This window comes from Pelophylax lessonae (genome assembly GCF_965119305.1).
Source record: "Pelophylax lessonae genome assembly, chromosome: 3".
NCBI lineage: Eukaryota > Metazoa > Chordata > Amphibia > Anura > Ranidae > Pelophylax > Pelophylax lessonae.
Genome location: NC_138770.1, coordinates 293,625,492 through 293,697,580, shown reverse-complemented (window position 1 = coordinate 293,697,580; position 72,089 = coordinate 293,625,492). Strand labels below are relative to the sequence as shown.

General features: G+C 41.5%; 3 protein-coding genes across 3 annotated transcripts in view; all 3 read left to right on the top strand.

The window, feature by feature from the left end:
• Positions 1-22,882: 22,882 nt before the first annotated feature.
• On the top strand, positions 22,883-65,485 carry LOC309550480 (MAM and LDL-receptor class A domain-containing protein 1-like; the record flags this gene model as incomplete). Its single annotated transcript, XM_082250850.1, has 15 exons — positions 22,883-22,974; positions 23,547-23,803; positions 23,926-24,010; positions 24,208-24,249; positions 53,423-53,548; positions 54,290-54,546; positions 54,663-54,747; positions 54,923-54,967; positions 56,421-56,531; positions 59,662-59,787; positions 60,531-60,787; positions 60,899-60,983; positions 61,159-61,203; positions 62,911-63,021; positions 65,466-65,485. Exons 1-15 carry the CDS (start codon positions 22,902-22,904, stop codon positions 65,483-65,485), a joined length of 1,725 nt encoding a protein of 574 aa, XP_082106976.1. The 5' UTR covers positions 22,883-22,901.
• A 275-nt stretch (positions 65,486-65,760) lies between these two features.
• Positions 65,761-70,655, top strand: LOC309550479 (MAM domain-containing protein 2-like; the record flags this gene model as incomplete). The annotated part of the gene is made up of 6 exons (XM_082250849.1): positions 65,761-65,833; positions 66,513-66,769; positions 66,881-66,965; positions 67,141-67,185; positions 68,291-68,401; positions 70,636-70,655. The coding sequence occupies 6 exons, from the start codon at positions 65,761-65,763 to the stop codon at positions 70,653-70,655; spliced, it is 591 nt and encodes a 196-aa protein (XP_082106975.1).
• An 847-nt stretch (positions 70,656-71,502) lies between these two features.
• LOC309550478 (MAM domain-containing protein 2-like) overlaps positions 71,503-72,089 on the top strand; it is a gene marked incomplete at its 3' end in the record, with an annotated part of 1,378 nt that continues 791 nt past the window's right edge. Inside the window, exon 1 of the mRNA XM_082250848.1 lies at positions 71,503-71,623. Coding sequence (XP_082106974.1) covers positions 71,551-71,623 — 73 coding nt within the window. The 5' untranslated portion in view covers positions 71,503-71,550. The remainder of the gene's footprint in view (positions 71,624-72,089) is intronic.

Here is a 72,089-nt window from a genome sequence, read left to right as displayed (position 1 = left end):
TCATTAAAATGAACCAGGCATGGATCCCACGGGACTTTTCCGTACCTTGTGCAGAATAGCAATGGATACCGACCTTACCCACCCATTGTTCCATTTTTGCTCTTTCTCACTCTTTTGGGGTGTACCCTCATTTAAAATTTGTGAAAAGAAGCAGTGTTGGCTACCTCGTCCTCCTCCTCAGGGCCAGATTAATGTAGGGGCTATTGGAGCTGCAGCTCCAGGCCCCTACCTTTTATATAGGCCCCGGGTTGGCCATATTCACTGTTACCGCTCTTCTGTCACTTGTAAACACAGAAGTCTGGCTTCTATGCTCGCTTCCCCAGGCAGCACCCTCAGAACCTCCCCACACAGCGTGAAGGCCGGACAAGGAGGGACAGTTGGCGATGCATGGATGTGTTTATGGGCTTCAGAGACAGCATCCCATGTTGAATTAGGCATGCATGGCTGCACCCTTCCTCCTCTGGGTGCATGGCAAGGCACGGCCCTAAGGCCCTTCAAAATCCTCAGCACCAAGCCCATGATGCTGTTAATCCGGCCCTGGTCCTCCTCCACCGCCGCTTCCACCTACACCGCCCATAGGTGTGCGCAGCCTATTGCATTAAGGTGTGCACCCCAAAGTTGAAATACACATGCATGTGTTTGCCAGCAGGGAGAGTAATGTATCGGGGCCATGTACCTGTAGGCAAGGAGAAATAGAGCAGAGCAGGTCCCAGGGAGATCTTTCCCATCTCCTCACTGGCAATGCTATGTGCCCTAGGTGATTAGGGTGTGCCCAGGCACACCCAGCACACCCTGTGCGCACGCCTATGTCACCGCCACATCCACCACCACCTCAACCTCCCTCCTACTCCATATGGGCCTCGTCCTTCAGAGATGAAGAAGAACATTGTTTTATTTTTCTGTTTTTTTTTGTTGTTTTAAGTTATTTCCCTATCCACATTTGTTTGCAGAGCACTTGCCATGCTCTTAATTACGTTTTGCTGCCATTTGCAGCACTCTAGCCCTTTCCTTTGGTGTTTTAGAGCCATTTTAGTGCCTTAAAGTTCGGGTCCCCATTGACTTCAATGGGGTTCGGTGTCCGGGAAAAGTTCGGTAAAAGTCCGGGACACGGACCCGGACTTTTTTTTAAAGTTCGGCCGAACCCGTCGAACACGGACATCTAGGTGTCCGCTCAACCCTATTGAATACCAGTGCAGACCCTTGGGGGATACCACTAGAGCCACCAGGGATGCCCATCCATGGCCACCAGGGATGCCCACCCATGCCACCAAGGATGCCAATCAGTGCTCAGGGAGTCTGTCAGTGCCCTCATCATCAGTGCTGCCCTTCATTGCCATCTATTAGTGCCACCCACCTGTGCCCATCATTGCCATCTATCAGTGCCACCTATCAGTGCCCATCAGTGTCGCCTATCAGTGCCCATCAGTGCCGCCTATCAGTGCCCATAAGTGCTGCCTATCAGCAGAGTTGTATAAAGTACTCGAAACCCATACTTGAGTAAAAGTACAAGTGCTCGATCAAAAAGTGACTTGAGTAGAAGTGGAGGTGCTCGATCAAAAAGTGACTTGAGTAGAAGTACTAAAATATTCAACATTTTTTGAACTTAAGTATTGCAAGTAGTTTTTTAAAAAATTTTGCTACTCAAGTACTGAAAGTAAAAGTACCAGTAGTTTTGAAAAAAGAATTGCTACTCAAGTACTGAAAGTAAAAGTACAAGTACTGTGTTATGTAGTTATTAAAGAAAGAAGTCAAAAGTTTGAAAATCATATTGTCTTTTATTATTTCAAATGCAGCTTTTATTTATACATACAGAAGCATTTATTTTTGTAAGCGCTGATAATACACATGTTTTGAACTTCATGAAACCTGCCATCTACTGTTCTGGCAGTGGTAATTGTTATAATTGTAACGAGTAACTATGCAGCACAAAAAAAAAATATCGGAGTAGAAGTATTGAAATCATTGAAAAAATGTAGTGAAGTAAAAGTGGAAGTAGGAGAAAAAAAATTCTACTCTAGGAAAGTACAGATACCGCCTTTCGGTACTTAAGTACAGTAGTGAAGTAGTTCTACTCAGTTACTATACTTCTCTGCCTATCAGTGCCCATCATTGCTGCCTATCAGTTCTCATCAGTGCCGCCTATCAGTGCCCATCAATGGTGCATATTAGTTCTACCTATCAGAGCCACATATCATTGCCCATCAGTGCTGCATATCAGTGCAGCCTATCAGTGCCCAACAGGGCTGCATATTAGTGTCTCATCATCAGTGACACCCCATCAGTTCCACCCCATTAGTGCCTCCTCATCAGTGGCTGCCAGTGCGACCTCTTCAGTGCTTGTCGGTGCAGAAAAAAACATACATATTTACAACATTTTATAATATAAACAAAAAACTTTTTTTTTCAAACTTTTCGGTCTTTATTCGTTTAGCAAAAAAAAAAAAAACCTTGCGGTGATCAAATACCACCAAAAGAAAACTCTATTTGTGGGGAAAAATGACATAAATTTGGTTTAGGTACAGTGTTGCATGACCGCGCAACTGACATTCAAAATGCAACAGCGCTAAAAACTGAAAAATGGCTTGGGCAGAAAGGGGGTGAAAATGCCCTGTATTGAAGTGGTTAAAAACCACTGGTTCTAGTTTTTTTTTCCAGCCAGAAAAGTCCCCTGCCAAAAAACACTGATAACAGCCCACTAAAACATTTCTAGTAGGATTGAGCGAACACGGACTGTATTATTCGTGTTCGTACCGAATAATTGGATTTTTTTTACCCGAACACGGACCCGAAAACTTTACTGTATATTCGGGTAAAAATCTGTGTTCGGTCATTTTATTTCCGGGTTTTGTATGCATTGGCGCGCTTTTCATGGCGGGCTTTCAACAGCCAATCAACAAGCGTTTAACTGGTGTGCCTTAAGCCATGCCTACAAATGTATTAGTAGCTGTGATTGGCCATCTGAAGCATGTGACCAAGTCTTTATAAGTTCGAGCCAGCGCCGCTGCGTCATCATGCTGTGTAGTTCAGGGACAGAGCACACATCATACGTGCTGGCTGCTGATTAGGGACAGACAGGTAAAAATCATTTGTGTCCGGATAGAATTGAGGGACAGGTCGGAGTGTGTTAGGCAGGGCGAGTTGTAGGGCATTTTAGGGCGAGGCTGCTGATTTTTAGGGTCAGTGTTCTACAATCGATTTTGCTGTGTGGGGGGGGGGGGGGTTTGCAGTGACCGATCTTATCAATCCTTTTAGGGAGAGGCTGGAGATAGGCAGGTGTCAGTGGTCCACATCGATTTTGCTGTGTGTCGGGTGCAGTGAACACAATCTTTTTTGCCCACTGAGGAGGAGGGAGAAAAGTCTTTTTCTATCAGTCACTGTGTGCAGCGTTTTTCCTTCAGTGCTGTGCTGTGCTGACTGTGATAATACACTGCTGTGTTCACATGTGCTATTATTGAGAGATTTCAAAAGTTATACACTTTTTTCTATTCCACTATTCAATATACACCCTTGGGTTAAAAAAATTAAATTGTGGCATAGTCTGTACTAATCTAGTTAAAAATTACAAACTTAAAAGGGGAATTTTTTTTTCCCTCCATAGCCTGCAGCAGAGTTGGTCCACATCGAATTTGCTGTGTGTGGGGTGCAGTGAAAACAATCTTTTTTGCCCACTGAGGAGGAGGGAGAAAAGTATTTTTCTATCAGTCACTGTGTGCAGCGTTTTTCCTTCAGTGCTGTGCTGTGCTGACTGTGATAATACACTGCTGTGTTCACATGTGCTATTCTTGAGAGATTTCAAAAGTTATACACTTTTTTTCTATTCCACTATTCAATATACACCCTTGGGTTAAAAAAATTAAATTGTGGCATAGTCTGTACTAATCTAGTTAAAAATTACAAACTTAAAAGGGGATTTTTTTTTTCCCTCCATAGCCTGCAGCAGAGCTGAATAATATAAGACACTGCTGTTCACATGTGCTATTGATAAATCACACCAATTTTATATCATATTTTCTATTCCGCTATTCAATAAAAACCTTTGGGTATAAACAATTAAATTGCGGGATAGTCTGTGTTGGTACGTGTGAGATACACCTTTCCAATTTTTGGGGTGCATCTCATACTTCTGAAGATTTGAGGGTGCTGCCTGTTCCGAACTCCTCCTACTCCTCATCCTGCCTTTGGGGGTACAAAAAATAGTAATTGGGGCCTAGTCTGGTTCTGTACGTGTGAGATACATACACTTTTTTTGATAATATTTTCTATTCCGCTATTCAATAAAAACCTTTGGGTATAAACAATTAAATTGCGGGATAGTCTGTGTTGGTACGTGTGAGATACACCTTTCCAATTTTTGGGGTGCATCTCATACTTCTGAGGATTTGAGGGTGCTGCCTGTTCCGAACTCCTCCTACTCCTCATCCTGCCTTTGGGGGTACAAAAAATAGTAATTGGGGCCTAGTCTGGTTCTGTACGTGTGAGATACATACACTTTTTTTGATAATATTTTCTATTCCGCTATTCAAAAAAAACCTTTGGGTATAAACAATTAAATTGCGGGATAGTCTGTGTTGGTACGTGTGAGATACACCTTTCCAATTTTTGGGGTGCATCTCATACTTCTGAGGATTTGAGGGTGCTGCCTGTTCCGAACTCCTCCTACTCCTCATCCTGCCTTTGGGGGTACAAAAAATAGTAATTGGGGCCTAGTCTGGTTCTGTACGTGTGAGATACATACACTTTTTTTGATAATATTTTCTATTCCGCTATTCAATAAAAACCTTTGGGTATAAACAATTAAATTGCGGGATAGTCTGTGTTGGTACGTGTGAGATACACCTTTCCAATTTTTGGGGTGCATCTCATACTTCTGAGGATTTGAGGGTGCTGCCTGTTCCGAACTCCTCCTACTCCTCATCCTGCCTTTGGGGGTACAAAAAATAGTAATTGGGGCCTAGTCTGGTTCTGTACGTGTGAGATACATACACTTTTTTTGATAATATTTTCTATTCCGCTATTCAATAAAAACCTTTGGGTATAAACAATTAAATTGCGGGATAGTCTGTGCTGGTACGTGTGAGATACACCTTTCCAATTTTTGGGGTGCATCTCATACTTCTGAAGATTTGAGGGTGCTGCCTGTTCCGAACTCCTCCTACTCCTCATCCTGCCTTTGGGGGTACCAAAAATAGTAATTGGGGCCTAGTCTGGTTCTGTACATGTGAGATACATACACTTTTTTTGATAATATTTTCTATTCCGCTATTCAATAAAAACCTTTGGGTATAAACAATTAAATTGCGGGATAGTCTGTGTTGGTACGTGTGAGATACACCTTTCCCATTTTTGGGGTGCATCTCATACTTCTGAAGATTTGAGGGTGCTGCCTGTTCCAAACTCCTCCTACTCCTCATCCTGCCTTTGGGGTACAAAAAATAGTAATTGGGGCCTAGTCTGGTTCTGTACGTGTGAGATACATACACTTTTTTTGATAATATTTTTTTTTTCCGCTATTCAATGAAAACCTTTGGGTATAAACAATTAAATTGCGGGATAGTCTGTGTTGGTACGTGTGAGATACACCTTTCCAATTTTTGGGGTGCATCTCATACTTCTGAGGATTTGAGGGTGCTGCCTGTTCCGAACTCCTCCTACTCCTCATCCTGCCTTTGGGGGTACAAAAAATAGTAATTGGGGCCTAGTCTGGTTCTGTACGTGTGAGATACATACACTTTTTTTGATAATATTTTCTATTCCGCTATTCAATAAAAACCTTTGGGTATAAACAATTAAATTGCGGGATAGTCTGTGTTGGTACGTGTGAGATACACCTTTCCTATTTTTGGGGTGCATCTCATACTTCTGAGGATTTGAGGGTGCTGCCTGTTCCGAACTCCTCCTACTCCTCATCCTGCCTTTGGGGGTACAAAAAATAGTAATTGGGGCCTAGTCTGGTTCTGTACGTGTGAGATACATACACTTTTTTTGATAATATTTTCTATTCCGCTATTCAATAAAAACCTTTGGGTATAAACAATTAAATTGCGGGATAGTCTGTGTTGGTACGTGTGAGATACACCTTTCCAATTTTTGGGGTGCATCTCATACTTCTGAGGATTTGAGGGTGCTGCCTGCTCCGAACTCCTCCTACTCCTCATCCTGCCTTTGGGGGTACAAAAAATAGTAATTGGGGCCTAGTCTGGTTCTGTACGTGTGAGATACATACACTTTTTTTGATAATATTTTCTATTCCGCTATTCAATAAAAACCTTTGGGTATAAACAATTAAATTGCGGGATAGTCTGTGTTGGTACGTGTGAGATACACCTTTCCAATTTTTGGGGTGCATCTCATACTTCTGAAGATTTGAGGGTGCTGCCTGTTCCGAACTCCTCCTACTCCTCATCCTGCCTTTGGGGGTACCAAAAATAGTAATTGGGGCCTAGTCTGGTTCTGTACATGTGAGATACATACACTTTTTTTGATAATATTTTCTATTCCGCTATTCAATAAAAACCTTTGGGTATAAACAATTAAATTGCGGGATAGTCTGTGTTGGTACGTGTGAGATACACCTTTCCAATTTTTGGGGTGCATCTCATACTTCTGAGGATTTGTGGGTGCTGCCTGTTCCGAACTCCTCCTACTCCTCATCCTGCCTTTGGGGGTACCAAAAATAGTAATTGGGGCCTAGTCTGGTTCTGTACATGTGAGATACATACACTTTTTTTGATAATATTTTTTTTCCGCTATTCTATAAAAACCTTTGGGTATAAACAATTAAATTGCGGGATAGTCTGTGTTGGTACGTGTGAGATACACCTTTCCCATTTTTGAGGTGCATCTCATACTTCTGAAGATTTGAGGGTGCTGCCTGTTCCAAACTCCTCCTACTCCTCATCCTGCCTTTGGGGTACAAAAAATAGTAATTGGGGCCTAGTCTGGTTCTGTACGTGTGAGATACATACACTTTTTTTGATAATATTTTTTTTTCCGCTATTCAATGAAAACCTTTGGGTATAAACAATTAAATTGCGGGATAGTCTGTGTTGGTACGTGTAAGATACACCTTTCCAATTTTTGTGTTGCATCTCATACTTCTGAAGATTTGAGGGTGCTGCCTGTTCCGAACTCCTCCTACTCCTCATCCTGCCTTTGGGGGTATAAAAAATAGTAATTGGGGCCTAGTCTGGTTCTGTACGTGTGAGATACATACACTTTTTTTGATAATATTTTCTATTCCGCTATTCAATAAAAACCTTTGGGTATAAACAATTAAATTGCGGGATAGTCTGTGTTGGTACGTGTGAGATACACCTTTCCAATTTTTGGGGTGCATCTCATACTTCTGAGGATTTGTGGGTGCTGCCTGTTCCGAACTCCTCCTACTCCTCATCCTGCCTTTGGGGGTACAAAAAATAGTAATTGGGGCCTAGTCTGGTTCTGTACGTGTGAGATACATACACTTTTTTTGATAATATTTTCTATTCCGCTATTCAATAAAAACCTTTGGGTATAAACAATTAAATTGCGGGATAGTCTGTGTTGGTACGTGTGAGATACACCTTTCCAATTTTTGGGGTGCATCTCATACTTCTGAAGATTTGAGGGTGCTGCCTGTTCCGAACTCCTCCTACTCCTCATCCTGCCTTTGGGGTACAAAAAATAGTAATTGGGGCTCAGTCTGGTTCTGTACATGTGAGATACAGTGGGTACGGAAAGTATTCAGACCCCCTTAAATTTTTCACTCTTTGTTATATTGCCGCCATTTGCTAAAATCATTTAAGTTCATTCTTCTTCCTCATGAATGTACACATAGCACCCCATACTGACAGAAAAACACAGAATTGTTGACATTGTTGCAGATTTATTAAAAAATAAAAACTGAAATATCACATGGTCCTAAGTATTCAGACCCTTTGCTGTGACACTCATATATTTAACTCAGGTGCTTTCCATTTCTTCTGATCATCCTTGAGATGGTTCTACACCTTCATTTGAGTCCAGCTGTGTTTGATTATACTGATTGGACTTGATTAGGAAAGCCACACACCTGTCTATATAAGGCCTTCCAGATCACAATGCATGTCAGAGCAAATGAGAATCATGAGGTCAAAGGAACTGCCTGAAGAGCTCAGAGACAGAATTGTGGCAAGGCACAGATCTGGCCAAGGTTACAAAAAGATTTCTGCTGCACTTAAGGATCCTAAGAGCACAGTGGCCTCCATAATTCTCAAATGGAAGACGTTTGGGACGACCAGAACCCTTCCTAGAGCTGGCCATCCGGCCAAACTGAGCTATCGGGGGAGAAGAGCCTTGGTGAGAGAGGCAAAGAAGAACCCAAAGATCACTGTGGCTGAGCTCCAGAGATGCAGTCAGGAGATGGGAGAAAGTTGTAGAAAGTCAACCATCACTGCAGCCCTCCACCAGTCGGGGCTTTATGGCAGAGTGGCCCGACGGAAGCCTCTCCTCAGTGTAAGACACATGAAAGCCCGCATGGAGTTTGCTAAAAATCACCTGAAGGACTCCAAGATGGTGAGAAATAAGATTCTCTGGTCTGATGAGACCAAAATATAACTTTTTGGCCTTAATTCTAAGCGGTATGTGTGGAGAAAACCAGGCACTGCTCATCACCTGTCCAATACAGTCCCAACAGTGAAGCATGGTGGTGGCAGCATCATGCTGTGGGGGTGTTTTTTAGCTGCAGGGACAGGACGACTGGTTGCAATCGAGGGAAAGATGAATGCGGCCAAGTACAGGGATATCCTGGACAAAAACCTTCTCCAGAGTGCTCTGGACCTCAGACTGGGCCGAAGGTTTACCTTCCAACAAGACAATGACCCTAAGCACACAGCTAAAATAACGAAGGAGTGGCTTCACAACAACTCCGTGACTGTTCTTGAATGGCCCAGCCAGAGCCCTGACTTAAACCCAATTGAGCATCTCTGGAGAGACCTAAAAATGGCTGTCCACCAACGTTTACCATCCAACCTGACAGAACTGGAGAGGATCTGCAAGGAGGAATGGCAGAGGATCCCCAAATCCAGGTGTGAAAGACTTGTTGCATCTTTCCCAAAAAGACTCCTGGCTGTATTAGATCAAAAGGGGGCTTCTACTAAATACTGAGCAAAGGGTCTGAATACTTAGGACCATGTGATATTTCAGTTTTTCTTTTTTAATAAATCTGCAACAATGTCAACAATTCTGTGTTTTTCTGTCAGTATGGGGTGCTATGTGTACATTCATGAGGAAGAAGAATGAACTTAAATGATTTTAGCAAATGGCTGCAATATAACAAAGAGTGAAAAATTTAAGGGGGTCTGAATACTTTCCGTACCCACTGTACATACACTTTTTATGATAATATTTTTTTTTCCGCTATTCAATGAAAACCTTTGGGTATAAACAATTAAATTGCGGGATAGTCTGTGTTGGTACGTGTGAGATACACCTTTCCAATTTTTGGGGTGCATCTCATACTTCTGAAGATTTGAGGGTGCTGCCTGTTCCGAACTCCTCCTACTCCTCATCCTGCCTTTGGGGAACAAAAAATAGTAATTGGGGCCTAGTCTGGTTCTGTACGTGTGAGATACATACACTTTTTATGATAATATTTTTTTTTCCGCTATTCAATGAAAACCTTTGGGTATAAACAATTAAATTGCGGGATAGTCTGTGTTGGTACGTGTGAGATACACCTTTCCAATTTTTGGGGTGCATCTCATACTTCTGAAGATTTGAGGGTGCTGCCTGTTCCGAACTCCTCCTACTCCTCATCCTGCCTTTGGGGGTACAAAAAATAGTAATTGGGGCCTAGTCTGGTTCTGTATGTGTGAGATACATACACTTTTTTTGATAATATTTTCTATTCCGCTATTCAATAAAAACCTTTGGGTATAAACAATTAAATTGTGGGATAGTCTATGTTGGTACGTGTGAGATACACCTTTCCAATTTTTGGGGTGCATCTAATACTTCTGAAGATTTGAGGGTGCTGCCTGTTCCGAACTCCTCCTACTCCTCATCCTGCCTTTGGGGGAACAAAAAATAGTAATTGGGGCCTAGTCTGGTTCTGTACGTGTGAGATACATACACTTTTTTTGATAATATTTTTTTTTCCGCTATTCAATGAAAACCTTTGGGTATAAACAATGAAATTGCGGGATAGTCTGTGTTGGTACGTGTGAGATACACCTTTCCAATTTTTGCGGTGCATCTCATACTTCTGAAGATTTGAGGGTGCTGCCTGTTCCGAACTCCTCCTACTCCTCATCCTGCCTTTGGGGGTATAAAAAATAGTAATTGGGGCCTAGTCTGGTTCTGTACGTGTGAGATACATACACTTTTTTTGATAATATTTTCTATTCCGCTATTCAATAAAAACCTTTGGGTATAAACAATTAAATTGCGGGATAGTCTGTGTTGGTACGTGTGAGATACACCTTTCCAATTTTTGGGGTGCATCTCATACTTCTGAAGATTTGAGGGTGCTGCCTGTTCCGAACTCCTCCTACTCCTCATCCTGCCTTTGGGGTACAAAAAATAGTAATTGGGGCCTAGTCTGGTTCTGTACGTGTGAGATACATACACTTTTTTTGATAATATTTTTTTTCCGCTATTCAATGAAAACCTTTGGGTATAAACAATTAAATTGCGGGATAGTCTATGTTGGTACGTGTGAGATACACCTTTCCAATTTTTGGGGTGCATCTAATACTTCTGAAGATTTGAGGGTGCTGCCTGTTCCGAACTCCTCCTACTCCTCATCCTGCCTTTGGGGGTACAAAAAATAGTAATTGGGGCCTAGTCTGGTTCTGTACGTGTGAGATACATACACTTTTTTTGATAATATTTTCTATTCCGCTATTCAATAAAAACCTTTGGGTATAAACAATTAAATTGCGGGATAGTCTGTGTTGGTATGTGTGAGATACACCTTTTCCAATTTTTGGGGTGCATCTCATACTGCAGAGGATTTGAGGGTGCTTCAGTCTGCCTCCTGCCTGTTCCAAACTCCTACTCCTCATCCTGCCTTTAGGGTACAAAAAATTGTAATCGGGGCCTAGTTTGTGTTTGTACGTGTGAGATACACCGTTTTGTAAAATTTGTCCTATTCCGCTATTCAATATACACCCTGTTTGAGTCTAAAAAATTAAATTGCGGGATAGTCTGTATCGGTACATGTGAGATACACCTTTTTAAATTTGTTTGGTGCATCTCCTTCTACCGAAGAGGATTGCAGGGCGCTTCAGTTTGCCTCCTGTTCCCAACTCCTCCTACTCCTCTTCCTCATCCTGCCTTTAGGGTACAAAAAATTGTAATCGGGCCTAGTTTGTGTTTGTACGTGTGAGATACACCCTTTTGTAAAATTTGTCCTATTCCGCTATTCAATATACACCCTGTTTGAGTGTAAAAAATTAAATTGCGGGATAGTCTGTATCGGTACATGTGAGGTACACCTTTTTAAATTTGTTTGGCGCATCTCCTTCTACCGCCGAGGATTGCAGGGCGCTTCAGTTTGCCTCCTGTTCCCAAATCCTCCTACTCCTCTTCCTTATCCTGCCTTTAGGGTACAAAAAATTGTAATCGGGGCCTAGTCTGTGTTTGTACGTGTGAGATACACCGTATTATAAAATTTTTCCTATTCCGCTATTCAATATACACCCTTTTGGAGTGTAAAAAATTAAATTGCGGGATAGTCTGTGTTGGTACGTGTGAGATACACCTTTTAAATTTGTTTGGCGCATCTCCTTCCACCGCCAAGGATTGCAGGGCGCTTCAGTTTGCCTCCTGTTCCCAACTCCTCCTACTCCTCTTCCTCATCCTCCCTTTAGGGTACAAAAAAATTTAATCGGGCCTAGTCTGTGTTTGTACGTGTGAGATACACCGTTTTTTATCCTTTTTCCTATTCCGATATTCAATATACACCCTTTTGGGGTAAAAAACATTAAATTGCGGCATAGTTTGCATATTTGACTGTGAGATACACCCGTGCGATACTGTTGCTGTTTTGTTCCGCTATTCAATAAACACCTTTCTAGGGCAAGATCATAAATTACAGAAATATGAGGAGACCGTCAAATAGGGGCCGTGGCCTGGGTCGTGGTGCTGCTGGTAGAGCTCCTGTTGCAAGGAGAGGACGTGGTCCATCTGTGCCAGCTACACGCACAAGTGAAACACCTTCCTCAAGTGTGAGTAGGCGACAGAACCTGCATCAGTATTTGGTCGGACATCATACGCCTCTAGAAGTGATGAGGCCAGAACAAGTAGAGGCGATAGTAGATTGGTTTGCTGCTGACAGTGCCACCAGTTCCTTCACATTGTCTCCCACCCAGTCTACTGCAGAACATACAGCAGTCTCTTCTTCTTTTTGATGACTCTGTCAGCAGGGTTTCCCAGGGCCATCCACCTAGCCCTGCCCCAGAAGTGGAAGAGATTGAGTGCAGCGATGCCCAACCACTTATTTCTCAAGATGAGTACATGCAAGGACCATCGCAGCACGTCTCCGATGATGACGAAACGCAGGTGCCAACTGCTGCGGCGTTCAGAATTGTGGAGATCGACAAGGAGGGCAGGGGTGAAGACTGGGTGGAAGATGATGTGGAGGACGATGAGGTCCTCGACCCCACATGGAATGAAGGTCATGCAGGTGACCTGAGTAGTTTGGAGGAAGAGGCGGTGGTCGCACAGAGCCACCAGCACAGCAGAAGAGGGAGCAGGGTGCAGAAGCGGAGCGGCAGTGCCCTAGACACTACGCCTGCTACTGCCCAACGCAGCAAGGGAACGAGTGCAGCAAAGCCAGCTCAAAGGAGTTCACTAGCGTGGAAGTTCTTTAGAAAATGTGCTGATGACAGGACATGAGTGGTTTGCACCCTGTGCAATCAGAGCCTGAAGCGAGGCATAAACCTTCTCAACCTGAGCACAACCTGCATGATCAGGCATCTAAGTGCAAAGCACGAGCTGCAGTGGAGTAGACACCTTCAAAACCAAGAAACGTCTCTGGCTCATCCTGCTTCCTCTTCTGCTGCAGTCTCGGCCGCTCCATCCACTTCTGTAGTGATACCGGCACCTGCCACCCCGCAAACAGACGATCTGTCAGCAACACCACCACCTGGTTCACCAACCATCTCCACAATGTCCCGTGGAAGCGTTCAGCTTTCCATCTCCCAAACACTTGAGAGGAAGAGGAAGTACCCCCCTACCCACCCGCGATCCCTGGCCCTGAATGCCAGCATTTCAAAATTCTTGGCCTTTGAAATGCTGTCATTCCGTCTGGTGGAGACGCACAGTTTTAAAAACCTTATGTCGGTGGCTGTCCCACAGTAGGTCGTGCCCAGCCGCCACTACTTTTCCAGGCAAGCCATCCCTTCCCTGCACAACCAAGTGGGGGAAAAAATCAGGTGTGCACTGCGCAATGCCATCTGTGCCAAGGTCCACCTAACTACCGATACGTGGACCAGTAAGCACGGTCAGGTGCGTTATATCTCCCTAACGGCACACTGGGTAAATGCAGTGGCGGATGGGCCTGAGGCGGATAGCAATTTGGAGCATGTCCTTCCACCACTGAGGATTGCAGGGCGCTTCAGTTTGCCTCCTGTTCCTAACTCCTCCTACTCCGCTTCCTCATCCTCTACCGCCTCCTCATCCGGACAGCGTAACACCTTCACCACCAACTTCAGCACGGCCAGGGGTAAACGACAGCAGGCAGTTTTAAAACTTGCCTGTTTGGGGGAAAAACCACACACCGCGCAGGAGTTGTGGAGGAGCATGGAACAGCAGACAAATGAGTGGTTGCTGCCAGCGAGCCTCAAGCCCGGCCTGGTGGTGTGCGATAACGGGCGAAATCTCATAGTAGCCTCTGGGCCGAACCAGGTGTCCGCTCAACTCTAATTTCTAGTGTTCATTTATTAACCTTATATTTTGGGTCTATGACTCAAAAGTATTACTGCCAAACACAGCCCTGCAACTAACATGTTTAGACTAATGCTTCTCAAATGCCAACCTTGTTTTAAATATACACTGAGAAGTGTTTTTCATTTATTTTTTCCCACATGCAGAACATTTATTGTGTAATGCTTTTTTCATGGTTGGACCTGCCAAGTATAACACAACTTTTTAATTTTCTGTTTAGGTTCTACTACAACTCCTTCCAGAGTTTGGACTTCTCTTTCAAGTACTTCTTTTGAAACATTTACTACAACCTCTACTACCACCATAACAGCCACACCAACCTTTACTACCACAATAAATACTCCAACATCTGTTACCACCACAGAAGCTAATCCAACCTCTACTTTGACCATGACATCTACTTCCACCTCTACTGTTGCTAGTTTACTCTCTTCACTTCCAGTCATAACACCCACACTTTATCCTACCTCAAGCACCACTGAATTTACAATACCACCAATCCTTTCCACTACAAACCCAACAGATTTTTCCACAGCATCAAGTCCTCAAACACCGTCACCAGGTAAATGTCTTACAATATGTATGGTTTATTAGTTGTAGTTTTCTCCAACTGAAGTCTGAACATTTTTTTATTGGGTTTTACAAAACTAGTAGCTATCAAATAACATGACCTGCATGGTATTCTTTGTTTTATGTTAATATTTTCCGTGTTGGAGAAGCACTTATATTTAAAAGTGCCACTTTAAATACTTTTAAGTAGAAACAATTCTATCAGAAACATTTCTGGTTCATTACTCTTTGTCTGCATGTACAGTAGACCTATTTGATCAGCAGAGAGATATTTGTTTTAATATTCCAAACAATCCCAATTTATGATTTGTATAATTCTAGGCAGATTTGACAACTATTCACCCAGATACTTAATATATTCAACACATTTTAAATGCATATATTTGTAGATTCACATGTTTTTAAACTGATTCACTCAGCCCTACATGTGTGCAATTTGTGCATCAATTTTACAAAAATAATATTATAATATATGTCATAACAGTAGTTATAAATGTTTATATTTATCTTTTATTACCTTATAAAGGTTTGTGCCTTTTAGACTGTTCCCATATGCAGAACATCTGTGGTGTGCTGCTCTTTACTCTTACTGATATACTTTGATCTAGCAAGTATAACACTACATTCTAATTTTCTACTACAACTCCTTCCAGAGTTTCTACTTCTCTTTCAAGTGCTTCCTTTAAAACATTTACCACAACTGCTACTACCACCACAACAGCTGTTCCAATCTTTATTACCACAATGGATACTCCATCATCTGTTACCACCGCAGCATTTAATCCAACCTCTACTATAGTCACAGTATCCAATCAAACCTATTCTGTTACTAGTCTACCCTCTTCTTCCTTTACCACAACCTCGCTACCATTTCTATTGTCTACCACCACTACCCCACCTTCTTCATTACCACTCACCACAACCACACTTTATCCTAGATCAAGCAATACTGCATACACAATACCATCATTCCTATCCACTATAAAACAAAAAGTTTTTCCATAGCATCAAGTCCTCATACACCTTAAGCAGGTAAAGGTCTTACAATATATTTGATTTTTATGATTTAGTTTTCTGCAACTGAAGTCTTAATGTACTTTATTTATTGCACTTGTCAAAGAACATACAGTGATGGGAAAAAGTGTTTGATCCCCTGCTGATTTTGTATGCTTGCCAGCTAGTAAACAAATGATCAGTCTATAGTTTTAATGGTAGGTTTATTTTAACAGTGAGAGACAGAATAACAACAAAAATATCCAGAAAAACGCATTTTAAAAAAGTCATAAATTGATTTGCATTTTAATGAGTGAAATAAGTATTTGAACCCCTATCAGGCAGCAAGATTTCTGGATCCCAGGTGTCTTCTATACAGGCAACGAGCTGAGATTAGGAGCACTTTCTTAACCACTTAAGCCCCGGAGGATTTGGCTGCTCAAAGACCAGGCCATATTTTGCGATTTGACACTGCGTTATTTTAACGGACAATATCGCGGTCGTGAAATGCTGTACCCAAATGAAATTGACGTCCTTTTTTTCCCACAAACAGAGATTTCTTTTTTTGGTATTTGATCACCTGTGCGATTTTTATTTTTTGCGCTATAAACTAAAAAAGAGCGACAATTTTGAAAAAAATAACACTATTTTTCACATGTTTTTAAATGAAATTCACAAAAAAATGTAAAAGTTCAAAATTTTTTAACATTTTAGGCCAATTTGTTTTCTGCTACATATTTTTGGTAAAAAAAATCGCAATAAGCGTATTTTGATTGGTTTGCGCAAAAGTTATTGCGTTTACTAACTATGGGTAGGTTTAAATCATTTTTAATGTTTTTTTTTTTAACCATTTGCCGACCGCCCACAGTATATATACTGCGGCAGTCAGCCCCATACAGGTAAAGTGATGTAGTACTACGTCGCTCGCCTGAGAGACTCTAGGGGGCGAGCGCGCACCGCCGGAGGCGCGCTCCCGCCCCCCGCTTGTTCCCTGACATGTCCGCGCCAGTGACTGGCGGACCCGATGTCCGCCGGTCACTCGCGATCTCCCGGTGCAGAGGGAGAAAGGCAGGCGGCTGATGTAAATTCTCCCTGATCTAACTGCAGAGATCATACGATCCTGTTATGTAGGATCGTATGTCTCTGCGGTTACATCACTAGCCACACCCCTTTATATTTAGAAGCACGCCCCTAGGGACACACTTAACCCCTTGATTACTAATAAAGTTAACCCCTTGCCTGCCAGTGTCATTTTTTACAGTAACAGTGCATATGTATAGCACTGATTACTGTAGTAATGTCACTGGTACCCCCAAAAGTGTCAAAAATGTCAGTCAAGGGTCCGATCTGTCTGCCGCAATGTTGCAGTCCCTCAAAAAAAATTGCAGATTGCCGCCATTACTCGTTGAATTAAAAAAAAAAAAAAAACAATAAAAATGACAAAAATCTTTCCCTTAGTTAGTAAATGCAATAACTTTTGCGCAAACCAATCAAAATACGCTTATTGCAATTTTTTTTTTACCAAACATATGTAGCAGAAAACAAATTGGCCTAAAATGTTAAAAAATTTTGATTTTTACATTTTTTGGGGGGAATTTCATATAAAAAATTTGAAAAATATTGTTATTTTTTCAAAATTGTTGCTTTTTTTTGTTTATAGTGCAAAAAGTAAAAATCGCACAGGTGATCAAATACCCCCAAAAGAAAGCTCTGTTTGTGGGAAAAAAAGGACATCAATTTCATTTGGGTACAGCATCGCACGGCCGCACAATTGCCCATTAAAATCACGCAGTGCTGAATCGCAAAATAGGGTCTGGTCTTTGGGCAGCCAAATCCTCCGGGGCTTAAGTGGTTAACTAGTAATGGCGGCAATCTGCGATTTTTTTTGCGGGACTGCGACATTGCGGCGGAAAGATCAGACCCCTGACTGATATTTTTGACACTTTTGGGAGTACCAGTGACATTACTACAGTAATCAGTGACAGGGAAGGGGTTAACTTTACTGGTGATCAAGGGGCTAAGTATGTCCCTAGAGGCGTGATTATTACTGTGGGGGGGCGTGGCTTGTGATGTAATCATAGAGACATATGATCCTACATAGCAAGATCGCATAGCCTCTGTGATTACTTTAGTGAGAATGACAGACGGCTGTGTTTACATCAGCCGTCTGTCTTTCTCCCTCTTCTGCGGAAGATTGCGAGTGGCTGGCGGCCACCGGAGCCGCCGGTCACACACGCTGGCTCCCCAGGGAACGAGCGGGGGTGGGAGTGTGCCGCCGGTGGCACGTGCTCGCCCCCTACAGGCTCGTGGGCGAGCGACGTATGTCTACGTGGCTTTGCCTGTAAGCGGCTGAGTGCCGTAGTAAATAGACGTTAGGCGGTCGGCAAGTGGTTAAAGGGAGTGCTCCTAATCTCAGCTTGTCACCTGTATAAAAGACACCTGTCCACAGAAGCAATCAATCAGATTCCAAACTATTCACCATGGCCAAGACCAAAGAGCTGTCCAAGAATGTCAGGGACAAGATTTTAAACCTACAAAAGGCTTGAATGGACTAAAAGACCATCACCAAGCAGCGTGGTGAGAGGGTGAAAACGGTTGGTGCGATTATTCGCAAATGGAAGAAACACAAAATAACTGTCAATCTCCTTCAGTCTGGGGCTCTATGCAAGATCTCATCTTGTGGAGTTTCAATGATCATGAGAACAGTGAGGAATGGGAGAATCTTGTTAATAATCTTAAGGCAGCTCAAACCATAGTCACTAAGAAAACAATTCTCAAAAAAACACCAATTAAATCTCAAAGAGACCCAATAAGTATTAGTAGCGCAGATGAAATTATGATCTAGGGCTGAAATTAGTGACCCCTCAAGACAGCCCAATACAGTCCGTGAGGAATAAAGTCTCTTGGATAGAGTCTATGTATTACTGAATATCTTTAGTGATAGGGTAAAGTTGCAGAGAATCCTGTATGTGGATCAAAACACGCCTCTTATCTCCTGCACCAATCATGGACAAGATGGCAACTCACCAGAGCTCATGCCCATTCACTCACATGGATAAGGTAATCGGGCAAGTATGATGATCTCCACAAAAGGCCTGGATCCCAATGACGGTATCCAGTAAGATGATAGCACCTTGGGATATCTTCTGATACAGCACACACTTCTTCTATGTCTCTCCTCAATCCAATTGATGACCACAATGCGGGAAAGAAACAAAGGGGCCACAATAGTGTGATACTGTTTTTAGAGCTGGTTATTATTAAATACCAAAGCCTCTTACCAAAGCAAAATGCAGTGACAGCTATTTCCGGTGACAACACAGACACACAGAAAACTAATGTGCAGACCAAAACACACGCACCTCCACCACTGTGATACCCGAATGTGATAAAGATGGTAACTCACCAGAGGCACATGCCTACCCACTCTCGTGGATTAGGCAGTATGGCAGGGTTGATGTTTTCCACACAGACTGGGTTCCTGGTCACTAAATCCAGCATATATCCTTTCACCTTAGGATCCTTTGTAAAACATCACGCCCTTCTCTTGTATGTCTTCACAATCTCCCAAATAATGATAGCATTAAGGGAAGAAAAAACAGTAGGGCCGCAACAGTGTAATACGGTTAAAAATGCTAGTTTTATTCACCCATAAAATTATACACTCACAAAGTATTTGTATGATAATGCAGTAGTCAGGGTCATCCACAGACGCTCCCGGTTGTTCTCACCCACTCCACGCTAGTAAAAAGGTTCCAGGGGATGCTCCGTTCATGACTCCCGAGTACTTCCAGTTTGCCGTATGTTCACACTACGAAAACAATTGGTAACACACTACGTCGTGAAGGACCGAAATCCTGCGGAGCGTGCATGGTCCCCCTGCTCAAGAAAGCACAGGTACAGACCCTTTTGAAGTTTTCTAATGAACATCTGAATGATTCAGAGGAGAACTGGGAGAAAGCATTGTGGGCAGATGAGACCAAAATCAAGCATATTAGCATCAACTCAACTTGCCATGTTTGGAGGAGAAGGAATGCTGCCTATGACCTCATGAACACTATCTCCAACGTCAAACATGGAGGTGGAAACATTATGCTTTGGGGGTGTTTTTCTGCTAATGGGACAGGACAACTTCACCACATCAAGGGACAATGGACAGAGTCATGTACTGTCAAATCCTGGGTGAGAACATCCTTCCCTCAGCCAGGGCATTAAAAATGGGTCATGGATGGGTATTCTGGCATGACAAGGACCCAAAACATACAGCCAAGGCAACAAAGGAGTGACTCAAGAAGAAGCACATTAAGGCCCTGGAGTGGCCTAGCCAGTCTCCAGTCCTTAATTCTATAGAAAATATGTGAACGGAGCTGAAGGTTCAAGTTACCAAACATCAGCCTCGAAATCTTAATGACTTAGAGAGGATCTGCAAAGAGGAGTGGGACAAAATCCCTCCTGAGATGTGTGTAAACCTGGTGGCCAACTACAAGAAACGTCTGTAATTGCCAACAAGGGTTTTACCACCAAGTACTAAGTCATGTTTTGCGAAGGGGTCAAATACGTATTTCACTCATTAAAATGCAAATCAATTTATAACTTTTTTTAAATGCCTTTTTCTGGATATTTTTGTTGTTATTCTGTCTCTCACTGTTAAAAAAAACCTATCATTAATATTATAGACAATTTCTTTGTCAGTGGGTAAACATACGAAATCAGTGTGGGGTCAAATAATTTTTTCCCTCACTGTATTTTTATTATATTTTACAAAACTGGTAGCTATAAAATACCATGAAGTGCATGTCAATCTTTGCTTTATATTACCCTTTGCTTCATTGGGGAAGCCCATATTTATAAATGGCACTTGAAATATTTTTGCTTAATGAGTAGAAAGAATTTCTACTCATTCTTTCTGGCTCATCACATGCTTGTTTGCATGTAGATATATTTGATCAGCAGAGAGATGTTTGACAATTCTTTATGCAAATATTTAGGTTAATCAATAAGTTTTGCAATGCATATATTTCAAGATTTACATAGCGTTTAAAATAGGGATAGACCGATATGTTTTTTTCAGGGCCGATACCGATATTTTGGTCACAACGTATCGGTATCGGCCAATATGGGCTGATATTTTGTACATTTAAAGTTTTGAAAAATAAAGACAATTTTTGACACAAATCTGGTACTGAACATGTTAATTTTTGTTTAATGCTTAAAGTGGTTGTAAACCCACTTTAACCACTTGCCGACCGCCGCACGACTATCTACGTCGGCGGTCAGCCCCTCACAGGCAAACTAACGTAGGGCTACGTTGCTTGCTTGTGAGGGTCTAGGGAGCGAGCGCGCGCCCCCCGGGGCGCGCTCCCGCTCCCGCGTGGTCACGGACCCCCCCGCGCGTGTGACCAGCGGACCCGATGTCCGCCGGTCACTCGGCGATCGGCGGGGGAGAGGGAGAATGTCAGGCAGCTTGTGTAAACAAACTGCCTGTCATTCTCCTCGCTGCAAAGACACTGATAAAACGGATCTGGTATGTAGATCCGTTGATCAGTGTCCTTACAGCTAGAGCCACAGCCAATCACAGTAGAAACCACGCCCCTAGGGACACACACAGCCCCTCCCTTCCAAATAAAGTTAACCCCTTCACTACCAGTGTATTTTTACAGTAACAGTGCATATGTATAGCACTAATTACTGTAGAAATGTCACTGGTAACCCCAAAAGTGTCAAAAATGTCAGTCAAGGGTCCGATCTGTCCGCCGCAATGTCGCAGTACCGCAAAAAAAATCGCAGATCGCCGCCATTACGCGTTAAAAAAAAAAACAACAAAAATGACAAAAATCTTTCCCTTTGTTAGTAAACGCGATAACTTTTGCGCAAACCAATCAAAATACGCTTTTTGCGATTTTTTTTACCAAACATAGGTAGCATAAAATAAATTGGCCGAAAATTTTTAAAAATTTTGATTTTTACATTTTTTTTTGGGGGAATTTCATATAAAAAAATGTGAAAAATATTGCTATTTTTGCAAAATTGACGCTCTTTTTTTGTTTATAGCGCGTGATCAAAAAATCGCACAGGTGATCAAATACCACCAAAAGAAAGCTCTGTTTGTGGGAAAAAAAGGACGTCAAATTCGTTTAGGTACAGCGTCGCACGACCGCGCAATTGTGTGTTAAATTCACGCAGTGCCGAATCGCAAAATACCCCCTGGTCGGAATGGGGGTAAAATCTTCCGGGGCTTAAGTGGTTAAAGTCTTTTGCCTATAGGTAAGCCTATATTAAGGCTTACCTATAGGTGCTATAAATATCTCCTAAACATGCACAGTTTAGGATATATTTACAGTGCATGCAGCCGATGACGTCATCGGCGCATGCGCTCTGAAGGAACGGCCACCTGTGCCGTTCCTTCAGAGCCCTATGCCGTGAACGGCAGCTCCCGTGCGCATGCGCGCAATCAGATGGCCGGAGGGCACGAACAAGGAAGCAGGACAGCCAGATATGTTGGCCGTCCTGTCGCTGAGCAGGCGGCACTGCGAGGGCTTTGTTTTAATGTAAGTATTTCATAATGAGCTAGTATGCAATACTTCCTCTTTAATAGCTGGCTTGCTGGCACCCTGTGGTGGGTGGCTGGCTGGCTGGCACCCTGTGGTGGGTGGCTGGCTGGCACTCTGTGGTGGGTGGCTGGCTGGCTGACACCCTGTGGTGGGTGGGTAGCTGGCTGACACCCTGTGGTGGGTGGGTAGCTGGCACAGGGGCTGTGAGTGGCTGGCTGGTACAGGGCCTGTGGGTGGCTGGCTGGTACAGTGCCTGTGGGCGGCTGGCTGGTACAGTGCCTGTGGCTGGCTGGTACAGGGCCTGTGGGTGGCTGGCTGGTACAGTGCCTGTGGGTGGCTGGCTGGCACAGGGCATATGGGTGGCTGGTACAGGGCCTGTGGGTGGCTGGCTGGCTCGCTGGTACAGTGCCTGTGGCTGGCTGATACAGGGCCTGTGGATGTGGGTGGCTGGCTGGCAGCGGGCTGCTGTGGGTGGGTGTATGGCTGTGATACACTCCCGCGAGACTAGTCCCGACTCCAGACGAGGCTGTCCAAGGTGAGGGAGGCGGCCTAAGAAGGCAGAATGACGTCACATAAATATCGGCAATATCGGCCAGTTCCCGGGCCGATACCGATATATCGGGGAAAGTGCATATCGGCCGCCGATATATCTGCCTTGCCGATAATCGGTCTATCCCTAGTTTAAACTCATTCACTCAGTTCTATATATGCAATTTCTGCATTGATTTAACAAAACTATTTTGATAATATACTGTATGTAACTAATAACAGTAATCAAAATGCCTAAATTTATTTCTTATCACCCTATAAGGTTTATGCCTTTTAGACTGTTCTTTTGATGCGAGCTTCTGCAGCTGGAAGCAGTCAGTGTCTGATAACATGGACTGGATACACTGGACAGGCTCAACACCTTCTCTTTTTACTGGACCTTCGTATGACCACACAACGGGATGTAAGCACTTCCTTCACTAATTTAGATCTAACTGAAGTCATTTTATTTTTATTTAATAATATTTAACTTACATAAAAACATAGAAAAGTTAGGGCAGCAAAAGACTGAGTAGTCCATAGAGTCTGCCAATTTTTTTTTTTTTTTTTTTTTTCCATCACCTTTTATGTCTGAGTATAAATCTATGTTTGTCCCAAGCATGTTTGAAGCCATTTACTGTTGACTGTCTCACTACCTCTGCTGGAAGTTTATTCCAAGCATCAATTACCCTTTCAGTAAAATAATACTTTCTAAAATTAGTTTAGAATTTTCTTCCAGTTAGTTTGAGGTCATGTCCCTGTGTTCTTAATTTTGGTTTCATATTGAAAAAAAAATGCCCTCCTGAACCTGATAATAATTTCCTATAATGAAATAAAAATCTTTAGTAAAAAAAAAATATATATATATCTATATGTATATATATATATATATATATATATATATATATATATATATATATATATATATATATATATATATATATATATCACAGCAGTAATTTGTAAATTAATAAATAGATTTTTGGGATTTTTCAGATGGGTACTACCTCTACATTGATGGGCGGTTTTCACATGAGGGAGACATTGCAAGAATGGAGAGTCCTGCCAATTGCTTCAGTGGAATGCATTGCTTGCAATTCTGGTATCACATGTATGGAGTTGCACAGTCCATGAAGCTAAGGGTGGCAGTATTAAGAGATGAAGGCTTGGAATATGTTACCAGTATAGAAGGAAATCAGGGGGACATGTGGCATAAAGAGAATATTTTCCTGCCTGACAGCCAAATTATCCAGGTAAGAAATTAAGTATTTTGTATGAAAGAACATGAGAGCCACCACCATTTTAACAGAAAATTGTATTGGCATCCTGTAATTCCTATGGTATAGTTCATTTTAAATCCAATCTATTTTAACAGATTTTTATTGAAGGTTTTAGAGGTGAAGACTTCCGTAGTGATGTTGCCATTGATGATATCTCTTTCTTCCCAGGATACTGTTCTGGTAAGTCATGTGATCCATTCATAGTTCACTGGCCTTTCCTTGAACTGTATCCTTAAATTATATTATATTATATTATTATTATTATTATAAAGTTTGAGCATCACTGCTCACATAATTCAAAACTTCATGAAGAAGACTGCTTGTATAGTTCAGCTTATTTAAATCAGGGGTTTACCATGATGCATTTTGTATTTTAGGTACACCCACTACCACAACCACTACAACATCAAAACCATCAGGTACATAGCTGTAATTTTCATAGTCAGCGTTATCCCTGTCTGGTACTGCTCACAGTAAATAGTAGTATGAAATAAATGTACATTATTTGACTCTAGATAGCAATTACAGAAGCCACTCCAACCTCTATTACTGAAAAATGATATCAGTCAGGAGTGAAATACACTGCTTCAAAAAATGAAACAAACAATTTTTAATCAGAGTATATCATCAAGTCAATTAAACTCTTGGGATATTGATCTCATCAGTTAAGAAGCAAAGGGGGTTGTTAATCAGTTTCAGCTACTTTGGTGTTAATGAAATTAACAACAGGTGCACTAGATGGGGAACAATGAGATGATCTCCAAAACAGGAGTAGTTTTACAGGTGGAGGCCACTGCCTTTTTTTTCCCTACTCATCTTTTCTGACTGTTTTTCACTAGTTTTGTATTTGTCTAGGGTCAATGTCACTATTGGTAGCATGAGGCGAGACTTGGACCCTATAGAGGTTGCACAGGCAGTCCAACTCCTCCAGGATCCATCAATATGTGTTATTGCCAGGCAGTTTGCTGTGTCTCCCAGAACAGTCTCAAGAACATGGAGGAGATTCCAGGAGAAACATAGTTACTCTAGGAGAGCTGGGCAGGGCTGTAGAAGGTCCTCCTTAACCCATCAGCAGGGCCAGTATCTGCTCCTTTGTGCAAAGAGGAACAGGATGAGCATTGCCAGAGGTCTACAAAATGACCTCCAGCAGACCACTGGTGTGAATCTTTCTAACCAAACAATCAGAAACAGACTTAATGAGGGTGGCCTGGGATCCCAGTGTCCTCTAGTGGGCCCTGTGCTCACTGCCCAGCACTGTGGAGCTTGAATGGCATTTGCCATCAAACACCAGAATTGGCAGGCCTGCCACTGGGACCCCCTTGGGTTTTCACAGGTTGATCCTGAGCACAAGTGACAGACATGAACGTGTCTGGAGAAGCCTTGGAGAATGTTATGCTGCCTGTATCATCATTCGGCATGACATGTTTGGTGGTGGGTCAGTGATGGTCTGGCGAGGCATATCCATGGAGGGACACACAGACCTCTACAGGCCAAGACAATGGCACCCTGACTGCCATTAGGTATTGGGATGAAATCCTGAGGCCCATTGTCAGACCCTATGCTAGTGCAGTGGGTCCTAGATTCCTCCTGGTGCACAAAAATGCCTAGCCTCATGTGGTGACAGTAGGCAGCCAGTTCCTGGAGGATGAAGGAATTGATACCATTGAATGGCCCCTATGACCTGAACTGAATACAATAGATTGTTTTAGTCCATCCAAAATTGCCAAGTTGCACCTCAGTCTGTTCAGGAGCTCAGTGAAGCCCTGATCCAGATATCTGTCGTCTCATTAGGAGTATGCCCCGAAAATTATCAGACAAGCATACAAGCACATGGGGGCCATACAAACTACTGAGTACCATTTTGAGTTGCTTCAATGAAATTTCAGCAAAATGGACTAGTCTGCTTCATCATTTATTCACTTTGATTTCCGGGTATCTTTGAATTTAGCCCTTTCCATCAAACGATGTGGCATCCTTTCATTCCTAACACACTACCCAGTCCAAATCAGTATACTGTAGATGTCCAGCATGATGTTTTTCCCCATTGAGATCTGCTGTGTTTTCAAAGTGCTACCTTGCAGTGTATATCTGAATGTGAATATTGTACCTAATTACATCAGAATTTTGTTTTAAATTCTGAAGTAGGCTTGAGAGTTTTTTTTTTTTTATATATATATAATATCAGGACATTTACAATCCTTTGTGAACAGAAAAAATATTTACAGCAAAAATATTATCCACTTCTTTTATGTACCCATACTTAAAGTATCTCACAAAAGTGGGTACACCCCTCATGAAATTTTGTAAATATTTTATTATATCTTTTCATGTGACAACACTGAAGAAAATTGGATTGTTGTCTTACCGTAAAATACTTTTCTTTGAAGTTCATTGATGGATGCAGTCTCTGTTCTTCATAACAGTAGGGTTATACTGCCCCCTACAGGAGTAGGACACTAGGCAGAAAAAAGTTCTGGCTACGCCTACGGGGTATATCCCTCCTCTCTGCTATAGGATGTCAGTTTTGTAACAAAGCAGTGTCAGAGAAAACAATACCAACCCAACTCAAATAGAGGGGCGGGTACTGCGTTCGTCAATAAACTTCAGAGAAAAGGATTTTACGGTAAGACAAAAAATCCAATTTTCTCTATCGTTCATTGACGGACGCAGTCTCTGTTCGTCATAACAGTAGGGATGTCCCAAAGCAATGCCATAAACCATGAGGGGTGGGAATAGCAGAAAATAAATAAATAAATAAAATAAAAAAAAAAAAATTCCCCAAGGCTGAACCACAGCCAACCAGGCTACATAGGACTCATCAGAACAACAAGATGAGACCCACCTGAAAACAACATTAAACCCCCTTAAATGGCAGCCTGCAAAACTTTGCAGCCAAAAGGGGCATCTGCAGATGCCAGCACATCCACCTTATAAAACTTTGTGAAGGTATGAACAGACGGCCAGGTAGCCACCTTGCAAACCTGAAGCACAGATGCCTGATGGGGAAAAGCTCAAGAAGCACTAAGCACTCGAGTAGAATGCTCCTTAACAGGGAAAGGAGGAACCTGACCCTTAATTGAATAAACCTGCACAACCGTCTGTCTGATCCATCTGGAAATAGTCGCAGCTTACTCAGGCAGCTCTTTCTTTGGTTCATCCGTGAGAACAAAGAGCGAATCTGACTTTCCAAAAGACTCAGTAGTAGCCAAGTACACCCTGATTGCCCAAACCACATCCAAAGTATGCAGTGCAAATTCCTTAGGATGTTTAGGCTTAGGACACAAGGAGGGTAACACAATGTCCTCATTTAAATGGAAACTGGAAACCACCTTCGGAAGGAAGGATGGATCTGGACGAAGCACCACTTTATCCCTGTGAACCACCAGATAGGGAGAACGACAGGACAACGCCGCCAGTTCCAGACACCCTGCGCCCAGAAGTAATAGCTACCAAGAAGGCCACTTTCTGAGATAAGGTAAGCAAGGGAGGTTTCTAGAGAACCGACAGCACCAAATTAAGATCCCAAGGTGGCAACGGAGGTTGCACAGGAGGAGCCAAGTGTCCCATCCCTTGGATAAAGCTATGCACTAGGTAATTGCCAAGGCCGAAACTTGACCTTTGATAGTACTCAAAGCCAATTTTTGATCAACTCATTGAAGGAAAGCGAAGATCCCAGCCACTGAGTAAGAGCGAGGAGGAACCCCAAGAGACTCACACCACGCAATATACGACTTCCACGTACAATGATAGATCTTTCTAGAAGTCGCTTTTCTCACTTTAAGCAGAGTGGGAATTACTGCAGCAGACAACCCCCTGTCCTTCAGCACCTGGCTTTCAACAGCCAAGCCATCAAATCCAGCGACTGTTAAGCAGAATGGAAGATTGTTCCTTGAGACAGCAGATCCTCCCTGAGAGGAAGTCTCCAAGGAACGTCTGCGACTAGCCTGACCAAGTCTGCTTACCAAGCTCGGTGAGGCCAGTTCGAAGCCACAAGGATGACCGGAATCCCTTCCTCCTCAATCCTGCAAAGAAGTTTTGGCAGCAACTTGAGCGGAGGAAAGGCATACATCAGCTGATACTGACACCACGGAGCCACCAGCCCGTCTTTTGGCGTCTGCCAGAGGGTCCCGAGAACGAGCCACAAACCTCTGCACTTTCCTGTTGATCCGAGAGGCCAACAGATCTACATCTGGAGTACCCCAACGAAGGCACAGCTTCTGGAAAACCTCCGATGGAGAGACTATTCTCCTGGAGTCAAGGTCTGCCGACTGAGGTAATCTGCCTGCCAATTTTCCACTCCTGGAATGTGAACAGCGGAGAGAGCCAGAACAAAGCTTTCTGCCCACCGAAGGATGCCTGCTACCTCCAAGGCCACAAGGACACGTCTGGTGCCCTCTTGGTGATTGATATAAGCCATGGCACTGTCCAATATATGGGAAGGAAGGATTTTCCTTGTTTGAGCCACCATAACAGGGACCCCCTGGTCACCTGGTTCAGTTGGATCTGGTTGTCCAAGGTACTTGGATCTTTGTTCCATTTGAGAAGGATTTCCTTCTGGAGGATTCTCATGTGAAATTGAGCGAAAGGCACTGCCTCGAAGGAGGACACCATCAGTCCCAGAACTCTCATACAAGTCCAAAGGGATGACCATTTGCTGGACAGCATTAGCTGAATCACAGTCTGGTGTTTTTGAAGTCTGTCCAGAGGTAGAAACACCCAGGCTGAGGATGAGTCCAAAGTCAGATCCAGATAATCCAGTCTTATGGAAGGAACCAGGGATGACTTCTGAAGGTTCAGAATCCACCCAAACTCCTCCAGAGTTCTTGTGGTGACCTCTAAGTTTCTCACCAGCGCCGTGGGAGACTCAGCATGGAGAACCAGATCGTCCAGGTAACTCAGAATTGATATCCCCCTCTAGCGTAACAACATCAGGACTGGAACCAACACCTTTTTGAAAAGCCATGGAGCCGATGCAAGACCAAAGGGTAATGCCACAAACTTATAGTGATCCTCTCCCATGGCAAAACGCAGAATCCGCTGATGTCCTGCCTATATTGGGATGTGAAGGTAAGCATCTTTGATGTCTATGGAGGACAGGAAATCCCCCTGATGTAGGGAAGCCACCATCGTGTGAATGGATTCCATCTTGAATTTCTGAACTCGCACAAAGCAATTCAGTGCCTTTAGGTCCAGGATTGGACGCACCTTGCCTTCCTTCCTGGGGACCGTAAACAGGTTTGAGTAAAAGCCCTGAAAATATTCTGAAGATGGAACCGCAACAATTACTCCTTGTTGTAACAGGTCCTGTACCACCCCAAAGAGAGCCAGCAAGTGATCCGGGTACAGCTGCACATTGGAAGGGAAGAACCTGACCAGAAGGACCGATCGAAATTTGATCTTGTAACGGGACCTGAATGACCTCGTGAACCCACTTGTCTTGTATCCGGGATAACCACCGGTCCGGAAACCGGCAAAGACATCCCCCCACCCCAGATACAAAGTGAGGGCGCACCTTCAGGCCAAAGGGGGTCTTATCCACAATTCTGGAGAAACCGACTTCTGTTTTCCAGACCAGGGTCACTTGGAGCCCCCCGAGGTGGCCTTGAAAGACTTTGATCCCTTATCATTTGACCCTGAGGGACGAAAAAACGTTTTATGTGCTGAAAACCCTTGTTAGACTTAGGGAGAAAGGTACTCTTACCCCCTGTAAGACCTTTGATAATGTCATCAAGGGTAGCCCCACACAGATGATCACCTTGAAAAGGTAGATCAGACAAGGCCTTCTTTGAGGTCTGATCTGCAGACCACCATTTTAACCAAAGTATACGCCGGATGACCACAGCCGAAACTGACAGTCGGGCCAATAGTTGAGCCGCATCAATCGAGGCATCGCAAAGAAATTGCAGCCCCTGAATCATCTGGTCCATCAGTTTCGCAAAGGCAAAGGGAAGTTGTACACCATCCAGGTCATGGCATAGTAACTTAGCCCATTCAGTCAAAGTTTGTGACACAAGCGCAATAGTAAACACTGGTCTTAGCGCAGACCCCACCAGGGAGTACATACTGCGGGCCACAGATTCAGCCTTTCTATCTGCTGGATCCTTAAAGGACAGGGAATCCTCCACTGGAAACATGGTAGCTTTCTTCAGTCTGGAGACCAGAGGGTCCACCATAGGTGGCACAGTCCACTTTTGAATAAGAGACTCTTCAAAGGGGTAGCGCCTAGTAATACGCTTAGGGACCCTAGGGGGACACTTGGGGTGGTCCCACTCTTTTTTTACCATATTGTCAAAATACGTGGGAAAATGAAAAACCTTTGCCGCTCTAGATGGCTTGTGAGTGCCAAAAGTCACCTGCGCATCAGTCGCAGTTGCAGCTGCGTCCTCCATACAGAATCTCACACACAGAAACAACTTGTGCGTCCACCAGCGCCTTTTCTTGTGCGGTGGCGGAGATGAAAGTATCATCCTCACTATCAGATGAGACAGGGTGCAAGGTAGTAGACCCAGCAGGGAGACCCACGTCTGCGGTGGCTGAATCAGAATCAAAATCTGACACATCGGAAGAGGCAGGGGTAGGCTAGGGGTGTCTTTTAGCACTTCACCCCGGGACACAAAGGATTCCAAGACCGCTGACAGTGCATCCATGGATGGCTGGGATCCAGAGGGCCCTGCGCCCTCCAAGAGAGGGTCAGGTGGGGAAACGTGTTCCACAGAGTCCATGTCACAGCAGGGGAGCTCTGCAGAAGATTTTTTAAAAATGTCCCACCACGCTATAGCACCCCAAAAAGGTTAGGCACAGCACTGAAGACCCCCAGCAGAGAGAGAGACCCTCCACACTTATCACCCACACCAGAGATGCACCAGGAAGGCCCAGGATGTCTGTACAGCATGAGTCTGCAGCGATCAGAGATTGGGAAGAAACCTGAGTGTCAGCACTAGGTAAAAGGAGGAGCTCCACCGCCTAAAAAACGCCTCTAGTGACTTTAAAAACATCGCCGCCAGTGATATTCAAAGGGAATCCACGTCAAAATTGCGGCCGGGTGTACCAATATGGCCACCGATCTTTCTCAGCACATGGGCTATAAGAAAATGGTGGCCCCATGTGGCCTGCGGAGCTTCTGGGGACCCTTGAGGGGACCCCCAGCCTCCTGGATGGGATCGACAGGATGGAGGCTCTGGTAGTGACAGGTAAGTCCCCCCCGCACGATCGATCATCCAGTCACGGGCGCCTTATTTGGTGGTCCACAGAAATAAAGTGGTACTCCAACCTAATCCGTCTTTCCTCCCTAAGGTGGTGTCAGATTTTCATCTCAATGAAGACATCGTGTTACCTTCGTTATGTCCTAAGCCTAAGCATTCTAACGAATTTACCTTGCACTCTTTGGATGTGGTTTGATAAGAGTTTATCTGACGGTAACTGAGTCTTTTCGGAAATTGGACTCTCTCTTTGTCCTTACTGATGGACCTCGGAAAGGTTTAGCTGCGTCTGCTGCGACCTTTTCCAGATGGATCAGGCAGACGTTTGTTCAGGCTTATGAACTCAAGGGTCAGGTTCCTCCTTTCCCTTTGAAGGCGCATTCTACTAGAGCGCTGAGTAACTCTTGGGCTTTTTTGCCATCAGACCTCTGTAGTGCAAGTTTGTAAGGCGGTGACTTGGTCGTCTGTGCACACTTTTACACAATTCTAAAAGGTAGATTTGTTTGCATCTTAAGATGCCTCTTTTGGCAGCAAGGTTTTGCAGGCTGTTGATTTGTAAGAGAATGTTTTGTTTCTCTTAGGAGTTTTTTTTTCGCCTGGGTGAGCTCCTGTTGTTTTGGTTGAGCTTCTTTTCCCAGTTGGCTAAGTTTAGCCTTTGGAGTTTACATTACTCTCTGGTTGCGTTCTTCCCACCCCTCATGCCTACACTGCTTTGGGACGTTCCAATGGCTAATGAAGATGGAGGCTGCGTCTGTCAATGGACGATTGAGAAAACTGGATTTTTGTAAGAACTTACCGTAAAATCAGTTTCTCTGAAGTCCATTGACAGATGCAGCACCCGCCCCTCTGATATGGGGATGTTTTTTTGTGTCTCTTCTTCACTGCTTACAAAAAAAACTGGTTTGCTGCAGCAGGTGGTGTGTGGGTTATGCCTATGGGGACAGCCACGTGGGCCTGGAGAATTAATTTTTTCCTGCCTAGAACTACTCCTGCAGGGGGCAGCAAACCCAATGGCTAATGAAGATGGAGGCTGCGTCTGTCAATCTACTTCAGAGAAACAGATTTTAAGGTAAGTTCTTACAAAAAATCTAGTTTTTTAAATATAGATTTTGGTATAACTACTGAAGAATATGATAATATATATATCAGCGTTAATTAATTAAAATTGAAGGAGGTCCGGTCGCTAAAATTTTCATTGGGCCGAGGTCCGAATCTCAAGTCTGTGCACATTTTATGTTAGGGGCACTCTGAAGGGCAGAACAAAATGTGCCCACCAGCCTGACCCTTAGCATAAAATATGCCCATCAGCGTGCCCCTTAGCATAACATTTGCCCATCAGCGTGACCCTTAACATAAAATAAGGGGCACGCTGATGGGCATATTTTATGTTAAGGGTCACGCTGATGGGCACATTTTATGTTAGGGGCACCCTGATGGGTACATTTTATGATGGTGGGATCGCTGATGGGCAAAACAAAACGTGTAAATCAGCATTGCTCTTAACCACCTTGGCGGTAATCCCGAGCGTGACTCGGGTGGATTTTTCATTGCAGGAGCGGTAACCCCGAGTCACACTCGGGGTGGATGTGCAGAGAGCGCAGCGGTGTTCTCTTACCTTCTCCTGGCGATCCAGCGATGATCTCTCATTGCTGAGATTGCCAGCCGAGAGTCCCGCCGCTCCTCCGTCCTCCGTCAGTCTGATCACTTCCTAGTTCCGTTCCCTGCAGCAGCAATGCTGCATGGGAGCGGAACTAGGGAGGGAAATTCAAAAAAAAAAAAAAAGCACAAAACACAAAACACATTTTATATATATACCGGTGTATATATATATATATATATATATATATGCATATATATATATATATATATATATATATGTATATATATATATATATATATATATATATGCATATATATATATATATATATATATATATATATATGTATATATATATATATGCACACACACACATATATATATATATATAAAATTATATTATTGATTCAATTATAATTCATGCGTTATATTATATATATATATATATATATATATATATATATATATATATATATATATATATATATATATATATATATATATGTGTGTGTGTGTATATATATATATATATATATATATATATATATATATACACACACACACATATATCTATATATAATATATAATGCATGAATTATAATCTAATCAATAATATAATTTTATTATACATATTATATATTAAATAATAAAATAATATTATTGATTCGATTATAATTCACGCGTTTGTGTTTCAAATTTATCACATCTGGGATGTCTACTAGACTCTTGTTTTGGTCAGGTTTAAGTCAGTAATTACTAAGAATTGTAGGCCTATAATACATAATGCCAAATTTCCATGAAAACAATTGTACCGCTTTTGGTATGTAATTCCTGACATAATCATACCGCCAGGGAGGTTAACATAAAATATGCCCATTAGAGTGCCCCTTAACATAAAAAATGCCCATCAGTGTGCCCCATAGCATAAATATGTCCATCAGTGTGTACCACAGCATACATATGCACATCAGCATGCCCCTTAACATAAAATATGCCCATCAGAGTGCCCCTTAACATAAAATATTCCCATCAGCGTGACCATTAACATAAAATAAGGGGCAAGCTGATGGGCATATTTTATGTTAGGGGGCACGCTGATGGGCATATTTTATGTTAGGGGGCACGCTGATGGGCACATTTTATGTTAGGGAGCACGCTGATGGGCAAAACAAAATGTGTAAATCAGCGTTGCGCTCAACATAAAATATGCCCATTAGCGTGCCCCTTAACATAAAATATGCCCATCACCGTGACCCTTAACATAAAATATTCCCATCAGCGTGCCCCTTAACATAAAACATGCCCATCAGAGTGCCCCTTAACATAAAATATGCCCATCAGCGTGTCCCTTACCATAAAATATGCCCATTAGCGTGTCCCTTAGCATAAAATAAGGGGCACGCTGATGGGCACATTTTATGTCAAGGGAGCACTCTGATGGGCACATTTTGTTTCTTTTATGGGGCACTCTAATGAGCACAACAAAATATGCCAGACTGCACACTTGGTAAAGCTTGAGAGGTTTTTTTTTAAATTGAGCTATTCTTCCCTAAAAATGTGCTCCACATACCTGGAGCCAGGAGCTGAGCCAAAAGCCGCGAACAGGGGGGGCGGGGCATGCACATAGTGTCACGCCCTAGTTCGCTGCCCGGCTGAGAGGGAGCCGCAGTCAGGAGCAGGGGGTGGGGCGCGCGAGTGACGTAACGCCCCTAATCACAGCCCGAAAAGGACACCGCAATGTCCATCAGTCACGAGCAGGGGGCGTGGCGCGTGCGTGACGTCACGCCCCTACTCGCGGCTCGCGGCCCTACAGGACACCGGCTGCGAGTGAGGCGGGAGCCGCAAGCGGTCTGGGCGGAAGCATCGTGCGGGCCGCCAATGGACTGCGGGCCGCCATTTAGTGACTGCTGATATATATAAACATTTGGGTAACGCTACTGTCTTGATTAAATTTATTCTTGCTGCCACTGCCACTACCACTGAAGTGGTAACTTTGACCATTTTCTCAACTTGCATTTAATTTGTTCCAATAAGGGATTTCCATTCATTGCTAATGCTTCCTCTGGATTCAATGCACTTTGAATACCCAAGTATTTGAATGAACTCACTATTTTCAACAAGGGAAATTGTTCCTCATTCCTCTGTGTATCGTGTCTAAATGGCATTAAAACAGATTTCTGCCAAAAGATTTTTAATCCTGAATACTTCCCAAACATATTTATTAGTTTCATTGCTTCCGTTAAGGAGTTTTGTGTGTCTCCCATATACAGTATTATATCATCTGCATAGAGACCAATGACCTCCTTCCTATTTCCCATTACTATTCCTTTATAATAATCTGATTTTCTAAACCTCAAAGCAAGCGTCTCTACTGCTATAGCAAATAGATGGGGGATAGAGGACATCCCTGTTCATCAAAAGAGTTCAACCACTTCAATACCGGACACTTTTCCCCCTTCCCGCCCAGGCCGATTTATAGCTTTTAGCACTGTTGCATTTTAAATGACAATTGCGCGGTCATGCAACACTGTACCTAAATTTATGTCATTTTATTCCCACAAATAGAGCTTTCTTTTGGTGGTATTTGATCACTGCAAGGTTTTTTCTTTTTTGCTAAACAAATAAAAAAATACAGAAAAGTTTGAAAAAAAAAAAATGTTTTTTTGTTGATGTTATAAAATTTTGTAAATAGATACGTTTTTTCCTGCACTGATGAGCACTGATGAGGCCGCACTGACAGGCACTGATGAGGAGGCACTGATGGGGTGGCACTGATGAGGTGGCACTGATGTGGTGGCACTAATATGCGTCACTGATATGCAGCACTGATATGCAGCACTGATATGCAGCACTGATAGGCACTGATATGTGGCACTGATAGGTTGCACTGATATGCAGCATTTGTGGGCACTGATAGGCGGCACTGATTGGCACTGATAGGTGGCACTGATGGGCTCTGATAGGCGGCACTTATTGGCACTGATGGGTAGCACTGATGGGCACTGATTGGCACCGATAGGCGGCACTGGTGGGCAATAATGGGCACTAGTTGGTGGCACTGATAGATGGCAATGATGGTCACTGGTGGGCAGCACTGATGGGGAGGGCACTGGCGGTCAGCACTGTTGAGGAGGGCACTGGCGGGCTCCCTGAGCCCTGATTGCCATCCCTGGTGGCCATGGTGGGCATCCCTGGGGTCATGGGTGGCCATCCCTGGGGTCATGGGTGGGCATCCCTGGTGGTTCTAGTGGCACCCCCCAAAGGGTCTGCACTGGTAATCAATGCTCTGATTACCAGTGCAGACCCCCCCCCCCTTTGTCAGGAGAGTGCAGATCGGCTCTCCTCTACTCATGCCTGTCAGGCACGAACTGAGGAAAGCCGATCAACAGCACTTCCTTTTTACTATGTGACCAGCTGTGATTGGACACGTCAGTAGGCTCTTTACCGAGATCTGAGATGCGGTGTGTCAGAGTGACACGCCGCAGCACCGATGGGTGCGCAGAGCACATTATCCTGCCGCTGTCATATGACGTCCAGTCAGGATAATGTAACCACCTTCCCACCGTTATTTGCCTATAGGGCGGGCGGGAAGTGGTTAAAAAGATTGACCATAGATTATGGTTATCCATTTTCTAAATCTTTCTCCAAAACCAAACTGTTCCAGTGATTTCTGTAAATACAGCTATTCAATAGAGTCAAATGCTCTGGTCATATCCAAAGATGCCAGGACACTCAACTCTGGTATGTATTCCTTCATTTGTGCCATCAGTTGTGTTCTTCTTATATTAATTGACGTTGATTTTTCCGGCATAAAGCCAGTCTGATCACTAAGAATAATTGATAAAATTATGTTATTAAGCCTTCCCGCTAAGATCTTCCCCAGTATTTTATAATCACTGTTAAGATTGGTCTATACGAGGCACATTCACTTAGATCTTTATCTGGTTTTGGAATAAGCACCACCAGAGCCTCATACATAGATTCTGGCAAAGATCCCCGCATGAAAGCTTCTGTTTACATTCTAGTTAGAACTTGCGCTAGGATATCTATGTATCGACTATATACCTCCAGCAGAATTCCATCAGGGCCAGCTGATTTCCTTGATGCTAATAAACTTACAGCTTGCCGCACTTCCTCTTCTGCAATCTCCTTATCCATCATACTTGTTCTTCCATCAACTTAGGATATTCTATTGCATTCATATATTGCTCCATCTCCTTATCTGTGCAAGTTAGCCTTGTCCTATACATAGAAACATAATATTCATGGAAGCATTTAATTATCTCATCTATCGCATACACCAGCTCACCCGTTCTATTTCTAACTTTAGGTAATGCCATTGTTGTTGATTGTTGTTTATTCATGTGTGCTAATAATTTACTCGATTGATTCCCGTGTTCATCATTCAGCTGATTTCAGGAAAAAAAAAATATTTTAGCAGTAACTTGTATCTTATACAGCTGTATACATTTTTCCCACCTTTCTTTTTTATTCCTTGGATTCCCTATATATTATGTCTCCACTTGCATACACGTTTGAGCTAGTTCTTCCTCTTCTTGCCTATTTGTTTTCTTAACCAATAGGCAATAAGATCTTCTTGTAGATCTCAAAGCTCCCCCCCTCGCCTTGAGTGCATCCCAACAATTACCATGCATTGGTAAATCTCAATGGGCTTCCAGGAACATTCTCAGCTGGTTCAGTATTCGATCGTTAATCCTTATTTGCTATCTATAATAATAAAATCCAAGTGTCTCTGCGTCCAGTGTCTCTGTGTCCGTGGTATTGCGCTACTGCGCATGTGCCCCACGGACAGCCTTTGGGAGCGCAGAGACTTTGCCCGCCCTACTTTAGTCTGTTAGGGCAGGACTTCCCAAACTGTGGGTCTGAGTGAATAGCCGGCAGTCACTGCTGCCAGCCCATAACAACTGCCTTTTCAAATTACGGTGATGAATTCTGTCATGAACAATAAAAGCCATTTAAATGTTGTATTCAATGTACTTCATAATGCACATATATATTAAAGACTTTGCATTTCATTCTGCACAATATATATATATATTAGAAACAAATAAATACAGCATTGCACTTCAGCATGTGATCAGCTCTGCAGTTCTGTGGGTAATTTGCATTACTCTGACCGCATCATTAAAGGGGGACTCTGCCCAGGGGCACTTTAACCGGGGCTCATACAGGGTAACTCTGACCCGGACACATAAAGGGACACTGATGTAAGGAGGCACTCTGATGGGGACACTGATGTAAGGAGGCACTCTGATGGGGACACTAATGTAAGGGAGCACTCCGATGGGGACACTGATGTAAGGAGGCACTCCGATGGGGACACTGATGTAAGGGAGCACTCCGATGGGGACACTGATGTAAGGGAGCACTCTGATGGGGACACTGATGTAAGGAGGCACTCCGATGGGGACACTGATGTAAGGAGGCACTCCGATGGGGACACTGATGTAAGGGAGCACTCTGATGGGGACACTGATGTAAGGGAGCACTCCGATGGGGACACTGATGTAAGGGAGCACTTTCCAGTGGGGACACTGATGTAAGGGAGCACTCCCCAGTGGGGAAACTGATGTAAGGAGGCACTCCGATGGGGGCACTGATGTAAGGAGGCACTCCGATGGGGACACTAATGTAAGGGAGCACTCCGATGGGGACACTAATGTAAGGGAGCACTCCGATGGGGACACTAATGTAAGGGAGCACTCCGATGGGGACACTGATGTAAGGAGGCACTCCGATGGGGACACTGATGTAAGGAGGCACTACGATAGGGACACTGATGTAAGGAGGAACTCCGATGGGGACACTGATGTAAGGAAGCACTCCGATGGGGACACTGATGTAAGGAGGCACTCCGATGGGGACACTGATGTAAGGAGGCACTCCGATGGGACACTGATGTAAGGGAGCACTCCAATGGGGACACTAGATTGGATTGCTAGATTGCTAGAGCAACAGGGACACAGGTCGGACAAGGAGGCTGATGAGGGAGAGACTTAAAGATATTAAAAGGACATTGTTGAGGAAACTTATACTTGGAATTGCATGAGGAAACTTATACTTGGCAAACCCTTTGACTGTAATTATTGGGGTGAAAAAAGCGAATAGAGCCATGATTAATTTTTAAAGGAAAAAAGCTGTTGCTGTCAGGAAAAGGATCATTTAAACCGAGGAAAAAACCTGTCACACTCAGCAAAGCAAATCTGCGACTGTAGAAACGCTGTTAAAGGGACATTGCCTGATTGAAATCTACCACTGTAAGTGCATTACTGTAAAAAAAAAAAAAAACGCAGAACATAGACACGCTATTAAAGGGACATTTATAAGCAAATTGACTTTAGTAGCAAAGTACGCCTTACTGGAACAAGTCTGTTTTTACAAATGTTTGACCACATATATCTAGCGCCCGTTAATTTAACGGGCTTAATGTCTAGTAACCAATAAGGGTGTATCTTCCTCCTGGTAGTCTTCCACCTAAGCCTACAGCCAGTTTAAATTAACAGTGGGGAATGATCTGACACTCCTCTGTTAAGGTGTGTAATTGACTGCACCAATGGTAATGTCCTATCGTTACCCAGTGCCAGATCTATTCAGGAAAGTGACCCTTTCCCCATAGATGCACACAAGTGTACTCTATTATCTGGGTTTCTAGCACGCCATAGATCTATCCACCCCACCTCCTCTACTAACTTCCCAAATATACTTACTCCTACTTTTTTCTTCTGCTGAGTTATTCCATGTTTACCTTTTACCAGGTCTAACCACATATTAAAATTTTCCATACATATAGCATAAGCATCTGGAAATTGTGTCATAATCATTACTGAGTCTTTTACCACTCGCAAGGTTTCCGGTGGAGGATTATAGATACCCATTATCACGAAAGGTATTGAGTACAGTTTAGCAATCACAAATACATATTCACCTTCTGGGTCACATTTAACCAATGCTACTGACCGATGCACCATCAGCAATATTCCCCTTGAATATGATGTGTGATAGGAGTGGCTAGACCACTGTATCCATGTTTTTTTAAAGTCACTCATTTGTTCTTTAGTCATATGTGTTTCCTGTAGACATATTATATTATTTTTGCCTGCACCCTACGTATGGTTGAATATACTTGGACCCTCTTTAGCCTTGTCCCCATTACCCTTACATTCCATGACAGAAAGGTACATTTCTCATCAGTATTCACCATTTCTTATTAACACCTATTACAAATCTATATATTTGAAAATGTATTTCCATCTACTTACAGTAATATACACACATATATATATATATATATATATATATATATATATATATATATATATATATATATATATATATATATCTTTCTACAAGAGTCATAATAATGTTATAAAACCAACCTTCTTCACTACATATCTTTTCCATCCATACCCATACTTAAGTCTTACAGCCATTCCATTCCATTCCCTCAAATTACAATGAGGCATTGTCATACTGTCTCTATAACTAGCAGGATGGAAATATGTTGTGATGTAGCCTTTACAATATTGCAGACCCATTACTTAATAAAAAAAAAAAAAAATGCAAAAGAAAAAGGAGTGATCAAATAAGTCATAAAAACAAAGATAGAGAGTGGCAGAGAAATCAAAATACTTTCAGAACTAGGAGTAATTAAGTATATTTTCTATATCACTCTCCTACCTCTACCACCGCATTTACTCCCTTCTTTTCCACCCCTCACAGACATAGTTAATTATTTATTTATTCCCAGCTACCTTAGGAGGGGCAAATAGGAAGGAAAGGGAAAAGGGAAGAAGTAAAGAAAGAAAGGGAGAAAAAAAAAAAAACTAAACTCCAATTATTTTCCGTTATGCTACAATCCTTTTTTTTTTTTTTTTTTTTTTTTCAATAAAGTGCTTTATTGAAGTTAATTGAAAATACAATGAAAACAGTTATTGGTTTAACAAGTAAAGCGCAGTGTAACAATAATGAGATACATCTAGTAGTCATTGAACATACATCAGGCAAACAAATGTGCAACCAATTAGACTTAGATGTAAATCAGCGAAAACATGTTCCAAACAAGGGGGTATGGACCAGTGTCCACACCAAGGGCCTGCGGCCCATAGAAGAGTGAATAGAAAAAGAAAGAAAGGAAAGAAATAAGGTAAGAAATATAGAGGGGGAGGGAGGAGGGGGGGAGGGGGTGTAGGTCACATAAAAAATTAGGGAAATGGTCTCAAGACATATTAGTCATATCTGACTGACTAGAGATTGGCCGACTACCGGGTGATAAATTTAGTGTAATTGGAGGACAAAGTGAACATAGTCCAAGGTCTCCAAAGTTCGTGAAAGGTTAAGCTGTTTTCCTTCTTAATAGCAACGATTTCTTCCATTTCAAAGAGCATTTTAACTTTGTTTGCCCAGTCTTTAGTTGATGGGGTGTATTGAGAGTCCCAAAAAAGAGGTATGACGGCCTTTGTCGCATTCAACAAGTGTCTAACTAAGGAGTTCTTGTAATTCTTGTAAGAGAGAGTGTTTACGTGTAGCAGGCAAGTTGCAGCATCTAACACCATAGATGTGTCTGTTATCATTTTTATCAGATGAACAATCTGTTTCCAGAATGTGTGTATTTTTGTGCATGACCACCAAATATGAACAAAAGTCCCTTTTTCTTTTAGGCACCTCCAGCATTTGTCAGAACTCTGCGGGGACCATGTCTTTATTTTGACTGGTGTCAAATACCACTGTGTCATAATTTTGAACGAGGTCTCTTGAATCTTAGTGCTTAGAGAGCATTTGTGCGTGAACACACAGGCTTTCTCCCAAGTCTTTTCTGTAAAGGAGCAATTTAAATCTCTCTCCCAAACTTTTTTATAGTCATCTATCGCTTGGTTAGGGGCTTGGGAGATCCATTTATAAGCTTGTGATGTGGTTTTACTGCAAGATTTACGGTCCCCGCAAATTTTCTCGAAAGCAGTTATTGGCCTAGAAAAAAGGAACTTGCGCTTGTGATTCTGAACAAAGTTATGCAATTGTATATAATTCCAATGGGAAATTGTGTAGCCCTGAGGTTTAATTTCGTTAAATTCTTTCATAGATAACAATCTCGAGTTTAACAAGCAGTCTTTCACTCTCAATGGAGCATTCCTCTGTTGTGAGTCTACCAGGGGTGGTTTAAAGTCCATTCCCGGTGGGAAATCCGGGTTTCCAGTAATTGGTGTCATGGGACCAGGACTGGTGATCAATTGGTATTCTGATGCTACTTTAATAAAAATCGATAATGTGGCTGAAATCAGGGGGTGATTCCTGACATCGGGCGGATAATTAGAGGGATCTGTCCAAATTAAATGGTGCACTGGGTATCTTGAAAGGCCTATCTCGAGTTAAACCCAGTCTTTGTGATGGGAGTGGCAATGCCAGTCAACTACCCTGGTTATATGTGATGCCTGGTGATATTTAATGAAATCGGGCAACCCCATTCCTCCTTTAATTTTAGGTAACTGCAAGAATTTCAGCTTAATTCTGGGTTTCCTAAGAGCCCAGACAAATTGTCTCTGTACAGAGAGAAGGTTGCGAAAGAAGGCAGTAGGTATTTTAATCGGGAGTGCGTGAAATAAATAGAGAAGCCTAGGTAGAATGACCATTTTCAGGATCGCTGCTCTTCCAAACCAAGAGAAATGCTTATTATTCCAGTTACGTAGGTCCTTCTTTATGTTTCTTAGAAGAGGGATAAAATTCGCCTCGAAAAGATCTTCGATTTTGGGAGTTAACTGTATTCCTAGGTATGTGAGTGATTTAGTTTCCCATTTATAGGGGCAATTGCGTTGGGTCAAATCCTTTATGCCTGGGGATAGGGAAACATCAAGCGCTTCTGATTTTGAATGATTTATCTTAAAATTAGATAAATATCTAAAAGTCTGAAATTTCAAATTTAGATTCGGTATGGAGATGTGTGGTTGGGTGATGTAAAATAATAAATCATCTGCGTAGGCAGATATCTTAAAATCTCTGTTCCCAATCTGGAAGCCATGAATCGCCGGATCTGTGTTGACATGCCTTATTAGTGGTTCTAGTGCCAAAATAAAGAGTATTGGCGAGAGGGGACATCCCTGTCTAGTGCCATTTCTCAGATGAAGGGGTGTGGAGAGAGTATTGTTAACTTTCACCTTGGCAATGGGATCCTCGTAAAGAGCTCCGATCCATCCCATCATGTTGGAGCCTAACCCCAAGTGATGACAAGTGGCCTGAAGATAATCCCAGGCCACCCTGTCAAAGGCCTTTTCGGCATCTGTTGACAGAATCAATCCTTCCAATCTATGTTTGCGAGCTTCATGAATCAAATTTAGTGATTTTATAATGTTGTCTCTGGCTTCTCGACCTGGCATAAAGCCCACTTGTTCTGGTCCAATTACTAGGTGCAGCAGAGGTCTGAGCCTGTTCGCTAAAATCTTGGCAAGCAACTTGACGTCCAGATTGAGAAGAGAGATGGGTCTATAGTTTGCACATAAAGTTGGGTCCTTATCTTTCTTGGGGATCACTGTAATATGCGCCGTAAGGAATTCAGGGGATGGTTTGTCATTTTTGGAGAGGGTGTTCAAGGCTTTTGTTAAAGGGTTAATCAAAATTGCTTCAAAAGTCTTGAAATATTGCGAGGTCAGTCCATCAGGACCTGGACTTTTGCCGCTTTTCATGGAGCTAATAGCCTGTTGCACCTCTTCAATGGAAATATCTTTTTCAAGGTTAATAATGTCTGTTTCTGATAAATTTGGGAGACCACTCTGTTTAATATATTGGTTAATGAGTAAGGGTCTTGATCCCTGCATGTCAGCAGGACGTGTTTGTGGAGGTAGATTATATAGATTCTCATAGAAGGTGCGGAAAGATTCCGCAATGAACCTAGAGTCATGTATTTTATTGTTCCGCTTGTCTCTCAGGCACGAGATGTGGGACGCAGATTGCAAATCTTTGAGGGCTCTGGCAAGAAACTTGCCCCCCTTATCCCCATGCTCATAGTAAATTGCCCTATTGAAGTATAAGGCTCTTTTGGTTTTGTTATTGAGAATATCTGTCAACTCTTTTCTTGTGTCTGTCAACTCCTGCATGAGAGATTTAGCTAGTGAAATTTTGTGTTGGGCTTCTAGACTTGAGATTTTGGCTATGAGGTTGTTTATTTGTTTCTCTTTATCTTTTTTCTTCCTAGCTCCGTATTTAATAAACTCTCCCCTTATAACACTTTTATGTGCTTCCCATATAGTTATTGGTGAGACATCTTGTGTGGAATTTTCTTTAAAGTAATTCTTAATGGATTCGGAAATTTTCTCCTTAATTATTGGGTCAATTAAAAGTGAGGGGTTTAATCTCCAATTAAATGTTGGTTTACTAATTTTGTCAGTTGCTAACGTAATCGAGACAGGGGCGTGATCAGATAGGGCAGCGACACCAATCCTGGCATCTAATAGGTCTGGGAGATCTCTTTGTGAGACAAAGAGGAGATCAATCCTCGCGTATTTATTGTGTGGTGCGGAAAAGTGTGTGAAATCTTTTTCTGAGGGATGTAGAGAGCGCCAAGTATCCACAAGGGTCAATGATCTCAGTAGGGTCTTAATTTTTTTGATCTTCCCATATGTCAAACTCGATTTGCCCGTGGAGGAGTCCTGAAGTGGGTCCAATGGGATATTAAAGTCCCCCCCCAGGACAATGCACCCCACAGCAAAATGTTTTAAGTCATCAATAAGCTTAGTACAGAAAGATACGTGTGCTTTATTTGGAAAGTAGGCGTTGGCTAAGGTCAATGGGCGTCCATTTAGAGAGCCGGCTAGAAAGATATATCTACCCTCTGGATCAGCATAATGTTTATCTACAGTAAAAGGTGCATTTTTACTAATCAAAATGGCGACTCCCTTTGTTTTTGCATGTGGATTTGAAGCAGTGTAAATCGTATTAAAGTGTCTGTCTGTTAGTTTTGGTGTTTCGTTCCCTTTAAAATGTGTTTCCTGTATGAAAACAAATAGTGCTTTACTTTTTTTAAGTTCGTTTAGCAATTTCCTTCTTTTTTCGGGTATGTTGAGTCCATTTGCATTATGTGATACTATCGTGGGTTGTTTCCCCAAGTGTGAGAAGGCCATCTTTTGCAAGATTTGTAAGGGTGAGGAGGGAGGGGGAAATAGGTGTAGGGAAGGAAAGAATAAAAGTAAAGAGAGAAAGATGGGAAATGGAGATAAGACAAAGTCAGTACCGGTTGACTAGGGAATTATTCTCCTCGTCAACTAATGTAATAGGCTGCAAATTCTGAGAAAATGTAGGAGGTATCAACTACAGTAGCAGCCTTTTGGGTAAAGTGGAAGGAGCGCAGGTGAGCGTCACCTGTGATATCCGAGGTTCCTGACAATCCTAATCTCTATGTCTTCATGTTCCAATAAGTTTAGCTATTTATCAATGCAAAAAAAAAAAAATCAATTGTGGAAAAACAAAGTGGAAAAAAAAAAAGAATATGTAACAGTGAAAAAAAAAACAAAAACAAAGAAGAAAAGCAAAAAACATGCTCCAACTAGGGATGAACGAACTTTTGAAAAGTTCGGTTCGTCCAGAACACCTGAACTTCCCGAAAGTTCGGCCCGGATTCCAGAACCCCATTGAAATCAATGGGACCCGTACTTCTGGAATCAAAAACACAATTTTGAAGCCCTAAACCCCAATAAATGCCCCTAAATAGTGCCTAGGGTTCTGGGTCATGCCCCAGGGACTATGAATCAGGCAAAAAAAAGTTCTTAAAAAAAATTGTCGTTTTTGAAGAGAGCCAATTATTGAAAAAAATTATTGAAAAAAAAAAAAGAGATTTCTTTGGATTTCGTGTCTGGGGGGTCTAAAAAGTGTACCTCTGAAGTTTGAGCTCTGTAGCATGTCCAGAACCAGAAAAAAACAGATCATTGTTCTTATAATTTTTCGTAGCGCAGGGATGGGGTTCTGCTCCTTTCACACCTGGGCGTTTTTGTTGCAGGCATTTATTGGGCATTTTTTGGGCGTCTTTGGAGGCAGGCATGACATCTGAACTTCTGTATAGGGGTATATATACACACACACATATATATACAGTGCCTTGCGAAAGTATTCGGCCCCCTTGAACTTTGCGACCTTTTGCCACATTTCAGGCTTCAAACATAAAGATATAAAACTGTAATTTTTTGTGAAGAATCAACAACAAGTGGGACACAATCATGAAGTGGAATGAAATTTATTGGATATTTCAAACTTTGTTAACAAATAAAAAACCGAAAAATTGGGCGTGCAAAATTATTCAGCCCCCTTAAGTTAATACTTTGTAGCGCCACCTTTTGCTGCGATTACAGCTGTAAGTCGCTTGGGGTATGTCTCTATCAGTTTTGCACATCGAGAGACTGAAATTTTTGCCCATTCCTCCTTGCAAAACAGCTCGAGCCCAGTGAGGTTGGATGGAGAGCGTTTGTGAACAGCAGTTTTCAGTTCTTTCCATAGATTCTCGATTGGATTCAGGTCTGGACTTTGACTTGGCCATTCTAACACCTGTATATGTTTATTTGTGAACCATTCCATTGTAGATTTTGCTTTGTTTTGGATCATTGTCTTGTTGGAAGACAAATCTCCGTCCCAGTCTCAGGTCTCTTGCAGACTCCATCAGGTTTTCTTCCAGAATGGTCCTGTATTTGGCTCCATCCATCTTCCCATCAATTTTAACCATCTTCCCTGTCCCTGGTGAAGAAAAGCAGGCCCAAACCATGATGCTGCCACCACTATGTTTGACAGTGGGGATGGTGTGTTCAGGGTGATGAGCTGTGTTGCTTTTACGCCAAACATAACGTTTTGCATTGTTGCCAAAAATTTCGATTTTGGTTTCATCTGACCAGAGCACCTTCTTCCACATGTTTGGTGTGTCTCCCAGGTGGCTTGTGGCAAACTTTAAACAACACTTTTTATGGATATCTTTACGAAATGGCTTTCTTCTTGCCACTCTTCCATAAAGGCCAGATTTGTGCAGTATACGACTGATTGTTGTCCTATGGACAGAGTCTCCCACCTCAGCTCTACAGTTCATCCAGAGTGATCATGGGCCTCTTGGCTGCATCTCTGATCAGTCTTCTCCTTGTATGAGTTGAAAGTTTAGAGGGACAGCCAGGTCTTCGTAGATTTGCAGTGGTTTGATACTCCTTCCATTTCAATATTATCACTTGCACAGTGCTCCTTGGGATGTTTAAAGCTTGGGAAATCATTTTGTATCCAAATCCGGCTTTAAACTTCTCCACAACAGTATCTCGGACCTGCCTGGTGTGTTCCTTGTTCTTCATGATGCTCTCTGCGCTTTAAACGGACCTCTGAGACTATCACAGTGCAGGTGCATTTATACGGAGACTTGATTACACACAGGTGGATTCTATTTATCATCATTAGTCATTTAGGTCAACATTGGATCATTCAGAGATCCTCACTGAACTTCTGGAGAGAGTTTGCTGTACTGAAAGTAAAGGGGCTGATTAATTTTGCACGCCCAATTTTTCAGTTTTTTATTTGTTAACAAAGTTTGAAATATCCAATAAATTTTGTTCCACTTCATGATTGTGTCCCACTTGTTGTTGATTCTTCACAAAAAATTACAGTTTTATATCTTTATGTTTGAAGCCTGAAATGAGGCAAACGGTTGCAAAGTTCAAGGGGGCCGAATACTTTCGCAAGGCACTGTATATATATATATATATATATATATATATATATATATACACATACACACATATAGGGGTATATACACACACACACACATATATATATATATATATATATACACACATATAGGTGTGAAAGGAGCGGAACCCCATCCCTGCGCTACTGAAAAAAAATGTCTTTGGATTTAGTATCTGGAGGGTATAAAAAGTGTACCTGTGAAGTTTCAGCTCTGTAGCATGTCCAGAACCATAAAAAAAAAAGATCGTTTGTATTTTGTCACTTATAGAACAGGTTAGTGGCTTCTCTCTTTTCACACCTTGCCGGTTTAGTAGCAGGCGTTTTTTTGGGCATTTTTTGGGGTCTTTTCAGGCAGGCAAAACATCTGAACTTGTGTATATGGGTATACAGGGAGTGCAGAATTATTAGGCAAATGAGTATTTTTGAGGATTAATTTTATTATTGAACAACAACCATGTTCTCAATGAACCCAAAAAACTCATTAATATCAAAGCTGACTATTTTTGGAAGTAGTTTTTAGTTTGTTTTTAGTTTTAGCTATTTTAGGGGGATATCTGTGTGTGCAGGTGACTATTACTGTGCATAATTATTAGGCAACTTAACAAAAATCAAATATACAGTATACCCATTTCAATTATTTTTTTTTACCAGTGAAACCAATATAACATCTCAACATTCACAAATATACATTTCTGACATTCAAAAACAAAACAAAAACAAATCAGTGACCAATATAGCCACCTTTCTTTGCAAGGACACTCAAAAGCCTGCCATCCATGGATTCTGTCAGTGTTTTGATCTGTTCACCATCAACATTGCGTGCAGCAGCAACCACAGCCTCCCAGACACTGTTCAGAGAGGTGTACTGTTTTCCCTCCTTGTAAATCTCACATTTGATGATGGACCACAGGTTCTCAATGGGGTTCAGATCAGGTGAACAAGGAGGCCATGTCATTAGCTTTTCTTCTTTTATACCCTTTCTTGCCAGCCACGCTGTGGAGTACTTGGACGCGTGTGATGGAGCATTGTCCTGCATGAAAATCATGTTTTTCTTGAAGGATGCAGACTTCTTCCTGTAACACTGCTTGAAGAAGGTGTCTTCCAGAAACTGGCAGTAGGACTGGGAGTTGAGCTTGACTCCATCCTCAACCCGAAAAGGCCCCACAAGCTCATCTTTGATGATACCAGCCCAAACCAGTACTCTACCTCCACCTTGCTGGCGTCTGAGTCGGACTGGAGCTCTCTGCCCTTTACCAATCCAGCCACGGACCCATCCATCTGGCCCATCAAGACTCACTCTCATTTCATCAGTCCATAAAACCTTTGAAAAATCAGTCTTGAGATATTTCTTGGCCCAGTCTTGACGTTTCAGCTTGTGTGTCTTGTTCAGTGGTGGTCGTCTTTCAGCCTTTCTTACCTTGGCCATGTCTCTGTGTATTGCACACCTTGTGCTTTTGGGCACTCCAGTAATGTTGCAGCTCTGAAATATGGCCAAACTGGTGGCAAGTGGCATCTTGGCAGCTGCACGCTTGACTTTTCTCAGTTCATGGGCTGTTATTTTGCGCCTTGGTTTTTCCACACGCTTCTTGCGACCCTGTTGACTATTTTGAATGAAATGCTTGATTGTTCGATGATCACGCTTCGGAAGCTTTGCAATTTTAAGAGTGCTGCATCCCTCTGCAAGATATCTCACTATTTTTGACTTTTCTGAGCCTGTCAAGTCCTTCTTTTGACCCATTTTGCCCAAGGAAAGGAAGTTGCCTAATAATTATGCACACCTGATATAGGGTGTTGATGTCATTAGACCACACCCCTTCTCATTACAGAGATGCACATTACCTAATATGCTTAATTGGTAGTAGGCTTTCGAGCCTATACAGCTTGGAGTAAGACAACATGCATAAAGAGGATGATGTGGTCAAAATACTCATTTGCCTAATAATTCTGCACTCCCCGTATATACACACATACTTATATGTATATATACACCTAGACATATATAGGTGTGATAGTAGCAGAAACATATGCTTGCGCTAATGAAATCATTTACACTAATATGGCTCCGCTCCTATACCCATATACACAAGTTCAGATGTTTTGCCTGCCTCCAAATACCCCCAAAAAATGCCTGCAACAACACACCTGGGCGTTTTTTTTTGGCGCAAGCGTTTTTTTGGGCATTTTTTTTGGGTTCTTTGGAGGCAGACAAAACATCTGAACTTCTGTATACGGGTATATATACACACATACTTATATGTATATATACACCTAGACATATATAGGTGTGATAGTAGCAGAAATATATGCTTGCGCTAATGAAATCATTTACACTAATATGGCTCCGCTCCTATAACACCTATATATGTCTAAGTGTAAAATACATATAAGTATGTGTGTATATATACCTCTATACACAAGTTCAGATGTTTTGCCTGCCTCCAAAAGCCCCCTGGGCGTTTTTTTTGGCGCTAGCGTTTTTTTTGGCATTTTTTTGGGTTCTTTGGAGGCAGGCAAAACATCTGAACTTCTGTATAGGGGTATTTATGTACACACACACTTATATGTATTTTACACTTAGACATAGGTGTTAATTATTTCATTAGCGCAAGTAGTGTTTTCTGCTCCTTTCACACCTATATATGTCTAGGTGTATATATACATTCATGGGTGTGTATATATACCCCCTATACACATGTTCAGATGTCATGCCTGACTCCAAACATGTGCTCAAAAAATCCCTATAGACGCCTGCAGCCAAAAAGCAAGCTGATGGGTGAGAAGCCATATCCCTGCAGCGAAAGTGACTTCAGAGAAACTAGCTTTTCTCTATAGCGGTCACCCTGATATGGAAGGGTTTGGTCACCCTGCCATAGCAGTCAGTGTCAGTTCACCCTACACTACATTACGATCACCCTAGCACATAACACTTTCCCTACAGAAACTACATTTTTGCATCTAACTAAAGTGTAAAAGAGCACTCTAACTACACTAGATATCCCTTTCCTCACACTAATAAATGCTAAATGACACTTTTGAAGCCAATTTAACAGAACTGCTTCCATTCTCTTCCATGTCCCTGTATTACAATGCTAGGGATTTGCCGGGGCTATCTTATATATGGGGGGGGCGTATTCACTAATGATTGGTCTAGGGACCCCCTAGTTACTCCAATCACATTCCTAGCATTCTCCTGCCCCCTCAATTGGCTTTTGCTAATGGTTCTGGTCCAATCATGGGCTTTTAAAGCCCATTTCCTGTCCCATTGCATTTTGGTCGGTTCTGGTTGCCGAATTCCGAACTTTTTGGGCAAATTTGGCCGAACATCGAACAGCCAATGTTCGGGTCGAACCATCAGTTCGACCCGAACCGTTCGATCATCCCTAGCCCAGGGATGGGGTTCCGTTCCTTTCACACCTATATATGTGTATATATATATATGTGTGTGTGTATATATACCCCTATACAGAAGTTCAGATGTCATGCCTGCCTCCAAAGACGCCCAAAAAATGCCCAATAAATGCCTGCAACAAAAACGCCCAGGTGTGAAAGGAGCGGAGCCCCATCCCTGCGCTACTGAAATTCTAAGAAAAATTATCTTTTTTTTCCTGGCGGTCACCCTGACATGGAAGAGTTCGGTCACCCTGGCATAGCAGTCAGAGTCAGTTCACCCTAAACTTCACTACGGTCACCCTGACACTTAACACTTTCCCTACAGAAACTAGATTATTGAATCTAACTATAGTGGTAAATAGTACCCTAACTACACTGCATATCCCTTTCCTCACACTAATAATTGCAAAATGACACTGGAGCAGCAGGAGTAACAGAAATGCTTCCACTCTATTGCACAGCCTCTCTATTACAGTGCTAGAGATTTGGCGGGGCTATGTTATATACTGGGGGGCGTATGGGGGGCGTATTCACTCCTGATTGGCCTCTGGACCCCCTAGTCACTCCAATCACTTTTACTGATGTTTCTGGTCCAATCACGGGCTTTTAAAGCCCAGTTCCTGTCCCATTGCATTTTGGGTGGTTCTGGTGGCCGAATTCCGAACTTTTACCGCAAAAGTTCGGAATTTGGCCGAATTTCGAACAGCCAATGTTCGGGTCGAACCGATTGTCGACCCGAACCGTTTCGATCATCCCTAGCTCCAACTCCTTTCCATTGTGCTCTAACCCTTAATATCTGTGTTCCCTCATAGTATTAATATTCATTATAGTGTACAAGAAAATGGTCTTGGTCACCGTGCTGCAGCTCAGTTTCAGGGTCTTGGCAATCTTCTTACAGCCTAGGCCATCATTATGTAGAGCAAAAATTCTTTTTTTTTTTTAGAACCTCAGAGAGTTCTTTGCCATCAGGTGCCATGTTGAACTTCCAGTGACCAGTATGAGAGAGTTAAGCCCCGTACACACGTACCGATTGTCGGCCGTAAATATTTGGCCGACGACCGATCGGCCGATTGTAGGCTTGTTAGTATGATGCTTCCGACAGCCGACAGCGCATTTTCGGTCGAACAGAATCTGTCGTGCAGGCATTAAAATTTTTGTTGGCCAACACCAGAACGGCCGATTGTTCGCCAGTCAGTACAGATTTCGGCCGACAGACAGCAGATTAGCAATACTGGGCATGCTCAGAAAAGAAAAAAGACAAGGAAAGTTAACCATCACATGACATCACTTCTGCAGTTGGCTGTTGTTGGCCGACAAAATTCGTGTGCAGTCTTTTGCAGTTTTCAACAGACACGACAGCCCTGGACAAAAGACTGCCGATCGTTCGGCCGACGATCAGTACGTGTGTACGGGGCTTAAGAGCGATAACACCAAATTTAACACACCTGCTCCCCGTTCACAACTGAGACTTTATAACACTAACAAGTCACATGACAGGGGAAGGAAAATGGCTAATTGGGCCCAATTTGGACATTTTAACTTAGGGGTGTTTTCAGTTTTGTTTTCAGCGGTTTAGACATTATTGGCTGTGTGTTAAGTTATTTTGAGGGGACAGCAAATTTACACTGTTATACAAGCTGTACACTCACTGCTTTACATTGTAGCAAAGTGTCATTTCTTCAGTGTTGTCACATTAAAAGATATAATTAAATATTTACAAAAATGTGAGGGGTGTACTCACTTTTGTGAGATACTGTATACCAATTGATTTGAATATTTTCTAGGTGTCTGATCCAGAAAAAATCTAAATATAAATAAATTGTGACCCATTTCTAATGCTCATTTACAGCATGCATATTCTGGGTCTGAGACTCCTCATTTAGGTACTTCCTTTGAAAGATTCGCCAAAGGCTACACTACAACAACTACTCCAACTTCTTCTATAATAACAGTATCCACTCCAACCTCTTCTGTTATTTGTCTACCCTCTTCTTCCTTTAATACAACCACTCTACCATATTTATGGTCTAACACCACTACCCCACCTTCTTCATTACCACAGCCACACATTATCATAGCTTAAGCACCACTGCATACACAATAATATCATTCCTATCCACCACAAACCCAGATGTATTTTCCATAGCATCAAGTCCTCATACACCTTCAGCAGGTAAATGTCTTACATTATATTTGATTTTTATGATGTCGTTTTCTGAAACTGAAGTCTTAAGGTACTGTATATATTGCACTTGTCAAAAACATATTTTTTTATTGTGGTTTACAAAATCGGTAGCTATAAAATACCATGAAGTGCATATCACTCTTTGCTTTATATTACTCTTTGCTTCAGTAGGGAAGCCCCATATTTATATCATGTGAAATACTTTTACTTAATGAGTAGAACCAATTCAATCAGAAGAATTTCTGGCTCATCATTCCTTGTCTGCATGTAGATATATTTGATCAGTAGAGAGATGTTTGACAACTCTCTATCCATATATTTAGGTTAATCGATACATTTGCAATGCATATATTTCCATAGTCTTCAAACTGATTCAGTCAGTTCTACATGTGTGCAATTTATACATCGATTAAACAAAACTCTTTTTTTTATAATATACTGTATTTAATATCAGTTATTAAAATGCTTACATTTATTTTTTGTATCACCCTGTAAAGGTTTATGCCTTTTAGACTGTTCTTTTGATGTGAGCTTTTGCAACTGGAAGCAGTCAGTGGCTGATGACATGGACTGGATACACTGGACAGGCTCAACACCTTCTTCTTTTACTGGACCTTCATATGACCACACAACAGGGTGTAAGAACCTCCTTCACTAATTTAATTCTTACTGAAGTCATTTTTTTAACATTTAAAGTGTTACTAAACACAGAACCTGCATTCGCTATATCTGGTTTCCCATAGTACACAGAATATGGAATGCAATTATTTTAGTAAATATAGAGGGATAAATACCTTTTCTCATCAGCAGTATATAGCAGCCTTGTGACTTGTATCAGTTCCTAGTAAAGCTTGTAGGAGGAGTTTTCATCCTCCCCTGATCCTCTGTCTGGATATGTCTGGAGAGTGCTGATTGGCCCTGTGCGGATCACATGCACTCTCCCAAGAAAAAAAAAAAAAACTCTCTAGTTATACACACCAACCTGGGCATGTGCAGCCTGTCCCCTGTACATATCAGGTTATTTTTTGGAGACAGTGAAAGAAGAGGAAGATCAGGGAGACAGGATCAAACAATCTTTAAACCCAATGCATGGGATTACCCCTTAGGTTCCACAGTGAGTATACCAAGCATGCGTTACTGCATATACAGACTGATTTTACTGTTGTGGGTTTAGTAACACTGTAACACTAGTTTTGAATTTTCCTTCTGTTAGTTAGAGGTTATGTCCCTGTGTTCTTGAATCTGGTTTTGTATTGAAAAAAACGCCCTGAGTCCTGAACCTGATACTTGTCCTATAATGAAGTAAAATTTGTGAGTAAAAAAAAAAAAGTATCAAAACAGTAATTTATAGATTAATACATTAATTTTGGATTTTTCAGTTGGGTACTACCTCTATATTGATGGGCAGTTTTCACATGAGGGAGACTTTGCAAGACTGGAGAGTCCTACTTATTGTTTCAGTGGAATGCATTGCTTGCAATTCTGGTATCACATGTATGGAGTTGCACAGTCCATGATGCTAAGGGTGGCAGTATTAAGAGAGAAAGGCTTGGAATATGTTACCAGAATAAAAGGAAATCAGGGGGACATGTGGCATGTAGAAAACATTTTCCTGCCTGACAGCCAAATTATCCAGGTAAGAAATGAAGTATTTCCGTCAACATTTTAAAATAAAATATAATTCTACTGGAATCATGTAATTCCTATCATAATATAGTATATTTATAAATCTGATCTACTGTATTTTAACAGATTATTATTGAAGGTTTTAGAGGTGAAAACTACCGTAGTGATGTTGCCATTGATGATATCTCTTTCTTCCCAGGAAACTGTGCTGGTAAGCCATGTGATCCGTGTATAGTTCACTGGCCTTTCCTTGAACTTTATCTTTAAATATAGTGTAAAGTTTGAGCATTACTGTTCACATAATTCAAAACATCATGAAGAAGACTTGCATGTATAGTTCAGCTGATTTAAAACTGAGGTTTAACATGATGCATTTTGTCTTTTAGGTACACCCACCACTACCACAACCACTACAACATCAAAACCATCAGGTACATAGCTGTCATTTTCAATGTCAGCATTTTGCGTTATCACTGTCTGGTACTATATGAAATAAATGTACATTATTTGACTCTAGATAGGAATTGCAGAAGCCACTTCACCCTCTATTACTGAAAAATTGTACCATTTAGAAGTGAAATATAGCTGAATGTGTACATATTGTACTTAATATGTACACATTCAGATAACTTAATATAATGCGGTTTGCATTTCGGGGTCCAGTGTATTTTTGTTCACTGGTTCAGGTGCGATTAAGGGGTGAACATTTGCCTGAATTTGCACTTGAACCCCAACCAAAATGCATAGGACCCCCGGTTTAAAACGCCACCAATTTGAATATATGTGAACCTAGTCTTACAGTCAAAAAACAGCCAGGCATTTAATGTGTTTAAAAGAGGGCTAGCGTGCTCCGGATCGTCAACGGGGAAGCTGATGCAGCGGGCAGGTGGCTCCGATTGCCGCCTAACATCCACGATCATTCCCTGCTGAGAGAGAAGGGCGGTTGGCTTTTGTAAACACAGCCAACCGTCCTTCTCCCTGGAATGATCATAGAGCTCATGTGATCCTGCTATATAGGATCACATGTCTCTATGGTCATTTCAGAAGCCACGCCCCTCCACAGTTAGAATCACTCCCCTAGGCTCACATTTAACCCCTTGATCACCCACAGGGTTAACCCCTTCCCTGCCAGTGTCATTATGACAGTAACAGTGCATATTTTTTTAGCACTGATTACTGTAGTAATGTAACTGGTACCCCCAAAAGTGTCAAAAATGTCAGCTAGGGGTCCGATCTGTCCGCCACAATGTCGCAGTCCCACAAAAAATTGCAGATCGCCGCCATTACTAGTAAAAAAAAAAAAAACAATAAAAATGACATAAATCTTTCCCGTAGTTAGTAGACACCATAATCTTTGCACAAACCAAACAAAATGCGCTTATTGCGATTTTTTTTTACCAAAAATATGTAGCGGAAAACAAATTGGCCTAAAATGTTAATAAAAAATGTATTTTTTATTTATTTTTTTTTTTTTGGGGGGGGGGGGGAGTCATATAGCAGAATGTGAAAAATATATATATTTTTTTCAAAATTGTTGCTTTTTTTTGTTTATAGCCCGAAAAATAAAAATGGTATAGGTGATCACATACCACTCAAAGAAAGCTCTATTTGTGGGGAAAAAAAGCTGTAAATTTTGTTTGGGTACAGCGTCGCACGACCGGGCAATTGTCCGTTAAAATAACGCAGTGCCAAATTGCAATATAGGGCCTGGTCATTAAGGGGGCAAATCCTTCCGGTCTAAAAGTGGTAAAAACATACACTAAGAAGTGTTTGTCAATTATTATTTTTTTCCATATACAGAATATTTGTCCTGTGGTGCTTTTTTCTCTTACGGATATGCTTTGATTTACAAAGTATAACACAACATTTCAATTTTCTGTTTAGGTTCTACAACAACTCCTTTCATAGTTTCAACTCCTGATTTAAGTACTTCCTTTAAAACATTCACCACAACCTCTACTACCACTACATCAAGTCCTCATACACCTTCACCAGGTAAATGTCTTACAATGTCTTTGATTTATCTGACATGGTTTTCTCCAACTGAAGTCTTTAGGTACCTATTACACTGTGTCATAGAAACTGTTTATAGTGTTCTCTACAAAAACTGTTGCTATAAAATACCATGAAACTAATGTTACTCTTTGTTATAAAGTGGTTGTAAAGACAATACAATTGCATTAAGGTAAAAAAAATGTACCAGTAGTTATATCATCTCCTAACCTTCCTAAATCCTTACCTGGGTCCTATTTTGATCAAACTCTGTGACTATCCCCTGTGGCGCTCTCCTTTCTCTCTCCTCACAGAACATAAAGGCAGCAGAAGGAGCCAATAATTCCTGCTGCCGTCAATCAAATTCTGTGAGGAGAGAGTGTGGGTGGTGCCAAGCCACACTGTGTGTGTCTATGGACACACACAGTCCGGCTCTGGAGTGAATCTGCAGGTGCACCATAATAGGAAGCAGCTTCCTATGGGAGCACATAGAGAAAAGAAGGAGCAGAGTGTACCTGTGGGGGACCCAAGAAGAGAAGGTTTGGGACTGCTTTGTACAATTCCGTTGCATGGGTAACTATAACATGTTTATTATTTTAAAAAAAAAATACAATTATATATATATATATATATATATATATATATATATATATATATATATATATATATACAGTATCTCACAAAAGTGAGTACACCCCTCACATTTTTGTAAATATTTTATTATATCTTTTCATGTGACAACACTGAAGAAATTCCACTTTGCTACAATGTAAAGTAGTGAGTGTACAGCATGTATAACAGTGTAAATTTGCTATCCCTTCAAAATAACTCAACACACAGCCTTTAATGTCTAAACCGCTGGCAACAAAAGTGAGTACACCCCTAAGTGAAAATGTCCAAATTGGGCCCAAACTGTCAACATTTTGTGTGGCCACCATTATTTTCCAGCTCTGCCTTAACTCTCTTGGGCATGGAGTTCTCCAGAGCTTCACAGGTTGCCACTGGAGTCCTCTTCCACTCCTCCATGATGACATCATGTAGCTGGTGGATGTTAGAGACCTTGCGCTCCTCCACCCTCCATTTGAGGATGCCCCACAGATGCTCAATAGGGTTTAGGTCTGGAGACATGCTTGACCAGTCTATTACTTTTACCCTCAGCTTCTTTAGCAAGGCAGTGGTCATCTTGGAAGTGTGATTTGGGTTGTTATCATGTTGGAATACTGCCCTGCATCCCTGTCCCTGAAGGGAGAGCATCATGCTTTGCTTCAGTATGTCACAGTACATGTTGGCGTTCATGGATCCCTCAATGAACTGTTGCTCCCCAGTGCTGACAGCACTTATGCAGCCCCAGACCATGACACTCTCACCACTATGCTTGACTGTAGGCAAGACACACTTGTCTTTGTACTCCTCACCTGGTTGCCGCCACACACGCTTGACACCATCTGAACCAAATAAGTTTATCTTGGTCTCATCAGAGCACAGGACATGGTTCCAGTAATCCATGTCCTTAGTCTACATGTCTTCTTATGTGTCTGTCTTCTTATGTGACTTATACTAAATGTCTATTACCCAAAGACAACCTTTGGATATGATGCTGAGGACGTGCACTCAACTTCCTTGGTCGACCATGGTGAGGCCTGTTCTGAGTGAAACCTGTCCTGTTAAACCATTCTATGGTCGTGGCCACCGTGCTGCAGCTCAGTTTCAGGGTCTTAGCAATCTTCTTATAGCCTAGGGCCCTAGGCCATCTTTATGTAGAGCAACAATTCTTTTTTCAGATTCTTTAGAGAGTTCTTTGCCATGAGGTGCCATGTTGAACTTCCAGTGACCAGTATGAGAGAGTGAGAGCGATAACACCATATTTAACACACCTGCTCCTTAATCACACCTGAGACCTAATAACACTAACGAGTCACATAACACCGGGGAGGGAAAATGGCTAATCGGGCCCAATTTGGACATTTTAACTTAGGGGTTTACTCACTGTTGTTACCCGCGGTTTAGACATTATTGGCTGTGTGTTGAGGTATTTTGAGGGGACAGCAAATTCACACTGGTATACAAGCTGTACACTCACTACTTTACATTGTAGCAAAGTGTTATTTCTACAGTGTTGTCACATGATAAGATATAATAAAATATTTACAAAAATGTGAGGGGTGTACTCACTTTTGTGAGATACTGTATACCAATTGTTTTGAATATTTTCTAGGCATCTGACCAAGAAAAAATCTAGAGATAAAAAAAATTGTGACACATTTCTAATTGTCATTTTACAGCATGCATATTCTGGGTCTGAGACTCCTCATTTAGGTACTTCCTTTGAAACATTCACCACAAGCTCCACTACAACAACTACTCCAACTTATTCTATGATAACAGTAACCACTCCAACCTCTTCTGTTACTAGTCTACCCTCTTCTTCCATTAATACAACCACTCTACCATATTTATGGTCTAACACCGCTACCCCATCTTCTTCATTACCACAACCACACATTATCCTATCTTAGGCACCACTGTATATATAATAACATCATTCCTATCCACCACAAACCCAGATGTATTTTCCATAGCATCAAGTCCTCTTACAACTTCAGCATGTAAATCCCTTACATTATATTTGATTTTTATGATGTCGTTTTCTGAAACTGAATTGTTAAGGTACTGTATATATTGCACTTGTCAAAAACATATTTTTTATTGTGTTTTACAAAACTGGTAGCAATAAAATACCATGCAGTGCATATCACTCTTTGCTTTATATTACTATTTGCTTCAGTTGGGAAGCCCCATATTTATGTCATGTGAAATACTTTTACTTAATGAGTAGAGCCTGTTCAATCAGAAGAATTTATGGCTCATTATTCCTTGTCTTCATGTAGATATATTTGATCAGTAGAGAGATGTCTGACAACTCTTTATCCATATATTTAGGTTAATCGATACATTTGCAATGCATATATTTCAATATTTCCATAGTCTTCAAACTGATTCAGTCAGTTCTACATGGGTGCAATTTCTGCATCGATTAAACAAAACTTTTTTTTATAATATACTGTATTTCATATCAGTTATTAAAATGCTTACATTTATTTTTTATCACCCTATAAAGGTTTATGCATTTTAGACTGTTCTTTTGATGTGAGCTCCTGCAACTGGAAGCAGTCAGTGGCTGATAACATGGACTGGATACAATGGACAGGCTCAACACCTTCTTCTTTTACTGGACCTTCATATGACCACACAACAGGATGTAAGAATCTCCTTCACTAATTTATTTCTTACTAAAGTCATTTTTTTTTATTTATTAACATTTAAAGTGTTACTAAACCCAGAACCTGCATTCTCTATATCTGGTTTCCCACAGTACACAGAATATGGAATGCAATTATTTTAGTAAATATAGAGGGATAAATACCTTTTCTCATCAGCAGTATATAGCAGCCATGTGACTTGTATCAGTTCCTAGTAAAGCTTGTAGGAGGAGTTGTCATTTACCCCTGATCCTCTGTCTGGACAGTGCTGATTGGCCCTGTGTTGATCACATGCACTCTCCCAAGGAAAAAAAAAAAAAATCTCTAGCTATACACACCAACCTGGGCATGTGCAGCCTGTCCCTTGTAAATATCAGGTTATTTTTTGGAGACAGTGAAAGAAGAGGAGGATCCGGGAGACAGGATCAAACAGCCTTTAAACCCAATGCAAAGGATTACCCCTTAGGTTCCACAGTGAGTATACCAAGCATGCTTTACTGCATATACAGACTGATTTTACTGTTGTGGGTTTAGTAACACTGTAGCACTAGTTTTGAATTTTCCTTCTGATAGTTTGAGGTTATGTCCCTGTGTTCTTGAATCTGGTTTTGTATTGAAAAAACCGCCCGGAGTCCTGAACCTGATACTTGTCCTATAATGAAGTAAAATTTGTGAGTTAAAAAAAAAAAAAAGTATCACAACAGTAATTTATAAATTAATACAATAATTTTGGATTTTTCAGTTGGGCACTACCTCTATATTGATGGGCAGTTTTCACATGAGGGAGACTTTGCAAGACTGGAGAGTCCTACTAATTGTTTCAGTGGAATGCATTGCTTGCAATTCTGGTATCACATGTATGGAGTTGCACAGTCCATGATGCTAAGGGTGGCAGTATTAAGAGAGAAAGGCTTGGAATATGTTACCAGTATAAAAGGAAATCAGGGAGACATGTGGCATGTAGAAAACATTTTCCTGCCTGACAGCCAAATTATCCAGGTAAGAAATAAAGTATTTCCGCCACCATTTTAAAATAAGATAAAATTGTACTGGAATCATGTAATTCCTATAATGATATAGTATATTTATAAATCTGATCTATTTTAACAGATTATTATTGAAGGTATTAGAGGTGAAGACTTCCGTAGTGATGTTGCCATTGATGATATCTCTTTCTTCCCAGGAAACTGTGCTGGTAAGCCATGTGATCCGTGTATAGTTCACTGGCCTTTCCTTGAACTTTATCTTTAAATATAGTGTAAAGTTTGAGCATTACTGTTCACATAATTCAAAACGTCATGAAGAAGACTTGCATGTATAGTCCAGCTGATTTAAAACTGAGGTTTAACATGATGCATTTTGTCTTTTAGGTACACCCACCACTACCACAACCACTACAACATCAAAATCATCAGGTACATAGCTGTCATTTTCATAGTCAGCATTTTGCGTTATCACTGGCTGGTACTATATGAAATAAATATACATTATTTGACTCTAGATAGGAATTACAGAAGCCACTCCACCCACTATTACTGAAAAATTGTACCATTTAGAAGTGAAATGTCTCTGAATGTGTACATATTGTATTTAATATGTACACATTCAGATAACTTAATAAACTGCGGTTTGCATTTCGGGGTCCAGTGCATTTTTATTCACCGATTCAGGTGCGATTCAGGGGTGAACATTTGCCTGAATTTGCATCTGAACCAGACCCAAAACGCACAGGACCCCTGCTTTAAATTTGCATATATGTGAACCTGGCCTTACAGTAAAAAAACAGCCAATAAAGAAGGGGATGTATTCCAGAGATAAGACTATAATCCTTCAACTTTATAAAACTCTGGTCCGACCGCATCTGGAGTATTCTGTCCAGTTCTGGCAGTTCTGGCAAATAATGTGTTTAAAAGAAGGCTAGCACTGTCAGCACCATACTTTTCTCATGCCAGAATCACTTTAACCACTTGCTGACCGCTTACGGTATATATACTGCAGCAGTGTGGCTCTCCCAGGCAAACCTACGTAAGTATACATCGGTCACCTGGTGGCAGCCAGGGGGTGAGCGTGCACTGCTGGCGGTGCGCTCCCACTCCCGATCGTTAGCAGGGAAGCCGATGCAGTGGGCAGGTTCTCTGATTGCCGCCTAACAACCGTGATCGTTCCCTGCTGAGAGAGAAGGACGGTCGGCTTTTGATAAACACAGCCGATCGTCGTTCTCCCTGAAATGATCATAGAGCCCATGTGATCCTGCTATATAGGATCACATGTCTCTATGGTCATTTCAGAAGCCACCCCCCCCCCACAGTTAGAATCACTCCCCTAGGCTCACATTTAACCCCTTGATCACCCACAGGGTTAACCCCTTCCATGCAAATGGCATTATTACAGTAACAGTGCATATATATAGCACTGATTACTGTAGTAATGTCACTGGTACCCCCAAAAGTGTCAAAAATGTCAGATAGGGGTTTGATCTGTCCACCGCAATGTCGCAGTCCCACAAAAATCGCAGATCGCCACCATTACCAGTAAAAAAAACAAAATAATAAAAATAACATAAATCTTTCCCGTAGTTAGTAGACGCGATAACGTTTGCGCAAACCAATCAAGATACGCTTATTGCGATTTTTTTTACCAAAAATATGTAGCGGAAAACAAATTGGCCTAAAATGTTAAAAAAATTTTATTTTTATTTTTTTTTTGGGGGGGGGGGGAGTCATATAGCAGAATGTGAAAAATTTTGTTTTATTTTTCAAAATTGTTGCTCTTTTTTTGTTTATATCCCAAAAAAAAAAAAAAAAATGGCATAGGGGATCAAATACCACCAAAAAAAAGCTCTATGTGTGGGGAAAAGAAAAAACCATAAATTTCATTTGGGTACAGCGTCGCACGACCGGGCAATTGTCCGTTAAAGTAACGCAGTGCTAAATCGCAAAATAGGGCCTGGTCATTAAGGGGGCAAATCCTTCCGGTCTAAAAGTGGTAAAAACATACACTAAGAAGTGTTTGTCAATTATTATTTTTTCCATATACAGAATATTTGTCCTGTGGTGCTTTTTTCTCTTACGGATATGCTTTGATTTACCAAGTATAACACACCATTTTACTTTTCTGTTTAGGTTCTACAACAACTCCTTTCATAGTTTCAACTCCTGATTTAAGTTCTTCCTTTAAAACATTCACCACAACCTCTACTACCACTACATCAAGTCCTCATACACCTTCACCAGGTAAATGTCTTACAATGTCTTTGATTTATCTGACATAGTTTTCTCCAACTGAAGTCTTTAGGTACCTATTACTTCCTGTCATAGAAATTGTTTTTATTGTGATCTACAAAACCTGTTGCTATAAAATACCATGAAATGAATGTTACTCTTTGCTATAAAGTGGTTGTAAAGGCAATACATTTGTATTAAGGTAAAAAAAAATACTAGTAATTGTACCATCTCTTAACCTTCCTAAATACTTACCTGAGTCCTATTTTGATCCAACTCTGTGCCTATCCCCAGCTGCGCTCTTCTTTCTCTCTCCTCACTGAACATAAAGGCAGCAGAAGGAGCCAATGATTCCTGCTGCCGTCAATCAAATTCTGTGAGGAGAGAGTGTGGGTGGTGCCAAGCTATGGGCACACACAGTCCAGCTCTGGAGCAAATCTGCAGGTGCATGATAATAGGAAGCAGCTTCTTATGGGAGCTTATAGAGAAAAGAAGGAGCAGAGAGAACCTGTGGGGGACACCAGAAGAGAAGGTTTGGGACTGCGTTGTGCAATTCCATTGCACGGGTAACTATAACATGTTTATTATTTTAAAAATATATACAATTTATATATATATATATATATATATATATATATATATACATATATATATATATATATATATATATATACATATATATATATATATATATATATATATATATATATATATATATATATACAGTATCTCACAAAAGTGAGTGCACCCCTCACATATTTGAGAATATTTTATTATATCTTTTCATGTGACAACACTGAAGAAATTACACTTTGCTACAATGTAAAGTAGCGACTGTACACCTTGTATAACAGTGTAAATTTGCTGTCCCCTCAAAATAACTCAACAAACAGCCATTGATGTCTAAACCGCTGGCAACAAAAGTGAGTACACCCCTAAGTTAAAATGTCCAAATTGAGCCTAAAGAGTCAATATTTTGTGTGGCCACCATTATTTTCCAGCACTGCCTTAACCCTCCTGGGCATGGAGTTCACCAGAGCTTCTTAGGTTGCCACTGGAGTCCTCTTCCACTCCTCCATGATGACATCAAAGAGCTGCTGGATATTACAGACCTTGTGCTCCTCCACCTTCCATTTGAGGATGCCCCACAGATGCTCAATAGGGTTTAGGTCTGGAGACATGCTTGGCGAGTCTATTACTTTTACCCTTAGCTTCTTTAGCAAGACTATGGTCATCTTGGAGGTGTGCTTGGGGTCGTTATCATGTTAGAATACTGCCCTGCATCGCAGTCCCTGAAGAGAGGGCATCATCCTCTGCTTCAGTATGTCACAGTACATGTTGGCATTCATGGTTCCCTCAATGAACTGTAGCTCCCCAATGCCAGCAGCACTCATGTAGCCCCAGACCATGACACTCCCACCACTATGCTTGACTGTAGGCAAGACACACTTGTATTTGTACTCCTCACCTGGTTGACGCCACACACGCTTGACACCATACACAGTTTATCTTGGTCTCATCAGAGCACAGGACATGGTTCCAGCAATCCTCGTCCTTATTCTGCTTGTCTTTAGCAAACTGTTTGCGGGCTTTTTTGTGCATCATCTTTAGAAGAGGCTTCCTTCTGGGACGACATCCATGCAGACTAATTTGATGCAGTATGCGGCATATGGTCTGAGCACCCACAGGCTGACCCCCCACCCCTTCAACCTCTGCAGCAATGCTAGCAGCACTTATACGCCTATTACCCAAAGACAACCTCTGGATATAATGCTGAGCACGTGTACTCAACTTCTTTTGTCAACCATGGTGAGGCCTTTTCTGAGTGGAAGCTGTCCTTTTAAACTGCTGTATAGCCATGGCCACCAAGCTGCAGCTCAGTTTCATGGTATTGGCAATCTTCTTATAGCCTAGGGCCCTAGACCATCTTTATGTAAAGCAACAATTCTTTTTTTCAGATCTTTAGAGAGTTCTTTGCCATGAGATGTTATGTTGAACTTCCAGTGACCAGTATGAGAGAGTGAGAGTGATAACACCAAATTTAACACACCTGCTCCTTATTCACACCTGAGACCTTGTAACACTAGCGAGTCACGTGACACCGGGGAGAGAAAATGGCTAATTGGGCCCAATGTGGACACTTTAACTTAGGGGTGTACTCACTGTTGTAGCCAGCAGTTTAGACATTATTGGCTGTGTGTTGAGGTATTTTGAGGGGACAGCAAATTTACGCTGTTATACAAGCTGTACACTAACTACTTTACATTGCAGCAAAGTGTCATTTCTTCAGTGTTGTCACATGAAAAGATATAATAAAATATTTACAAAAATCTGAGGGGCGTACTCACTTTTGTGAGATACTGTATACCAATTGATTTGAATATTTTCTAGGTGTCTGACCGAGAAAAAATCTAGAGATAATTAAATTGTGACACATTTCTATTGCTCATTTACAGCATGCATATTCTGGGTCTGAGACTCCTCATTTAGGTACTTCCTTTGAAACATTCGCCACAGGCTCCACTACAACAACTACTCCAACTTCTTCTATGATAACAGTATCCACTCCAAGTTCTACACGTGTGCAATGTCTGCGTTGATTAAACAAAACTTTTTTTATAATATGCTAAATGTAATAACAGTTATTAAAATGCTTACATTTTTTTTGTATCACCCTATAAAGGTTTATGCATTTTAGACTGTTCTTTTGATGTGAGCTTCTGCAACTGGAAGCAGTCAGTGGCCGATAACATGGACTGGATACACTGGACAGGCTCAACACCTTCTTCTTTTACTGGACCTTCGTATGACCACACAACAGGGTGTAAGAACCTCCTTCACTAATTTAATTCTTACTGCAGTCATTTTTTTTTTATTTAAAACCAATTAAAGTGTTACTAAACCCAGAACCTGAATTCTCTATATCTGGTTTCCCACAGTACACTGAATATGGAATGCAATTATTTTAGTAAATATAAAGGGATAAATACCTTTTCTCATTAGCAATATATATCAGCCTTGTGACTTGCATCAGTTTCTAGTAAAGCTTGTAGGAGGAGTTGTCATTCTCCCCTGATCCTCTGTCTGGACATGTCTGGACAGTGTTGATTGGCCCTGTGTTAATCACATGCACTCTCCCAAAAAAAAACTTTCTAGCTAGACAGTGAAAGAAGAGGAGGATCAGGGAGACAGGATCAAATGGCCTTTATACACAATGCAAAGGATTAACCCCTTAGGTTCCACAGAGAGTATAACAAGCATGCTTTACTGCATATACAGACTGATTTTACTGTTGTGGGTTTAGTAACACTGTAACACAAGTTTTGAATTTTCCTTCTGTTAGTTTGAGGTTATATCCCTGTGTTTTTGTTTTTGGTTTTATATTGAAAAAACTGTCCTCCTGAACCTGATATTTGTCCTATAATAAAGTAAAATTTGTGAGTTAAAAAAAAAGTATCACAACAGTAATTTATAGATTAATACATTCATTTTGGATTTTTCAGTTGGGCACTACCTCTATATTGATGGGCAGTTTTCACATGAGGGAGACTTTGCAAGACTGGAGAGTCCTACTAATTGTTTCAGTGGAATGCATTGCTTGCAATTCTGGTATCACATGTATGGAGTTGCACAGTCCATGATGCTAAGGGTGGCAGTATTAAGAGAGAAAGGCTTGGAATATGTTACCAGTATAAAAGGAAATCAGGGGGACGTGTGGCATGTAGAAAACATTTTCCTGCCTGACAGCCAAATTATCCAGGTAAGAAATGAAGTATTTCCGCCACCATTTTAAAATAAAATAAAATTGTACTGGAATCATGTAATTCCTATAATGATATAGTATATTTATAAATCTGATCTATTTTAACAGATTATTATTGAAGGTATTAGAGGTGAAGACTTCCGTAGTGATGTTGCCATTGATGATATCTCTTTCTTCCAAGGAAACTGTGCTGGTAAGTCATGTGATCCGTGTATAGTTCACTGGCCTTTCCTTGAACTTTATCTTTAAATATAGTGTAAAGTTTGAGCATCACTGTTCACATAATTCAAAACGTCATGAAGAAGACTTGCATGTATAGTCCAGCTGATTTAAAACTGAGGTTTAACATGATGCATTTTGTCTTTTAGGTACACCCACCACTACCACAACCACTACAACATCAAAATCATCAGGTACATAGCTGTCATTTTCATAGTCAGCATTTTGCGTTATCACTGGCTGGTACTATATGAAATAAATGTACATTATTTGACTCTAGATAGGAATTACAGAGACCACTTCACCCTCTATTACTGAAAAAATCGTACCATTTAGAAGTGAAATATAGCTGAATGTGTACATATTGTACTTAATATGTACACATTCAAATAACTTAATAAACTGCGGTTTGCATTTCGGGGTCCAGTGCATTTTTATTCACCGATTCAGGTGCGATTCAGGGGTCAACATTTGCCTGAATTTGCATCTGAACCAGACCCAAAACGCACAGGACCCCTACTTTAAAACACATCCCATTTGCATATATGTGAACCTGGCCTTACAGTCAAAAAACAGCCAGGCAAATAATGTGTTTAAAAGAGGGCTAGCACTGTCAGCCCCATGCTAGAATCACTGTAAACATTCACTAAGAAGTGTTTGTCAATTATTATTTTTTTCCATTGTAGTGCTATTTTGTTCACTCTCAGCGGCTACTGGGGTATGATGACGCCACCTGTTTAGTATTTAGGAGCAGAGTCTATGTAATCTGTGTGATCAGGGCAGGATTTGCAACAAACGCCAGTGCCTCCACTCATTCAGGGCTTGTGATTAGCAAGTGAAATCCCAATTGAGAAATATATCATCCATAGAGACAGTAATCCACACTGCAGAGTGTTTAAATGTCCATGTATTGAAGAAATAACATTCAGTGAACCATACAACATAAGATATTTTCCTCAGGAACATGAAATCATTAGCAGTGTCTCTGTGTGTCTCAGTGAGGGGATGTTGCAGAACTTACAAGTCTGTTCTCTCAGCAGGAGTCCCTGTTCTAGACATGTGCTTCCCTTGTGTCCAGAATCATGCGAGAGAGAGAGAGAGAGAAAGAGAGCATAGCAGGCATATTGGGAAAGGGAAAAACAAACACTGCATAACAGGAATACACACTGAAAGATGGGCAAAGAAATTATCACATCACTACACGATATACAGAATATTTGTCCTGTGTTTTTTTTTTTTTCTCTTACGGATATGCTTTGATTTACCAAGTATAACACAACATTTTAATTTTCTGTTTAGGTTCTACAACAACTCCTTTCATAGTTTCAACTCCTCATTTAAGTACTTATTTTAAAACATTCACCACAACCTCTACTACCACTACATCAAGTCCTCATACACCTTCACCAGGTAAATGTCTTACAATGTCTTTGATTTATCTGACATAGTTTTCTCCAACTGAAGTCTTTAGGTACCTATTACTTCCTGTCATAGAAATTGTTTTTTTTTTTTATTGTGCTCTACAAAACCTGTTGCTATAAAATACCATGACATTAATGTTACTCTTTGCTTTAAACTGGTTGTAAAGGCAATACATTTGCATTAAGGTAAAGAATGTACCAGTAGTTTGTATCATCTCCTAACCTTCCTAAATACTTACCTGAGTCCTATTTTGATCCAACTCTTGCCTATCCCAGGCAGCGCTCTCCTTTCTCTCTCCTCACAGAACATAAAGGCAGCAGAAAGAGCCAATAATTCCTGCTGCCATCAATCAAATTCTGTGAGGAGAGAGTGTGGGTGGTGCCAAGCCACACTGTGTGTGTCTATGGGCACACACAGTCTGGCTCTGGAGCGAATCTGCAGGTGCACCACAATAGGAAGCAGCTTCTTATGGGAGCGCATAGGGAAAAGAAGGAGCGGAGAGTGTCTGTAGGGGACCCCAGAAGAGAAGGTTTGGGATTGCGTTGTGCAATTTTATTATATCTTTTCCTGTGAAAACACTGAAGAAATGACACTTTGCTACAATGTAAAGTAGTGAATGTACAGCTTGTATAACAGTGCAAATTTGCTGTCCCTTCAAAATAACTCAACACACAGCCATTAATGTCTAAACCACTGGCAACAAAAGTGAGTACACCCCTAAGTGAAAATGTCCAAATTGGGCCCAAAGTGTCAAAATCTTGTGTGGCCACCATTATTTTCCAGCACTGCCTTAACCCTGTTGGGCATGGAGTTCACCAGAGCTTCACAGGTTTCCACTGGAGTCCTCTTCCACTCTTCCATGATGACATCATGGAGCTGGTGGATGTTAGAGACCTTGCGCTCCACCACCTTCCATTTGAGGATGCCCTACAGATGCTCAACAGGGTTTAGGTCTGAAGACATGTATGGCCAGTCTATTACTTTTACCCTCAGCTTCTTTGGCAAGGCAGTGGTCATCTTGGAGGTATGTTTGGGGTCGTTACCATGTTGGAATACTGCCCTTCATTGCAGTCCCTGAAGGGAGGGCATCATGCTCTGCTTCAGTATGTCACAGTACATGTTGGCATTCATAGATCCCTCAATGAACTGTAGCTCCCCCAGTGCTGGCAGCACTTATGCAGCCCCAGACCATGACACTCTCACCACTATGCTTGACTGTAGGCAAAACACACTTGTGTTTGTACTCCTCACCTGGTTGACGCCACACACGCTTGACACCATACACAGTTTATCTTGGTCTCATCAGACCACAGGATATGGTTCCAGCAATCCACGCCCTATGGTCTGCTTGTCTTCAGCAAACTGTTTTCAGGCTTTCTTGTGCATCATCTTTAGAGGAGGCTTCCTTCTGGGACGACATCCTTGCAGACTAGCAGTATGCGGCATATGGTCTGAACACCCACAGGCTGATCCCCCACCCCTTCAGCCTCTGCAGCACTTATACGTCTATTACCCAAAGACAACCTCTGGATATGACGCTGAGCACGTGTACTCAACTTCTTTGGTCGACCATGATGAGGCCCTTTCTGAGTGGAACCTGTCCTGTTATACCACTGTATGGTCGTGGCCACTATGCTGCAGCTCAGTTTCAGGGTTTTGGCAATCTTCTTATAGCCTAGGGCCCTAGGCCCTCTTCATGTAGAGCAACAATTCTTTTTTTTAGATCCTTAGAGAGTTCTTTGCCATGAGGTGCTATGTTGAACTTCCAGTGACCAGTATGAGAGATTGAGAGCGATAACACCAAATTTAACACACCTGCTCCTTATTTACACCTGAGACCTTGTAACACCAGCGAGGCACATAACACCGGGGAGAGAAAATGGCTACTTGGGCCCAATTTGGACATTTTAACTTAGGGGTGTACTCACTTTTGTTGCCAGCGTTTTAGACATTATTAGCTGTGTGTTGAGTTATTTTTGAGGGGACAGCAAATTTACACTGGTATACAAGCTGTACACTCACCACTTTACATTGTAGCAAAGTGTCATTTCTTCAGTGTTGTCACATGAAAAGATATAATAAAATAATTACAAAAATGTGAGGGGCGTACTCACATTTGTGAGATAATGTATACCAATTGATTTGGATTTTTTCTAGGCAAATGACCCAGAAAAAATATAGAGATAAATACATTGTGACACATTTCTAATGCTCATTTACAGCATGTATATTCTGGGTCTGAGACTCCTCATTTAGGTACTTCCTTTGAAACGTTCACCACAAGCTCCACTACAACAACTACTCCAACTTCTTCTATGATAACAGTATCCACTCCAACCTCTTCTGTTACTAGTCTAATCTCTTCTTCCTTTATTACAACCACTCTACCATATTTATGGTCTACCACCACTTCCCTACCTTCTTCATTACCACAACCACACATTATCCTAGCTTAAGCACCACTGCATACACAATAACATCATTCCTATCCACCACAAACCCAGATGTATTTTCCATAGCATCAAGTTCTCATACACCTTCTGCAGGTAAATGTCTTATTTTATACTTGATTTTTATCATGTAGGTTTCTGAAACTGAAGTCTTAAGGTACTCTATATATTGCACTTGTCAAAGAAAATATTTTTTTTAATTGTGTTTTACAAAACCGGTAGCTATAAAATACCCTGAAGTGCATATCACTCTTTGCTTTATATTACTCTTTGCTTCAGTAGGGAAGCCCCATATTTATGTCATGTGAAATACTTTTACTTAATGAGTAGAACCAATTCAATTAGAAGAATTTCTGGCTCATCATTCCTTGTCTGCATGTAGATATATTTGATCAGAAGAGAGATGTTTGACAACTCTTTATCCATATATTTAGGTTAATCAATACATTTGCAATGCATATATTTCAAGATTTACATAGTCTTCAAACTGCTTTAGTCAGTTCTACATGTGTGCAATTTCTGCATCGATTAAACACAACTTTTTATTTTTTTATAATATCCTGTATTTAATAACCGTTATTATAATGCTTACATTTATTTTTTTATTACCCTATAAAAGGTTTATGCATTTTAGACTGTTCTTTTGATGTGAGCTTCTGCAACTGGAAGCAGTCAGTGGCTGATAACATGGACTGGATACACTGGACAGGCTCAACACCTTCTTCTTTTACTGGACCTTCGTATGACCACACAACAGGATGTAAGAATCTCCTTCACTAATTTACTTCTTACTGAAGTAATTTTTTTTTATTTATTAACATTTAAAGTGTTACTAAACCCAGAACCTGCATTCACTATATCTGGTTTCCCACAAAACACTGAATGTGGAACGCAATTATTTTAGTAAATATAGAGGGTTAAATACCTTTTCTCATCAGCAGTATATAGCAGCCTTGTGACTTGTATCAGTTCCTGGTAACGCTTGTAGGAGGAGTTTTCATTCTCCCCTGATCCTCTGTCTGGACAGGTCTGGACAGTGCTGATTGGCCCTGTGCTGATCACATGCACTCTCCCAAGAAAAAAACAAAAAAACTCACTAGCTATACACACCAACCTGAGCATGTGCAGCCTGTCCCCTGTGAATATCAGGTTCTTTTTTGGAGACAGTAAAAGAAGAGGAGGATCAGGGAGACAGGATCAAACAGCCTTTATACCCAATGCAAAGG